Source organism: Xyrauchen texanus, chromosome 6 (assembly GCF_025860055.1).
Source record: "Xyrauchen texanus isolate HMW12.3.18 chromosome 6, RBS_HiC_50CHRs, whole genome shotgun sequence".
Lineage (NCBI taxonomy): Eukaryota > Metazoa > Chordata > Actinopteri > Cypriniformes > Catostomidae > Xyrauchen > Xyrauchen texanus.
Window position 1 is genome coordinate 49,087,539 of NC_068281.1, and position 72,089 is coordinate 49,159,627.

Consider the following 72,089-nt stretch of genomic DNA (forward strand, 5'->3'; position numbering starts at 1 on the left):
GACATGATATGAGTGGCGGCTGACTCCAAAGGAGGAGATGGTGGGCGAGTTGAGACATATGCCCCAGGAGCCTCTGGAACTGTTTGAGAGGAGCCACTGTGCCTGGCTTGAAGCTCCTCCACCGGGGGACAGAGTTGTCTTGGTACCAGCTCCGGAGCAAACATCTGACTGCCATGTCTTCCATCTCAGGGGTGCCTAGGAGCTTCACAGGTCCTAGAGGGGGTCCTGAAGACGGGGGGCGTACACCACCTGCAGGGCACTCGATGCTGGGGCTGAGGGCTGGGCCTGTTTGAAGTGGAGCTGCCTGGTTTATTCGCAGGGGGCAGACGGGACATGATGTGAGATAGAGCTTCCGTCTGCCTCTTCACCACCGAAAACTGCTGGGTGAAGTCATCGACGGTGTCGCTGAAAAGGCCGAACTGGGAGATGGGGCGTTGAGAAAGCATACCTTGTCAATGTCGCTCATCTCGACCAATTCAGCCACAAATGGTGTTCCTGGACAACGAGGGTGGCCATCACCCGCCCGAGTGCTTACGCTGTGACCCTCATAGCTCTGAGAGTGAGGTTGGAGGCAGGGCGCAGTTCCTGCAGCACATTGGGATTGGGAGTACCCAGGTGCAAATCTTTAGAGCTACAGCATGCCTGGCGGGGCGGCCTGTCCAGTCACGCTGTAGGCATTGCAGTCAGTGACGACATTGTCCTACAGGCCTTGGAGGGGAATACCAGGCAGTCCCGCCAGGTGGCGCCATTCTCGGGACACAAGTGGATTGCAACCGCCTTGCCCACCTGAGGGACCTCCGTGTATCCGTGGACCACCCCAACATCCAGGCTAGTGAGAGTAGATGAGCGAGGAGGACGGTTCTGGGCAGTAAAAGGTGCCCTCCACTAACTCGTCGGCTCGTCATGCACTTCCGGGAAGAAAGGTACACTGTGGCTATGAGTGGCGCCCTGGCCCAAGGAACCAATCAAGTAGCCGTGTGGGGGGGATGGAGGTTTCTAGTCCACCTCGCGCTCACGGCAGCCCGCTCTCCGATGCAGCGGCGAAATCGTCATCCAATTCCGGGGGCTCAAAGGAGAATGCCGGCTGGCCGTGAGGCGAGAAGCACTCATCCCGTGCTCGGACAGAAGCAAGCAAGCATGGAACTGAGCGTCGTCATCCTGAGCGTCGTCATCCCCGAATCGTCCTTAACGCCAGCCGGGTCGTCTTCAATCCCGTAGGAAGAAGGAACGATGCGGGGGCGGCTAAAGTGTCTTTCTCTCGTGAAAAAAGAAAGCCGCGACCGCAATGTTGCCATGGCTATGTTCTCGCACTGAGAACATGAACCATTCAGAAAACGCTGCAGCCCAGGCACACGAGGCAGCTTTTTATGACCGTCAGAAGTGGAGAGAAATCGACCGCATCCAGGAACTACACAGAGACGGAAGGGCATCTTGAAAAAGACACGTCCTGAAAAGGCCGTTCAACGCCTGCTGTGTATTGCTCTTTTATGAGTGGAAACTCAAACTCTTTTAGAGGAAATAAACTCTTTTAGTAGGAGAAACACTCTTTCAGGCAATGAAAGCACTGTCGAAGTGCCCAGGGGTGTGGTCTGCACAGTGTGCAGAGAGGAGAAAGCCGCTGGAACGTGCCGTAGATCCAACAGCAGTGCTTATCGCCAGTAGGGGTGAGTGGAACAGTGGTGAACTCAGCTTTGCTGTTGCACAACCGTTTGGCTCCGAAGAAGAATCTGTCTGACATTTGCTCCCCCACTCCCCTTTATACCCGTATGTCCGGGGGCGGGGCATGCAAATTCTGTCTGCCAACTTGACATTGGCCTTTTTTAAAGTTCAGAGGTACGCAAGGCTCTCAGAAGAGACCCTTATGTCACTACAATCGACACAATATCGAGTGAGAATTTTTTTTTTTTATATTTTTAATGAGATTAACAAATTCAAGTCAAGCCATTTTTATTTCTATAGTGCTTTTCACAACACTCATCGTTTTAAAGCAGCTTTATAGAAAATCATGCTTTAACAGAAAATGAAAATGTAATATCTATAAAGCATTTGAATCATCATTTTGTAGTTTGATTATATATGATTGTAAATTGTGTATAATAATAAATAATCATTAATGAATAATAAATAAAAAACTCCATAAGATGTTGGTTAATGGAGAAAAATAACCTTGGGAGAAAACAGGCTGTGAGTGCCAGTTCCCATTTGGCTAACAGCATGAATATAGTGCTAGTATTACTTATTTATGTGCAGTGCAGGTCATGGTTTAAAATGAGTAAACTAAGTAAGTGTTAAGGGCCAGTGTTTAAACAAACTTTTGTATGAATTGTAAGATGAATGACTAATGTCTTTGAAGTCCATCCTGGATTAACTGCAGAAATTCACATTGATATATTGTTTGTTGTTAGTTGGATGATGAAGGCTTTTGTTGGCAAATAATTGAAAGTCTATGCATTAAATTTTAAGAGAGTAGTTCATCATTAAACTAAGGTGATGCAGTCAGATATCAGTGAGGTGTCGCTGACCTTTTCTGCCGTTTCATGGCCGGCCTTTCAGGAAAAGTCGCACAGAATACAGAAACAATCAGAATAATATTAGCATAGATGCCATTCAATTTTTTGCAGAGTTATAGCTCATGATAAATCTTTCTGGTTCCTGCAGACCTAACTAAAGCAGCCTAATTGTGAGTTGATGGATAAATTAGGTGTATGCCTGGCTAAATAGACGAGTCTTTAGTCTAGAATTAAACGGAGTGACTGAGTGTGCCTGCATCCTAACACTGTTAGGGAGACTAACATAGTTTAACAAAGAATCAAAGAACACAATGATTTTCAAATTACTTTAATGAATTGTCATTCTTTTTTCATGCATACAATATTTTGACAGCTCTTCAAAGGGTGGGCTGGAACCCCGACAGTCACCACCCTCAGCACCCCTGCTTCCCTAAAAAGTAGACACTTTTCCATCGCAAAATAGTCTTCACAGAGCATAGTATTAGTAGGCGAATAGGAACGCAGACTTTACTGGTACAATCAGGGAAAGGCTTCATGAGGCTAATTTCCCTATCCCTAGCGCGCGTCACTTCTAGTAGGTGGATCGCGTCGCGTGCAGTGTCCGCTGTCACGAGTCTATGTGCGTGATCACGTGATACTTGCCGCATCTGAAGGAGAGCACGGAGAGATTCAAGGAGAGTGTCTCATTGACGTTATCCGTCTTCATTCAACAGTTTTCACCTCATAGACAGCAGACACATTATCTTTAAAACCCTGAATCAGTTCGTTCTTTTGACGCATGGGCTGCAGATGATGTACCATCGTTAATATGATGCGCTTTATTCTGGACTGCCTGCGGCCAGCAAGAGCGCGCGCTGCCGCCGCTGCAAGGTACACGCATGCATGCAGCTTAATCTTTATCATGAATGCAGCCGAAAGCGTATGTGCGTTTGAGCTTCATTCTTACCATAACAAAATATTTTCTCAACAATAATTTGCAACGACGACAACAAAAATCCTCGAAAACGCATCACCTGTAACGTGTAGGTTTATTTATTGAAATAATATACAAATGCATTCACACATCATCAGTACATATGTACTGCTACATTATCCCACTGTACATATTTCTGCAGTTATTTGTGCTTATATTCAGTTGAGATAAAGATGGATTAGGCTAATGGTGAAATCTGCAGAAATATCAAATTGCTCTTTGCTTTATCTCCTGCATTAATAAAAGAAATATTTTGTGTTTCAGGGAGCCTGTGGAGGTTCAGGAGAAAGGCACTGCAGATGATAATGAAATCAAGGTGCTAAGTTATGTTCTGTGTTCTGTCTGTTTGTTAGTGTACACAGTCACAGAGAATAAGGATCTAGCTGCACTCATGAACATTAACTCCTTATGTTAGAATAGGTCAAATAAGACAGAGAAACATTTTATGGTAGTGTTCTTCATGCATGTTTGTGTTAATTTTGGAGACCAAAGGCCAGCAGCATGATGATGTGGTGGTGGTGGTGGTGGTGGGGGGTGGTCCATGAGAGAGAGTAAAGTTGTGTACCAATATTTCCTTCCTCACAGATAATTTTACCATCATTTGATAATAATAAGAATAGAACGTAAACAATTTTTCCCTTTAAACACCCTTGTGTCTATGCAGCTGCATTCTGTGTGTGTGTGTGTGTGTGTGTGGGGTGTAAGAGAGAGGGAGATTGTGCAAGCTCTCATGCAACTGACCGTGACACAATGGCCCTTTTTTTAAGCAATATTATTTTAATTCAAACATAACAGACATCGGCTTAAAAAATGGAAAAGTTGGCATAAGCAATATTTGTTGAAGCTAGGGTTTACAACTGTCCAGTTTTATCTGGGATGTCCATATTTTGGCCAAAATTACACCATCCCATTTGGGATGCCTGTTTAGCGGGCTGTGAATCGTCCCGTATTGAAGGCTTTGTGGCCAGTCTTAAAGCATAAAAGGGCAATCCGATCACTCACTGGAGATGATTTGAGTTGTATTCCAGATGCAACTCAGCCAAGTGTAAATGCATCTGGTTTTTCAAGCCATAAACTTTACCCCTCCGAAATGGCACTACATCAGCATACTGAAAGTGTGGCACATAACAGCTGTTACTGAGTGTTTGCAAAGGTCTAGCATAAGCATTAAATACTTATCAAGTAATAATCCGATGCACTTTGTAGAAGAGAAAGCTTTTTTTCTTAATTTATTTAATGCAGCTTGCTGATGAAACTGACTATGGACCCTTTCCACAGATTGTGTTTCCGTTTTATTTAGAATTATAAATAAAGTAAGCATTTTTCTATTTTAATTTTTTGTAATTATTTAGATTAAAATTATATATTATATTTATATTATACTTTGTATTACCCTGGCATTACAACTGGGTACCACAACTGTGATGGGGTTTCTTATACATCTGTTGTGGGCATGACAGTAAATTTTACTGTTTTGGAAATTGTGGAAATGCAATAGTGGATTCTTTATTCAGCTGTTGGAGCAAATGGGAATGCTTAATTTTTTGCTTACTTTATGCTTAATACTATTTGCTGTGGCCACCCATTTACTGCTAGTATACTGTATACCCTACAACAGTTTACTTTTTCTTTTCAAACCTTGAAATGTGAAAAGGGTCCATAAGCACAACTGCGGTGCATGGACAAATCTTGCCTACGACAACCCCCGAAGGGCAAAATACAATGTGCATATCCAAAACATTAGTGCTGAAGTTAATTCAGTGCAATTAATTATATATATAAAAAAATGGGTTAAAAATTCAATTAATCATGTCCCTGGACCACAAGAAGGAATAGTCCTACCATCAGAGATATTAAATCTTGTAGTACCACCAGCTGTTTTCAGCAGGGAGCAGTATACAAAACTAGACAGTGATCAAACAATCTTAAACCATCCTCCTCTCTCTCTCTCTCTCTCTCTCTCTCTCTCTCTCTCTCTCTCTCTCTCTCTCTCTCTCTCTCTCTCTCTCTCTCTCTCTCTCTCTCTCTCAGGTATTGCAAAACATTTAAGTAAATTGGTTAATTCAGAAGGTTCATGTAATGAACTGGTTAAAATAAATAATTCACCAATCCACTTATATGTAACGTGGGGAAGTCCAAATAATTTTATTGAATCAATTAATTCGGATGGTTTTAATGAACCAGCTTAAATAAGTGATTCACTTGAGCCTTGCTGAGAAGTCACTGCGTCTCTTTTGAAGCAAAATATTTAGGTATTTGCAGCTTAATTTGGCCTAAATTAAACTTTCAATTTTTAATTTTATCTGTTTATTTAAAAGCCTTTGAATTTATTTGTTCAATTTAATTTTGCAACCTTATTTGTTTAATGTTACCCTTAAGGGTAACATTAAACTAATAGGGTTGCAAAATCATCATTGTTTTTGTGCCAGATTAATTTTGTAGAAGTTATAGTAGAATTGATGGTAAGGGTATATAATTTAATGTAAAAATGTTCTTCATTTAATAGCTTCAAGTCTACAGTATGTCTTCTAGAAGCTAGTACAGGCCAAGTTAGTCAAATCACAAAATAAAATGATTTCAGGTGTACTCAAGTTTTGTGAATGTGCTTAACTTGAGCGTAGCTTGATTAATGCTGATTATGTCCAGCAAGTAATTACCATAATGCATCATTTGACATTTGTTTATAAAAGGTGATCACCAGGATGGCTGTCATCATGTTTAATGAGCATAGTGATGTAGTTGAGGAGGTTAATCTGTACTCATGAATATATATGTTCAGGAGCTGAAAGATGAGCTGAATATGGAGGAGGAGAATCTACAGAAGGTCATGGTTTTGTGTTGTGAAACACGGAAGACTGTGGAGAATCTGGAAGAGAAGAAGACACAGCTTAGAGATCAACTGAAAATCATTCATGATCTCCACAAACAGGAGAAGTATATGGTAAGCTGAAGCCTGAGATGCTAGTGCTTTCTGCAACCGGAATGTTTGATTATTTACTTTAAAGGAATGTTACAGGTTAAAGACTGGGCATGCCCACAGACCTCCCACAGTCCATTTGGTCTAATGTACATTGCACACTGAACTGGAAAATGCTTTCTCAATCTAATGAGCGCAAATCTGATTGGCTGGTTTTATGGAACTTCAGTGAGTAAAAGCACATGAACATGGTAGAAAATGGAATAAAATTCCTTTCAAGTGTTTCTGAGTGAAAACATTATTTTAAAATCCTGGTAACCAGTTAATGATTTTATGTTGTTCGGAAAAGATTTAATTAAACCAAAGACAAAATAATTTTCAGCATTATACCACAAGTTGCATGAATTCTGCATTGGCCTTGTGCTCTTATTACAGTGGGGCAAAAAAGTATTTAGTCAGCCACCAATTGTGCAAGTTCTCCCACTTAAAAAGATGAGAGAGGCCTGTGATTTTCATCATAGGTACACTTCAACTATGAGAGACAAAATGAGAAAAAAATAAATCCAGAAAATCACATTGTAGGATTTTAAATGAATTTATTTGCAATTATGGGAGAAAATAAGTATTTGGTCAATAACAAAAGTTTATCTCAATACTTTGTTATATACCCTCTGTTGGCAATGACAGAGGTCAAACGTTTTCTGTAAGTCTTCCCAAGGTTTTCACACACTGTTGCTGGTATTTTGGCCCATTCCTCCATGCAGATCTCCTCTAGAGCAGTGATGTTTCGGGGCTGTCGCTGGGCAACACAGACTTTCAACTCCCTCCAAAGATTTTCTATGGGGTTGAGATCTGGAGACTGGCTAGGCCACTCCAGGACCTTGAAATGCTTCTTTGCCCGTGCGGTGTGTTTGGGATCATTGTCATGCTGAAAGGCCCAGCCACGTTTCATCTTCAATGCCCTTGCTGATGGAAGGAGGTTTTCACTCAAAATCTCCCGATACATGGCCCCATTTATTCTTTCCTTTACACGGATCAGTCGTCTTGGTCCCTTTCCAGAAAAACAGCCACAAAGCATGATGTTTCCACCCCCATGCTTCACAGTAGGAATGGTGTTCTTTGGATGCAACTCCGCATTCCTTCTCCTCCAAACACGATGAGTTGAGTTTTTACCAAAAAGTTCTATTTTGGTTTCATCTGACCATATGACATTCTCCCAATCCTCTTTTGGATCATCCAAATGCTCAAAATTCAGACGGGCCTGGACACGTCTGGCACTGCAGGATTTGAGTCCCTGGCGGCGTAGTGTGTTACTGATGGTAGCCTTTGTTACTTTGGTCCCAGCTCTCTGCAGGTCATTCACTAGGTCCCCCCGTGTGGTTCTGTGATTTTTGCTCACCGTTCTTGTGATCATTTTGACCCCACGGGGTGAGATCTTTCATGGAGCCCCAGATCGAGGGAGATTATCAGTGGTCTTGTATGTCTTCCATTTCCTAATAATTGCTCCCACAGTTGATTTCTTCACACCAAGCTGCTTACCTATTGCAGATTCAGTCTTCCAAGCCTGGTGCAGGTCTACAATTTTGTTTCTGGTGTCCTTTGACAGCTCTTTGGTCTTAGCCATAGTGGAGTTTGGAGTGTGACTGTTTGAGGTTGTGGACAGTTGTCTTTTATACTGATAACAAGTTCAAACAGGTGCCATTAATACAGGTAACGAGTGGAGGACAGAGGAGCCTCAGAGGAGTCTGTGTTGCCCAGCGACAGCCCCGAAACATCACTGCTCTAGAGGAGATCTGCATGGAGGAATGGGCCAAAATACCAGCAACAGAAGAAGTTACAGGTCTGTGAGAGCCAGATATCTTGCTTGTTTGTAGGTGACCAAATACTTATTTTCCCCATAATTTGCAAATAAATTAATTAAAAATGTGATTTTCTGGATTTTGTTTTCTCATTTTGTCCCTCATAGTTGAAGTGTACCTATGATGAAAATTACAGGACTCTCTCATCTTTTTAAGTGGGAACTTGCACAATTGGTGGCTGACTAAATACTTTTTTGCCCCACTGTATGAGGGTTAGAGTTCACCTGTCCAGTGCTGACTGCAACTACCACTTCAAATATAGGCTATTTTTATATTTTATTTAACTTTATTAGCTGATTTGAATATAAATAATCCCTATAGGCATCTTTTTGGGGGATAACTGGTTGTTTTAAAAAATAAATAACAATAAATAAACAGCCTGATGAGATCATTGTCTATTATGCTAGACCGAAACCTAATTGTGAAGAATCAGTAATTTTAAGCACGTAACTAAGACAAACTGAAGTGTCTGCCCTGCATTCTAAAATGTAAAATGTAAAATTCATCCATTATAAATAATATACTATTAAATTAGTTGATCTTGTGTATCTAATCACTGGGCTCAAATTTCTAAAATGAGGGAGGGGCTACAAATCTGTGTGTACAGTTTGCAAAACCTTGAGTGCAGTTTACCAATCTGTGGGCACCATTTGTTAAAATGAGGAAACAGTTTACAAATCTTATAGTACGGTTTATAAACTGAGCGTACAGATTGCAAGCTCATGGGCACGGGTTAGTTACTCTTTTTCTTCTCTTTCTTATGGTACAGCCTGTGGGGCTCCGTAAATCACAATACATTAAACATAAAATTGTATTATCTGTATTGAACAAACCTAAAGCATGGATTGTGCTCCATATCATACGGTAAACAAACCAAATTGCCCTCTGTCCCATTACGTGGACGTGTGGCAAGCCCTAATGGGTATTTCAGAATGGGTGCAAAATACGATTGAACATGGTTATACAATCCAATTTGCACGCCGGTCACCCCGTTTCAATGCCGTTGTCCACTGTTTCGATTGAAGACGCGCCAGTGTTACGAGCCGAAATACACAATCACCTCGTGAAAAGCCTTTATTTTTTTGTCCCAAAGAAAGAGAGTGGGCTTCGTCTGATCCTGGATCTGAGACATTTATATCGCACACTCACAAATCACCCATTCAAAATGATTACTCCAAAAAGGATCTTATTGCATGTATGCTCACACGATTGGTTTGCGTCTATATATATCTGAAGAATGCGTACTTTCATATCCAAATTGTATGACATCACCGGATGTTTTTGAGATTTGCGTTCCAGGTAACAGTGTATCAATTCAAAGTCCTGCCCTTTGGACTGTCTCTGGCTCCTCGCACATTCACAAAGTGCATTGATGTGGTTCTCGCCCCTCTGAGACTGAGTGGCATGCGCATCTTGAACTACCTCAATGATTGGCTGTTACTGGTGCAGTCAGAGGCTCTGTTATGCCAGCACAGAGACTTACTGCTTCAGCTAAACATCTTGGGCCTCATTGTGAACTGGGTGAAGAGCACACTCCCCCCAGCCAACAAATGTCATTTTTGGGAGTCCGCCTTGACTTCATGAGCAGGCGCGCGCACCTTGTGAGCACATTCAGGCCATTGTACAGTGTCTGTCTCAGTTCAAACTGAGGAGAAAAGTTCCACTGAAGAAGTTTCAGAACGCATTGGGATTTATGGTGCATGCACATCACTGTATCCCACCACTGTATAGCTGCATTTAATTTGGATGAGGAACAATCATTGCATTTGTTATGCCCTGTGTGAGCACTACATGCATATGTTGAGCTTACACGCCAGTTCAGACCGTCTGATCAGCTCCTTGTATGCTATGGAGGATGCACGAAAGGAATGTCCGTCTGCAAGCAAAAACGTTCTCACTGGATTGTCAATGCAATTGCCTTGGCTTATGAGTCGTTGGGTAAGACTTCTTCAGTTGGTGATAAGCACACTCAACTAGAGGCATGGCCTCCTCGTGGGCATGGACGAAAGGTGTGTCCTTACAAGACATGTTTTGCGGCAGGATGGTCTTACATCCTAGACGTAAAGTCTCTCACTTCACAAGTCCTCTCTTTTTAGTGTGCTTGCTATTAATTGGCCAACAATATATATACTTATGCTCATCCCTTTAAGGACAAGCTCCCCATCATTTTACATTACCACCGTCATTCAGGCCATTTTAATTTACCATAAGTCACAAGCACTTACATAATAAATAAACTCCCTGACTAGGTTTGTGAATGGCTTAATTCACACTATATGACTATAGCGCATATATTCATTCTGAATGCTCCCCTCCTGGCCCAACACGAGGGTCGATGTCCCACAACACTGTGCCATCATGCTTCCTTTCTGGGAGGTTATGTCGTGTAGTGTGGCATGTTGGAATTCTGTATGCATTATTAAACACAATGTCAAGTGTACTGCGTCATAAGGGAATGTCTCGGTTACGTACATAACCTCAGTTCCCTTAGATGAAGCGAGACATTGCAAATGCTAGCCGCACTACAAGACTCCGAGTTCTTTAGTCACGAGTGATGCGCTTCTTGTTCTCAGTCAGAAGTTCTGTTTTTTGCAACTGTTTTTATAGCGGACAGATTTGATCCAAAACAGGTGTGCTCAAACACCATAGCCAATATTAGAGAGGTTTCAACTACGTTGTGTAAGAAGTCACTCCCCATATGCGTTAACAAATGCAATGTCTCGTTCCCTTCGTCTCAGGGAACCGAGTTTACGGTAACGTCAGATATAAAACTGCTTTGAATCATTTTCACAGTTGCTGACAGGTTAAAAATAGCTATTAGCTGTTAAGCTGCATTTACCGCATTACTGACATTATATTTACAGTGAAATTGTGACATTCATCTTAAGTACAGTATATCGAACTGCTTTTATGTATAATCATAAAACGCTGCAGATACAGTGCAGACATTAGAAAATGTTCAGTTTAGACAAGTTCTTCCCCCGTTTAGATAGTTACGGATGTAATAAAAATGGACATGACTTTTGGTAGATCACTCTCTGTAAAAACTTATAAAATGTAATTTTTAAAACTTACATGCACATGATCCATCAATGCAGTAATAATAGTAGCCACTAGATGAAGAGGGTTCAGCACTCATAAGAACATGTAATATTACATTTTTATTCATTGTCATTGTCACGTTAATGTGTAAAAACCAGCATGAAAACTTTCATGAAAAAAAACAGCATTTATATGTAAGCACATGTTGAGAGGAAATTTGCAGTATTATGTAATTAATTAAGATTGTGATAAGCCTTGCATATATACATACATACTTTGTTCACCTCCCCCCACTTTGCTCTGTACATTTTCCTGCTGCTTGTGCTTTGCCTATCACATGCCAGGATTTGTCTTAGCTATACGCCATGCATAATTTCATTTCATGTAAACCGACCGATCTCAGTTAAGGACACTTTGGGCTGTCATTAAAGGGTTGAAATTGACGTATCAAGTCATGTGACAAAACAACATTGTGCCGATATAAGTGAAGTTTGTCTTTGGGAGAAATGCCATAAACCTCATTAAGTTTCAACATTGACTTTCCAAATAAAGGAGAGGATCTGGGGTATCCTCCATTCTCCCAAAGGAAGGAAACTTCAATAAAATAAAGGTTTATTGGACTTTTAAAAATAAGTCTTGCTCTTGTATCCTCATGTATGAAAGGATTATAATGTGACATAAGATGTCTTTCAATAATAATTAGGGATGCACCGATACCACTTTCTCTTCCGATTCCGATATCGGAAATCTCAGTATCGACTGATCCCAATATGTAAAGAAACACAAACCTCTAATTACACATTATTTCAATATAAATAAGTTGCTTATTAAAAACACTTTATTATTAACTAGTATACTGGATAATGTAGCTGCAATATTAACATTAATTCCAGTAGAAGTCATCTTTTTTTTTTTTTCAACATGTGTCTGGACTTAAAGGATTCAGATCTCTTTTTTTTGTTAAATTTAGCTATAAGATATCAGCTCAGTTTATATTCACATAGTTATTTTTTTGAACCCATTCAATTTAAATATTATTATTATCATAATAGTAATATGTCTCAATCGTGTACCTTTTAACTTGTAAACCCTCACGCTTTTGACATTCTGAACTCTCCAGGAATCCTGCAAGTGTGTCTGTTTGTAGTCAAGTTCACAGTAGTTTAATTCACTTCTTATTCTGGTAAAAATGCTCCTCCAGTGCCATTCTAAATGCATATTATAAGTGTTAGGGTAACCGAACTATTGAGCATCTACATCTGAGATGTTCGTGAGTAGCGCTCAAATATTGCGCACCTCGTGAAGGCTAAAAATAGCTGCGTGCGTGTGTGTAAACAGAGCACAGCTATTCAATAACGTGCTGGAGCTGCGCATGCATTTTATATATTTACTTATTAAACACAGCCTTTTGTGTTTCACAGAGCTATCGCAAGTCTTGAAGTGGCTTTGAGTCATATGAACTACTTTAATTGTGTTTTTATGGTTCTTTTATGTAATTTATTTTTTTGACTAACATACAGTATCGGATTTGGATCTGGCTTGTCGGACTGATACGTGATCTATCTAAAAGCTTCATTATAGGAGCTGATACCGATCCAGGTATCGGATCGGCATATTCCTAATAATATTCTGCTTGGTATACTGCAACCTGTATGTTTTAGGGGTAGCTGCTGGCTGTGTTGGACCAAAATATCTTTTTCGCAGACTGTGATGATGCATTTCCACATTATTTATCAGTGTAAATAAAAAAATTATAATTATACATTTTCTAAATATTGAGTGTAAATTTATAACATCTTGGTTACTGACGTAACCTCCATTACCTGACGGAGGGAACGAGACATTGTGTCGAGACATTGTGTCACACTAGGGGTCACTCCTGGGAGCCCCAGATATCTCTGATCTTTGAGAATAGGTCAATGAAGATTGCCCCTTCTTTTCCGCTGTCCACCAAAGCAGACAAAGAGCTGCTTGGAGCTTCTAAAGCTCTGTGTGCGATCCAAGATGATGTGCAAAGCACGCACAAGACACAGCAATGCCAAGGCTGGGTCTGACTCCTCATGGAGCAGTGCTTGATCCCTGAATGGAGGTGTGGGAACCTTGGGCACATAGCCCGGTCGGGGTCTAAGGCTCACGTGAGCGTAACCCAGACTGAACTCCAGGCACAGTTTGCCGATAGATGTGAGTGCCATCATGAGGACAGTCTTCAAGGAGAGTGCCTTTAACTCAATTGACTCAAATAGAGCTCACCGTTGTCCCCGAAAGACCACGGAGAGGTCCCACGAGGGAATGAGGCGTGGCCTGGGGGGTTTCACCTCCTCTCGCCTCTCAGGAACCTTACGATCGAGTCGTGCTTCCCAAATACTTACCGTCTACTGCATCGTGATGTGCCGATATAGCGGTAACATACACCTTCAAGGTGGAGGGGGACAGCTGTTCCTCCAACCTCTCCTGCAGAAAGGAAAGCACTGATCCGACTGCACATCTCTGGGGGTCTTTGCATTGGTAAGGACACCACTTGGTGAACAGACACCACTTCAGGTCATACAGGTGCCCTATCGAGGGAGCCCTGGCCTGAGTGATCGTTTAAGGGCCAGACGTGGAGGTTCCAGAGGTCTGGTCACAGGTGCCAGATGGTACCTGTCCCTGAGAACGAAGGTCCTTCATCAGGGGAATTTGCCGGGGGGTGGGTGTTGTGAGGAGTGTGAGGTCCGAGAACCAAATCTGGGTGGGCCAATAAGGAGCCACTAGGATGACCTGCTCCTCGTCATCCCTGACATTACACAACATCTGTGCAAGAAGGATGCCATATGCCCCAGGAGCCTCTGAAATGATTTCAGTGTGACCGTCTTCTTCCTGAACGTACCTAGACAGTTCAGCACCGACTGTGCTCGCTCGCCCGCCTTCATTGAGACAGTCTAACTCCATACCGAGAAAAGAGATGGCCTGACCGGGGAGAGCTTGCTCTTTTCCCATATTTGCGCAGCCCCAGGGGCCAGCTGTGTTCCAGTGTGTCCGTGCCGAGGGGAGCCTCGGTCAGAGAATACCAAAGCGGGCAGTGGGAGGATTCCCATGAAGCTAACAGGTCTACAGGCGCTTGGCCAAATTGACTCCAAATCAGCTGGATCACCTGAGGGTGGAGTCTCCACTCTCCCCTGAGCATGACCTTCCGTGACAGCGTGTCTGCTGTGCTGTTGAGGTGGCCCGGGATATGAGTGGCTTGCAACGACTTGAGTAAATGCTGACTCCAGAGGAGGAGACGGCGGCGAGTTGCGACATTGACGAGGACCAACTACATACGAGAAAAGAGATGCTCTGAACCAGGGAGAGCTTGCTCTTTTCCCAGTTGACCCGAAGCCCCAAACGGCTGAGGTGCCCGAGCACCAGGTCCCTATGCGCACACAACATGTCCCGCAAGTAAGTTAGAATCATCCAGTCATCGAGATTGAGCTTGCGAATGCCCACTACCCTTAACAGGGCAAGGTCTGCCTCCTGCGACCTTCGTGAAGGCGCAAGGTGACATGGACATACCGAAGGGAAGGACCTTGTACTATGCCCGGCCCTTGAAAGCAAATCGAAGGAAAGGTCTGTGTTTTAAATCCTATCCCACACTCCCTCCTCCAATACAAGTTTAAATATTTCTCCCATAATCTTTTGATAGAAGTTAAAGCTCCTTCCCCAGACTCTGAATTAGCAGTGAGTAAATACACTGATGCCTCTTGACCTTTTCCAAAAGCAGTAATCACCACTTCCATAGTGTCTGCCACATTGTATGCAACATCCAAACATAGTACAAAGTAGGTGGCGGAGCTGTAAATACCTAAAAAAATGAGATCTGTGAATCCCAAAATAACCAAATTTTCAAAGAATCTCAACACTCCACTCTCATATAGGTCACCGAGTGTAGCAACCCCCCTCACAATCCACTATTAACACAAAATGTTGGGTTCAGCCTATAGGTCGACCGATTAAGTTCGTCTGGGCTCGCAACTTTCCTCTGTTCTCACACTCAGCACTAGGGCACCCCAGGGTTGTGTGTTGAGCCCCTTACTTTACATTTTATACACTCACGACTGTAACCCAGTTCATGAAAGTAATACTATTATCAAATTTGCAGATGACACCACTGTAGTTGGACTTATTCACAACAATGATGAGTCTGCCTACAGGGATGAAATCCAAAAACTCTCCGCCTGGTGCTTCACTAACAACCTGTCTCTCAACGCCTCTAAGACCAAAGAGGTGGTGGTAGATTTCACGAGGAAGAAAATTGACCTTGCCCCCGTCTACATTAATGGAGAAATTGTGGAGAGGGTTGAGGACTTCAAATTCCTTGGGACATACATTTCACAGGACATCACTTGGGCAACCAACACTACAGCCCTTGTGAAGAAAGCTCAGCAGCAACTGTACTTTCTCAGGTCACTCAATAAAATTAACCTCTCCCAGAAATTGCTTTTATCCTTTTACAACTGTTCTGTCCAAAGTATTATCTCACACTGATATTCTGGTGTGGTTTAGTAGCTGCACCGCTGCTGATAAAAAACGCTGGACAGAGTTAGGAAATCAGCACAAAATATTATTCACACACAGCTCCCTCACTCGTGGACATATATCACACCAGATGCATGCAACGGGCAAAAAATATAATTCAGGACTGTTCCCATCCAGGTCACGGCCTCTTTATTTTGCTGCCATCTGGAAGGCGCTACAGATCCTTCCGGGGTCGCACCTCTAGACTTTTGAACAGTTTTTATCCAAATGCTATAAAATACCTGAACTCATGAGCATTTAGACTGCTCTGCATTTTTAATGACTATATTTTAGCTATTTTTATCATTTTATCTGTTCTTTCTTATAATGTATTTATGTATTGATGTCGTTTTGTCATATTATGTGTTACCACCATGGGAAGGGCAATTTAAATTTCGTTGTTATAGGCAATGACAATAAAGGCAATAATAATAATCGGCCGATTTTTTTGCATTTTTTACATAATCGGCATCGGCCAATATCCACGCATATCAAGCCGATTATTAGGCAGGCGCATCTGTGGGCAGCCTAGTGTTGTTGTGGAACACAATTTTCCAGCAGAGTGAACAGACCTCATCCAGTGCCTAAGGAAGGAGCTAAGTTCCTTGGAGAAAACAGTAAGGGTTAAATTTGTATAACTTCTTTTAGATTTAATTAAAAACTTTTGATACGTTACTGCCAACTTCAAGAAAAAACGTGACAGTTGACATGACGTTCGGCTACTTTGGATATTGATAGCGTAGTTGAAGTTGCATTATCACAGCAGAAGGGTTGCTATCATGTCACAATAAGCAAGCAAGAATTTTGCAATTACAGACAGTGAATCTGAGACTTTTATTTGTTCTGTTTGTGTGTCTTATTTTTGAGAGGGTTGTCACTCAATGCAGATAAATAAGTAATAAAAATATACCAACGCAGTATATGCTATTGAAGGACTGGCTTTGGTAAGCTCGGACGTTATCGGTTCTGCTGTCGGTACTGGAGAAATTAAGAAAATACATTCTTTATTGCTATAAAGAGAAAGTTATTTTATATCGCCTGCCATTTCTATGTATAATAATATGAAACCATTTGTCTGTGATGCAATTTAGCAGTCAGAGAGAGAGAGAGAGAGAACTCCCTCACGCGGTGCCACAGCGAGCACAACACGAGCCCAGCTAAATGAGTGACAGAACTAAACATTCAAACATAGCCTGGTTTAGATATGTGATTATTAGTCTGATTTTATTTTAGATTTCGCCTTCCAAAGATTATAAAAAGAATATTTATACATAAGCCGCATTCTGTCTAGCACAACTTCCTTCCCTTCACAGCGGTGCACTGACTTTTCTCCCTAAAACTCAAACTTAACGTCAGAATCAGCACGATCGGTGATTGTTATAAAATGCAGTCTAGCTACTGTTGCTAAATTGCCGGACGCGTTTAATAATAAAAAGAGCGCAAGAGATACCGTTCCCAAGGCGGCGCGCGCTCCGAAACACCGCAAAGAGACAAGCAAAGTATAGGCTACTTTGGGTTTCATGCGTCTAAACGATCAACTATACACAAAAATATGTCAAAACGACCGGCTTGGAGATTCACTTAAACACAGTTTATGTCTTAAATGGACGTAGTTATGGAAATAGTTGGGGATAAAATATGCTGCATCAGGAGCTTATTAGATCTGAACTCGGTCTTAAAGGGGAAGCTGTCTATTAAACATGTGACAGTTGAGCCATTATTGCGAATCAAACAACAAAAGGCAAAGAGAAAATCACTTACAGCTCTTGAATGAATAACTTCTGCATTAATAAGCATTAATCTATCTATGATAAACTATGCAGTGTTATTTTACAATTGATTACTTTATTAGATTTCTTTTTAGACCACACCTGAACAGTAATGTTAGTAGACCTTCCTGAAATAAAATTGTGTATATATATATATATATATATATATATATATATATATATATATATATAACAAAAAGAACCGTTAAGAAGACCGTTAAAGTACCGGATCGATAAGCAGTATCGGTAAGATAGTAATACCATTAAAACCTTAACGATACCCACCCCTAGTTATGCCTGTGCTTCTCTTGGATGCTCTGAATATGGGATTACGTGTCTGGATTGCCCCTTAATTAAAGCTGCATTTGGATCTCAACCTTCGTGTCTCGGAGCAGTTCGTAACACCTGCTTTGTTTATTTAATATATTTGTTATACATTATTTATACAATATGTTTTTACATTATACATTTTTAATTTAAGTGTACAAGTGCAGATTGGTCAAGTGTTCAATAAATGTATTTGTTGAGAAATGTTGTCTATCTTAAGTAATTATGTGTGTTACATTTTATCTTTCAAATAAAAGGTTCAAATAAATAAATCGGCAGCATTAATCGGCCATCGGCCGACCCGGATTTCAAAAGATCGGCATCGGCATCGGCCTGAAAAAAAAAACAATATCGGTCGACCTCTAGTTCAGCCATATGCTCAAGGCAGCATTTATTTGAATGTCCAAATTAAACACTTTGGACACTTTTGCCCATACCGAGTGCAAATGCGAGATAATGGGGTGTGACTTAACTTGCCCTAGCCCACCTTTGTCAATCGGCCTATGCAGCTTACTAAGATGTAATCTGGGACGTTTATAACTGCAGTTTTTAAGTTTTAGTATTGAAAACTGCAGGAATACTGCATCCAAATTAACAGATTTGAACTGTATGTGCTGCATTCTTCAAGGTGAATGTGTGCTCTGCTGTCTGTCTACTACACCCAAGAGCACGTGTGATGCACATGTAGACTAATTATTTCCTTTTTAATTAGATCTCAACCTTTGTGGTTTAATAATTACACTTGGACATATTGTGATTTTATTTTATTAGCGTTCGTATGTCAGACGGTATAGTTTTTTGGTATCAGAGCATGATACAAGTTACAAGTACGTGAGTGATTAATCGAACTTGATTCATAAATTGCATCCCTAGCATAAAGGTCTGAACAAGTGCCCATGCATTAGAGCATTGTATGTGTGATTTCATACAATAAACTAAAACGGTGAGTGGAAATGTGGAGCGAGGTAGAGTATACGTCTGAGCTGTTTTGGGGGATGCAGCGATGCAGTGCCCCATTCTGCTATAGAGGACAGTACCACTCTGTGCGAATATGTTGCCCCTAACAAGTTCCCCACTGACTAGAGGGAAGCTAAATAATTAATGTTATTAATTGTAAAGGATTTTTGTAGAATGGATGTGTGAGCCAGATCAAACAGTGTTGTGGCCAAAGTTATTACTGCAAAAGATAATAAATAAATACTTACACCCTGTTTTAGCTTTAAGAATATTTTCATAGTCATTGTTAATTAATGTTGAGCCTTCTAAATGTTTCTATTTCATGCCTTTTTTGTCTAATAATCTTTTTTTAACAGTTACTTTGCTGCTGTCCTCTGTGTGTTTTACTGCATGTGTGTGAGTGCAGCTGCAGTCACTGTTGGGTGAGCAGCGGGAGCTGCAGCAAACACTAGAGCAGTACAAGATGGAGCTGCGTGCAGCGAGTGATGACCTGCTGCAGCTCCAGGTGGAAGTGACCTGTGCCAAAGCACGTACAGAAAAAATGCATGAATACATCGATCCACTGCAGGACTCATTCAAAGAGATCGAACAGGTCAGAATTCATTTACTAGATTATCTGTCTCCTCACCTGTTTTTTTAGCAAGCGGTTCTCCAAAAAATATTTAATAATAATTCCAAGCTAATTAATTATGTGGAACAGGTAAACAGGTGAAATGTGTGAAATATCAGTATTTCCACAGTGTCATTGCTGGTTGTTCAGTTAACCATGATGCCAGACAGAGTATGATCTTCTCCTGCATGCTACCTTTTCTTTAGTTCCACTTTTCTGGATACTGTGGTTTCAGTTTCTGTGCCTAAATGGCACAAAATTAATCTTTGACAGGACAAAATGCAGTTCAAATGAAATAACTATTCTTTTCATGTCATATTTACCTTTGTTTTCTTCACATATCAGGTCTTCTATTTTATCTCAAGCATGATTTGCCCTATTGTATGAAGCCAATGTCACAATTTATGAATTTTGAATCTAAAAAAATTGTAATCTGAAAAATAGAAATGTAAATGAATGTGCTCTCTTTTTAGCTGAGTCAAGTTTTTTATATATATATATATATATATATATATATATATATATATATATATATTTTGTTCAGAAACATGCAAAAAAATTTTTTATGATATATATATATATATATATATATAGGCTATATATGTGTGTATATATATATATGTATATATGTGTGTGTGTGTATGTGTGTATATATATATATATATATATATATATATATATATATATATATATATATGCATTTCAAATTTTCTGTTTAGTGCAAGTCTCAGGTTTTAAATGACTTTTTTATTTTTCAGTAAGCAGAATTGTTAGGTTACAATTCTACACTTTCAATTTTTTTCCAGACAAATGTTTAGCCTTATTTTGACATGAGGATGTTACTATGGAAATTGGGCATGGCATCTGTGAATTGGAATAATTAGCTAAATAATTTCACCTATCTGTCCTCTCCTACTTAAGACCAATGAGGGTAGAAACTAGGCATGTAATGGTACACAAATTTTATTATACGATACTCTGCAGTAGCCCAATGATAAGATTATAAAAAATAATCAGCGCCCCAACAAATGTTTCACTTAAAGGGTCATGAAACGCTAAACTACATTTTCTGAGACGTTACCAGGTATTTATGTTACACATGATAGAAGACAATGTAAGCATCCATTTATTTTCATTTATGTGGTGCAACATCAGTGTCTCATAATTATCAATAAGCCTTATTCTATAAGAACGTGCTGTCTCATGATTATTCATTATACCATGTGAACAGCGCTTCAAACTTTCAAGCCCCTCAGTTGAAATGTTGATGGTACCGGATAGCATGTAAGTCTCCCCCGTGTGCTGCTGACTGAAGGACAGGACAGACTTTCAATCAATAGGAAAACCTTTTAAATGTTCACACAGCATGCATTTATTAACATGAGTGTTTTGAGATATTAGGTAAGATGGACTGTCTCTGACTGGGGCTTCAAGAAACTCACCTTTCTCAGCAGGAAGTGGAAATATTTGGAAAGATATGGGTATGCATTTATTTATAGTGCTGGCTTGAGTAAGAGCATGGGAGTCATTATGCTCATAAGTAAACATCTACAATTAAAATGCCTCAAACAGAGTAAAGATAAATTTGGAAGAGTCATTATTGTTTTAGCTGAAATTTAGGGGCAAAGTCTTATTTTCCGGTTCGATCCCCACAGACACCACCATTGTGTCCTTGAGCCCACTTCAATCCTGGTTGCTCTGTGAATTGTCCCTGTAATAAGTGCACTGTAAGTTGCTATGGATAAAAGCATCTGCCAAATGCATAAATGTATATGTAAACCTAACATGGATGATCAGGGCTTTTTTTATAGATCTTGAAGGGATGTTGAAAGCCTCTAGCACCCCTCATGATATAATATTGGGAGGAGACTTTAGTCTTTTGATGGACTCAGTCCTTGATCATAGTGAAGCAAAATTGTACAAGCCTCCTAGAGCAACATTGATGCTTCACAGGATTTGTAAAAATCTTACAGATATTTGGAGACTTTTAAACCCATCTGGTAGGGACTATACATTTACATCAGTCCATAAGATTTGCATCCTGAATTCCAACAAATGCTAAAGACTGAAATCAATGCCTATATGGAGACCAACTGGTCCTCTGTATGCTTTTTGGGCGTGGCTTGGGAGGCACTTAAGGCGATTCTTCGGGGTCGGATGATACAGTATGCCTCATTCACCCAAAAAATCCAAAGCACAATAACTTGTGAAATTGGTGGTGAAATGTTTACCTCAGCCATTGATATTAATTATGCTTCTAAAGAATTCCATTTTGATCTCTATAGTTCCACATCTTTGTCTACTGAAGACGATATTAGAAACTTTTTGGAACATTAGAACTTCCTAAACTGACGACTGAGCAAAATAATTCTCTTGATTTTGAGATAACCATGGTGGAGCTTGGTTAATTAAGGCCTTGAGGTAACTAATCTGGGGCCATATCAAATCAATCAAATCACTTTTATTATCACACAACCATATACACAAGTGCAACAGTAGGTGAAAGTCTTGTGTACAGTTCCGAGCAACATAGCAGTCATGACATTGATGAGACATATACCAATTTACAATAAACAACAGATTTACACAACACAATATAATATACAATGTACAGTAAACAATAAACACAATATAGAGTGCACATACAATAAAAATAAGAAGTGTGTATATATATATATATATATATATACACAGTTAGGTCCATAAATATTGGGACATCGACACAATTCTAATCTTTTTGGCTCTATACACCACCACAATGGATTTGAAATGAAACGAACAAGATGTGCTTTAACTGCAGACTTTCAGCTTTAATTTGAGGGTATTTACATCCAAATCAGGTGAACGGTGTACAGTTTGTATATGTGCCTCCCACTTTTTAAGGGACCAAAAGTAATGGGACAGATTAACAATCATAAATCAAACTTTCACTTTTTAATACTTGGTTGCAAATCCTTTGTAGTCAATTACAGCCTGAAGTCTGGAACGCATAGACATCACCAGACCCTGGGTTTCATCCCTGGTGATGCTCTGCCAGGCCTCTACTGCAACTGTCTTCAGTTCCTGCTTGTTCTTGGGGCATTTTCCCTTCAGTTTTGTCTTCAGCAAGTGAAAAGCATGCTCAATCGGATTCAGGTCAGGTGATTGACTTGCATAACATTCCACTTCTTTCCCTTAAAAAACTCTTTGGTTGCTTTCGCAGTATGCTTCGGGTCATTGTCCATCTGTACTGTGAAGCGCCGTCCAATGAGTTCTGAAGCATTTGGCTGAATATGAGCATATAATATTGCCCGAAACATTTTAGAATTCATCCTGCTTCTTTTGTCAGCAGTCACATCAATAAATACAAGAGAACCAGTTCCATTGGCAGCCATACATGCCCACACCATGACACTACCACCACGATGCTTCACTGATGAGGTGGTATGCTTTGGATCATGAGCAGTTCCTTTCCTTCTCCATACTCTTCTCTTCCCATCACTCTGGTACAAGTTGATCTTTGTCTCATCTGTCCATAGGATGTTGTTCCAGAACTGTGAAGGCTTTTTTAGATGTTGTTTGGCAAACTCTAATCTGGCCTTCATGTTTGAGGCTCACCAATGGTTTACATCTTGTGGTGAACGCTCTGTATTCACTCTGGTGAAGTCTTCTCTTGATTGTTGACTTTGACACACATACACCTACCTCCTGGAGAGTGTTCTTGATCTGGCCAACTGTTGTGAAGGGTGTTTTCTTCACCAGGGAAAGAATTCTACGGTCATCCACCACAGTTGTTTTCCGTGGTCTTCGGGTCTTTTGGTGTTGCTGAGCTCACCGGTGCGTTCGTTCTTTTTAAGAATGTTCCAAACCGTTGATTTGGCCACACCTAATGTTTTTGCTATCTCTCTGATGGGTTTGTTTTGATATTTCAGCCTAATGATGGCTTGCTTCACTGATAGTGACAGCTCTTTGGATCCCATATTGAGAGTTGACAGCAACAGATTCCAAATGCAAATAGCACACTTGAAATTAACTCTGGACCTTTTATCTGCTCCTTGTAAATGGAATAATGAGGGAATAACACACACCTGGCCATGGAACAGCTGAGCAGCCAATTGTCCCATTACTTTTGGTCCCTTAAAAAGTGGGAGGCACATATACAAACTGTTGTAATTCCTACACCGTTCACCTGATTTGGATGTAAATACCCTCAAATTAAAGCTGAAAGTCTGCATTTAAAGCACATCTTCTTTGTTTCATTTCAAATCAATTGTGATGGTGTATAGAGCCAAAAAGATTAGAATTGTGTCAATGTCCCAATATTTATGGACCTGACTGTATGTATGTGTGTGTGTGTGTATATATATATATATATATATATAATACTATTATATTGCCCATTAATGGCTTTTCAGCTGGATGCCTTCCAGTGGCCCAAACAGGGCATTAAGTATTTGGTTATTTTATTCTCAGCAATTTAATTAGTTAATTTTGACCCTTTAATAAAAAGGTTTTCAAGTGATGTGGGTAGATGAGCTTCATTACATTTATCTATGAATGGGAAGGTTAATGTTATTAAAATGAATTGTATTCCAAAATTCAATTACCTGCTACAGTCTCTCCCTATAGATGTCCCTCTCTCTTATTTCAAGTAATTTGATTTATTTCAAGTCCTTAATTTGTAATGGTAAATGTCCCAGATTACATTTCAATAAGTTACATAGGCCTATTGACAAAGGTGGGCTGGGCCTACCCAAAATTTTGTTTTATTGTTATGCATTCGGTCTCAAACATTTGGCTCAGTGGTCACTTCCACTTGGTTTTGTATGGAACAGAAAGCTCTTGCCCCTATTTCGCCATTGCAAAGCCATTCTAGTAAACTAACCAGAGAAGTTAAGTTATGCCCCGTTATCTCGCATTTGCATTCAGTATGGATAAAAGTGTCCAGAGTGTTTAATTCAGACATTTATTTAAATGTTGCCTCACATATGGCTGAACACAAACTTATGTATTAATAAGTCCCCTTTCTGCTGGTCAGAGTGGATTGTGAGGGAGGTTAATACACTCGGTAACCTATATGAGAGTAGAGTGATGAGATCCTTTGAAAATATGGTTCAGCATTTTGGGATTCCCAGATCTCAGTTCTTTATGTATTTACAGCTGAGCCACCTGCTCTCTACTATTTTTGGGAGTAGCATACACACCACTAAAGCAGCAGATTCTCTGGGAGTGGTGATTACTGCTTTTGGAAAAGGTCATTAGGCATCAGTGTATCTCCCTGCTAATTCAGGGTCTGGGTGATGGAGCTTCAACTTTTTTCTAGAGATTATAAAGATTTAAACTTGGTATTGGATGAGGGAGTGTGGGCTGGGATTTTAAAAAAATGTCAAGTTTGGGGCCTGGGTATTTCAGCGGGTATTGATGCTGACTACACCCCTGGAGTCACGAGTTCGAATCCAGCGTGTGCTGAGTGATTCCAGCCAGGTCTCCTAAGCAACCAAATTGGCCCGGTTGCTAAGGAGGGTAGAGTCACATGAGGTAACCTCATCGTGGTCGCGATTAGGAGTTCTCGTTCTCAGTGGGGCATGTGGTAAGTTGTGCGTGGATCGCGGAGAGTAGCTTGAGCGTCCCGTGCTGTGAGTCTCCACGGTGTCATGCACAATGAGCCATGTGATAAGAGGATTGACTTTCTCATAAGCGGATGCAACTAAGACTTGTACTCCACCACCCGGATTGAGGTGAGTAACTGCACCACCATGAGGACCTACTAAGTAGTGGGAATTGGCATTCCAATTTGGGAGAAAAAGGGGATTAAAAAAAATCAAGTCTAAATCTAGAGATGCAAGGGTACGCCTTATGCAATTTAAGATTTTACATTGATTCTATTGGACCCCCTCTAGATTGTATAAAGTCTTAAATGTCTTAAAGACACACCCATGCTAGCGATGCCAATCAGAAGATGGGGACACAACCTATTTTTTTTGGTAGTGTGTTAATTTCCGAGAATTTTGGTTGAGGGTTCAGAGTTTTATGTGTGAAGTATTGGACACTCAATTTTCATTTTGCCCCAGACTCTGTATTTTAGGCGATGGGGTGGTCATTAATAGATGGGATATATATCAAAAAAATTGGGACCTAGCTGGAGTTATGATCAGCAGATGGATTATTCTTAGGGGATGGAAGTCTGCTGGATCGCCCTCATTTTAAGAGTGGTACACAGAGATGGGCTGGGTGCTGGTATTCGAGGAGGTGACATAGAGAATGCTGGGAAAATGGGATTTGTTTAATAGGAAGTGGGGTAGATATTTGGCCTTTTTGCAGGGACAGGGGCAGTGGAGAGGATTTGTAGTTTTAAATGTGTGTTCCTATTGTTTTTTGAAAGTATACTTTTTTTTAATGTTTTTTTTATGTTCTAAATAATTATGACCACTGGTGTGCATGTTTGTGTCGTGGGGGGAGGGATTTAATTTATATAATTTTGTGTTTTCTGTTGTGTTTATTTAATTTGTGAATTGAATAAATAAATGTTTTTAATAATAGCAGAATCTCAGCAATTGCCATCAGAAGAAGGCAAGATCTTAGTAACAGTCCATTTAGGCCATAACCCATGAGGGAGTAATAAGAAGTTCTAAATCGGCATACATCACCTGAGGAAGAGTGGCATCTCGCCACCCCATCAAAAGGATATTTGGAGTTATAAGATCAGTGTCAGATGTATCAGATGATGCATGGCCAAGAGTTTTAGAGTTCAGCATCTCCTCCACTACAACAAGCACAGTATGTAGGACTTCCTCCGTTACTACTTGTGTACACAATGTTACTTGTAAAGCAGTTTTAACAGATCTCACTTCTCTCTCCAGTTGATTGAAGACTTCTCTAAGCTCTCATTCTCCTCCACGAAAACAAGCCCCCTGATCAAATATTAGTTCATAAGGACAACCTCTGCAACTAAAAATCGTTGGAGGGTCAAAAGGAAACTATCCAGACCAGAAAGGAGCTCCAAGTGGATGCGCCATTTTGTCTGATATTTAAAGAGTAGGCCCCATCTCTTTTCCTGCTTGCTGCCTAAATTGATACTGAAAGGGACAAAGGAATATATTCCTGTTGATCAGAAGGGGTTTTATAAAGGTGGAGTTTTGAGATGGAAAGATCAGACATTCTAGGAACTGAGGGAGCACCTTTCCACTTACTACATTGGAGACATGATTGCTGGACACTCTTCACTGCCTGATGTCCACACAAAACCCAAAACACACTTTGTGGTCCAGGGTGGCACAAAGCTGAATCCATGTCAGCAATCAAAAGCTTAGTGTTTGGCTTCTTAGAGTCCAAAACAATTGGGTGTATAGCATCTGGCTCCAGATCCTAACAACGACAGAGATGACCTCCCACTCAAATAAGATTTGTAACAGGGTGTTATTCAGGTGCCAATTCAGCTAGACAACTCTGTGAGGGAACATCCTAACCACTTCTGTAATCCTCCAGAAAGTCTTCCTCTTGTGCCTGACGGAGAAGGTGTAGCTCTGCTTGAGTTCTTCTAGAATTATGGAATTTTGAATCAGAAGAAAATTCAGAGGGATAAAACTTTGGAGGGCTCCCAGTGACTTGTCCACAGAACAAAGATTTCCTCAATTCTACTGCCACCTCATCGGAAGATGAACCTGGAAACTTTGGCCATTGTTGAGGAGAAACCAGTCACTACTGGTAGAAAATTCTGCCAGTATTTTTCCTCTGGTCATGTTTTCTGATGGGTTATTTCCAGTGTAAACAGGCCTAGTATACTCCAGGATATCTGTGATGCGATTGGCAACAAGCACCTTGCAAGAATCAGAGTGAATCCAGGTCAGCACAATAGTGGAATCTGACCAGAGTGCGGTTTCATGATTAGCTAGCTGAGACCTAGATAAATGGTGCATAATTCCAGACGAGTAATGGAGATGTCTTCTTTGGTGAAACTGTAGAATGGGACATAACACTGGAAATAAGAACACCATGTCCCTTTTTTATGCGAAGATCCATATGCCTTTTCAGATGCATCACAAAAAATATAAAGTTCTCCTGTAACAGACTCTTCATCTGTTCCCACCGGCCCATACAACCAAGGAACTTGGAAGTGAGGAACTCTTTTTCCTATGCATGCCAAGCCACCCTAATGACTTCAGGAATTTCTGGGTCATCCCATCCCTGGGCAGGTTTCATCCACAGCTGCTGGACAAGCATTTTAGCATGTGTAGTAAATGGAATGATGAAACCAAGAGGGATCACATTGACAAGCAAGGATACGATGCAGAATCTGCAAATTGAGATCCTTATATTTCACTGGTCTATGTTTATAGCCGATACAATGCAATGCAGACATCTTAGCCTTAAAGGCGCCTTTGATCTGATATTTCTTCTGCTTATAGGATGGAGGGGAGATGAAAAAGGTGGCATTAGCACCTATAAATTCTTCTGACTCCTTGACGAGTGGTTTGCAGTACAAGTGACTCAGCCACCCCATTTAGACCTAGATTCTCGCAGCAGAGGACAGAAGCATAGTTCTTTCTGAACCATCATCAAAGATAGCATAAGTCTCCAAATCTTTTCCCTGGTGACTCCGAATAACTTTCACCACCTTTAGGAGAACAGAATAAAGGCCACTGTCTACTCTGGTAGAATATCCCAGAGTCAGTCTTCCAAGTACTCACTTAATGTGGAACTCCTAGATGACTGTCTTTACAAGATGGGCAGCTTCTCTTGAGGTCACATTTAGATGAGCGATGTGTCCGTCCACATCTCCAACAGGGGCCATTCTCTGAGATCCATTTTCTCTTAGCATTTGCATCAAACTGCTGAAAGTCAGAACATTAACTTAATTGATGATCTTCACTGCTACAGAAAGTGCAGAATGGTCTGGATTCCACTAATCTTGTAGCCTGATTCTTTGTACTTTGGAATGTGGAATTTTCCTCAGGACATGCACCATGAAGGAGGCTGAACATGGGTTGTAGGTTGATTAGTAAAGGACTCTCCAGCTGATAGCATAAATTGATGCTCTAAACTTGTTTGAGACAAGGATGGTTTGAGGACCATTGCCATGCTGGGTTTGGTCCATACTTATTACTTATTCCATACTTATACCAAACTTGTTCAGCAAACGCTGTGGTCTGTGATCTGGAAATGCCGCTAAAGGCTCAGTCAATAAACATGCTTCAGGGAGGTGTGGGGAACACATCTCCAATGATTCTCTCCCCAGCTTCTGTTAAAGGTGTGGGCAACATAGACTGAAGTGGAGGAGGAAGATTACTTTGTCTGCTGACCCTGGGTAGTGAAGTGGGGGGTACTATTCCGCTTTGTCTGGTGTTATCTGAGGCAGTCACCCAACTCAAGCACAAGAGAAACTCTACTAATTCTACAGCAACTAATTCCATCATCCTATTGATTATTTTGTTTAGGAACAGGGGATGCATCATTGGAACTAGGTTCAGAGCTGATAGAAATAGAGGACCTTCTGCTCCTCATCTCCAACAGTCAATTATTATTACTTTTAAACCCCACCCTAACCATCAACAAATGTCACTGTGGTCAAAGCCTGTTACACACAAACAATATAAACACAATTCTTTTTGGGAGAAAATAAAAATATAACAATCAATAATTAAAGAAAGAAAAGGAGAAAATAAAAATTCCACGAAGGATACGCAATTTACAATTTTGATAAAAATCATGTTTCTCCTCACTGAGAGACTCTCAGAGAGGTAAAATATTTGCCCAATTTTTTTAATCATATGTCTAATCTGCCAAGCTGTTTATGACATCTTTTCAAATGCCGCTACCCTGCCCAATTGGGTGAAACTTTCTTGAAATGAGGCAGCGTCTTTCTGCCAATCATTACACTAGTTTTGACCCAACTTTTTGTATATTTGTCACATACTTTAAAACAGCCCAATCCCCCAATATACATAGTCTAGGGCAGAATTACATTTGAGTATCTAGAGCCGCACAGATAAAGTGAGTTTGTAGAAATGTGGTTTTAGATCCAAAAAATTTTTTTGACTGTTTCTTGTTTAATTTCGATTTTTATTTTCAGTCTGTAAAACATGTAAATGTTATCACCATATTCAAACAATAAATGCTGTTTTGAAGCTGCATTAAGCTTAACCACATATGAAGCTTAATGTTGTGACCAATCATGCTAACGGATGTGATGCCTATAGTGCTCTCTGCGATCTTTAGGGTTTACAGAAACATAGTAATTATATATTAAAATTATACATTAGAAAGCTTAGACTTTTTTTTCACCCCCTTTTAGAGTTGGGCACAGCAGAGAAAGTCTCCGCCACTCTTTCCCATTTACCCATATCATACTTTCTGACGTGATATTATTATCAAGCTTCCTAAGGAGAACCTTTTCCTTGTAGTAATTTCCTCAACAAGAACCTCATGTCTACTGAAGATTGTTTCTTTTCTTTTCCTCCATGTCAAATTAAAAGTTATCAAATGGTTAGTTAGTTAGTTAGTTAGCTTTACATTAAAAAAAATTAGATGTGCAGGCTGATCAGACAACATCAAAGCCTATCTTTTTATTCTTAAGAAAAAAATGATGTTCTTAAGAAAATATTTGAGAACTTATAAAGAATTTTTCAAGAGTTGCACTTAGGAACGTTCTTATGAACTTCTTATAATTTATCCTAAGAACTTATTTTTTTAAAAGAACAGTTTTGTGAATCCGGCCCCAGGTGTCTAAGACCAATTGACATAGGAGATTTAGGCCTTCCGAACATTTTGTTTTATTACTATGCTTTTAATCTATGCGACATACTGAAATATAAGTTTGTGTACCATTCCATATAAAATACTTTTAAATTGTTTAAAATAAGAAAGAGGAACTTCTAGAGGGTTAGACTGCAGTAGATAATTGCATTTGCATGTTTTTCATCATCTGTCCCAAGTCTGACAATATTCCCTTTATTCGTTTTATATTATCAGCAAGAATCTTCACCTCCACTTAAGTCTCAGATAGAGAGGCTCCTTGTGATGTCCTCAGGTGGCTGTGATTCTCCACTCCAGAATGGCATTAGCCTTGTCACGTTCTGTCTCCCTCATGTTTCCCTTGGACTCTTATTTTGAAGTTTTCGCCCAGACTACATCTCCCATAGTGCAATGCCCTTATCACTTCCATCTGTTCCCCATCATCCTCACCTGTCTTCCATCCTGTCATTAGTTCCATTTGTGTATAAATACTCTCCTGTTTTGTTCATTGATTGTCAGTTCTCATCCGTTTAACACTTGTGTTAGTTTGTTAATTTGGGTTATGGCATTCCATTTTTTTTTTTTTTATATCTTCTTCATATAAATGCCTGCAAATTGATCTATGTCCTCATCATTATCTCTTCAACACTACCACAATACATGATAGAAGAACTGACCTACAAAGATGGATCCTACCGGCTGTTAGAATCCTCCTCAAGCAAGGGGACCGTCCGGTTGAGGATCACGTGCATGAGTTTTTCCAGCTGGCGAATTTGGTGCACTATGGTGCACTCACTGGATGCTCCTCGAGTTCGTGGAGGCTCTACAAGTTAGTGGTTCACCTATCACTGTGGGTTTGGAGGAAGAGGACTCCTCCCTCCAAACCTCCCACGGTCAACGAGCCAGCGCCCACGCCTGTCACGGTCACCGGGCCAGAGCCTGTAGCCTCGACCGTCCCAGAGCCTGTAGCCTCGACCGTCCCAGAGCCTGTAGCCTCGACCGTCCCAGAGCCTGTAGCCTCGACCGTCCCAGAGCCTGTAGCCTCGACCGTCCCAGAGCCTGTAGCCTCGACCGTCCCAGAGCCTGTAGCCTCGACCGTCCCAGAGCCAGCTCTTGTGGAGCTTATTTCCCTTGACGTGATTCCCACCCTGACTACCCTTCCTCCTCCTCTACTCCGCTGGTTCCATCCAGCTCGAAGCCGCCCCCCAGACTTCCTGACTCCATCCTGGAACCTCCCCAGTCACCTGTTTCCTCCTGTCCTTCTCCATCTTTAGGCACCAGGAGTTGCCTTGTAGGTGGGGGTAATATAATGTTCTGTCACCCTCATGTTTCCCTAGGACTCTTATTTTGAATTTTTCTCCCGAAATACATCTCCCATAGTGCATTGCCCTCATCACTTCCATCTGTTCCCCATCATCCTCACCTGTTTTCATTCCATCATTAGTTCTGTTTGTGTATAAATACCCTCCTGTTTTGTTAATTGATTGTTAGTTCTCATCCGTGTCACACTTGTGTTAGTTTGTTGATTTGGTTTATGGCACTCCACGTTGTTATCTTCATCTTCATCTTCATTAAAAAGCATGTAAATTGATCCATCACCTCTCGCTTCTCCATCATCATTTCTACAATGCTACCACAATACGTCACACCTTGGTTAGGAGTAGAGGATATATTTTTCAAAAAGATCCTGGTGCCATCTAGGGGGGCATCAAGCTCCTTGATGCCTATTTAGATTTCCCACAGTCATCCTCTATCCATCCTAGTTGCCTTTCTAGCTTGAAGAACAAATGTAAAATCTTGTTAAGTTGGATTTGGTTTTGAATTGATGTTACCAGGATGGTGTGTCTGTTAAAACACAATAAATCCAAATCCTTTGATCTCAGTGTACAATGTAGCATCACAGACAATCCATGAATTTGTTGGTATCTACAACAATCAATTGAAAATAATAAACACAATTAATTGAATCAACATCATACCAAATACATAAAAAACATGATGAAATAATGCAGTAAATTTCTAAAGAAATACTAGAAAAGATAAACCAATTACTTGCAAATTTAAACTACTTATAAAGTCCAATGAAGCTACAACCCTAATGAAGAAAATTATATTGCATGTAAATACAAATACTACGAACGTCATGAGGGTAAACAATAGGTCTGGATAATTAAAACGGATTTCCCAATTTGATTCTGATTCGCAAGCTTTCGATTCCCATTAAATTTCATTAGATTCATATGGGTTTATTTCAGTTATAATGTCCCTTTTGCTTACATATAAAAGAAATTCTCTCCCAGCTAATACTGTTAATTATACATGGGACATTTTAACTAAGTACATTAGGAAAATGTTAATTTTACTAATATTTTATTACTTTACATAGTTTTGGTCACATTTTGGCTTTTTAAAAATGAAGAAATGTATTCAATCAGTAAATAAGATATTATATACCATATATTATTTTTGTTACATATTTAATGTAAAATTGCATACTTTGTACTATTGTTGTTTACTTCTGTAAACAACTCCTTTAAATGAGCGCATGTTAACCAGAGAGGACTCGAATGGCTTTACCTCATCTGAGTGATGCATGATTAGAATTAAATGTTTGGGGTTATTTTTAGTTGTTTTTGACTGACTGTAAAGGACAGAAAGGGTATTAAAAGAGACTGTATTCAATGACAAATGGGTTGCGTGGATCTCGTCTTTGGACACGCATTACACGGAACAACATTTACTCTCAACACGCTGTGAAAGGATCTTGCTGAACACTTCACGACTAAACTACAGAATTACTGGTTAGTGAAATGTAAATATATTCACTTTATTCACATAGCATGAAATTTGGTTGCAAATGCGAATGATTTCCTGTCATTGTAGTTGCGGGTTTTGCATTGTGTGAAAGATTGATCTTTGGATTTAAGAATCGATATCGATATTGTTCAAATGAAGATTGCGATTAGTTGGAAAAACAATAGTTTTACCCACACCTAGTAAACATTGATATTTATTAACATAAATAAAACATGCACATAGTGCCTCGAGATACCATCTGAATGTATTAGTCTTAGAAAAAAATTTAATTGCATGAAAAAAATAATCAAACTCAAATAACAGAAGGACTAGAAAGGAATAAACTTACATGGTCAAGAACGCAACAAATCCATAGAAAAACACATCAATAGTGAAGAGCAGAGGAGATTAGCCATGAGAAAGTCACAGCAAACACAATAAAATGCAACAATGTCAGTTAGTGGAGTGAGAAAAAAAAAGGAGCCTGGCTTTATTATATACAGTATGTAAATATTATGTACAAGCCAAAATTATTTGTCTGTTTGAGCAAAAACCTGTTGGGATGTGTAGGCCAATTTTTTGCCCTTTTCCCCCAATTCCACTCTGAATGTTTACCAGTGTTCCTTTACCAGTGTTCTTACCAGCCAATCCAATGTGTGCAATTGTTTGTGCTCATACCTGTTTACATTTTAACATCAAAAGCAGAATAATAAGTCTCATATACTTTTTAAAATTTTTTTTAAAGGTTGGTTATGATAGTTATCAGCGTCTTGCTGTGCATGTATTTGCACTTGGTGTCGACTGGGAATGGCTGTCTGTAGGGTTCATACAGAGTTATGAATGTTTGGAAAAAGCTTGATTTTAACAATTATGTTTTAAAAAATGTTTTGAGGTTTCAATTTTTTATTTTTTTTCCTTTGGGCTATTGTTATAAAAGATAAAATATTATTGATCAATGTAGGGCTGTACATTGAAATTGCAATAATGTCCAGTGTGATTTATTAAACCCCCAAAAGGCTGGAGTTTATGTAAGTATAGTCTATATACACATTACCATATTAACACTACCAATTATGTATTTATTTATGTATCGAACGATACATGTGCTATCGAATCAAGAGCATTGAATCATGTAATGTGATACAATATTTTTTTTTACCTCCAGTGGAAACATGCCTGTGTGGCTCAGATAAACAAATGGTACATTTTACAAACAAAAAATATCAGCCAATTGAGGCAAGTTAATAACTCTTGACAACACGTGCTCTGTGTGGGCGCTACACATGTATGTTGACTGTACAATCAATTTAGGTTGACAGATCAACTCTTGGTCTGCTTTGGAGGATATTCAAAGTGTTTGGCTGTCTCTACTCAAAGACATTCTAATTAGGTTGTTGATGCTGTGGCGCTTACGAGTCGCAAGGCGTGCCCGTGGGTGTTAAGTCTCACTCTGCCAGGAGCATGGCCTCCTCCTGGGTATGATTTTACATTTACATTTATGCATTTGGCAAACGCTTTTATCCAAAGCGACTTACAGTGCACATATTACAGGGACAATCCCCCCGTAGCAACTTGGAGTGCTTTGCTCAAGGACACAATGGTGGCTGTGGGGATTGAACCAGCAACCTACTGATTAACAGTTATGTGCTTTAGCCCACTACGCCACCATCACTCCGTTTTAGGGTTTTTCCTTGGAGGACATCTCCCTGGCTGCAGGCTGGGCTTCTCCTAGCACACGCCAAGATTTACAACTTGGATGTTTCTTCCCTGTCTCACTGCGAAGGAGGGCTGATTTCTTAATGTAACCTTTTTACCCAGTACATTACATCTTGACTAATTCTCTAAACTGTTTAATTTCTAGCACTTTTCAGCATAAAGAGTAATGTTTAATGTCCTACTACCTGTTGTGTTGACTAGTGGCATTATGCCAGGTTATCTGTTGTGGACCGTTCAAACATTTTTCCTCACTATAGTTTGAATTGCTATAGGTTATTGGGAGGGTCTGAATGTTGTAAAGACTGGAAGGGTTATGCTTGGAGAGACCAATCCTGCTGACTCTAAACCTGGAACAATTAAGGGAGATTTCTGTATTGAAGTGGGCAGGAACATCATTCATGGTAGTGACTCTGTGGACAGTGCCAATAAAGAGATTGATTTGTGTCATATTTTTCAATACGAAGGGGAGAAATTGTCAATGTCTTTAAATTACCCAACTGACTAGTAGGCAATGCTAGCACATGCGGTTCAGTAGATTGGAGTTATTGAATACAATTGCCATAGTTTCAACAACTGACGTAGCGTTGAAGTGACCATCTTGAAAGGGAAGGGTAATGTTAGGGCTGTAACTCTGGTTCCCTAAAAGGAGGGAATGAGAAGCTGCATACACTAGCTGCACTACTCATTTCTCGACCAATACAATATGGATCTACCCTAACTAGATACAGTGGATTAATGTAGATGTTCCTGCGGCACTTATTGCGTGGACCTCCACTTTTAATTCCGGGAACACTGAGGAATATAAACATGCCATTTATACTCTCCGCAAAACAATCAAAGCAGCCAAACAACAATACAAAAACAAAGTGGATGCACAGTTCAACACCACTGACGTGAGATGTGGCAGGGAATTAACATAATCACAGACTTCAAAGCAACTAATCACTCCGCTGTGAACACCACCGCCTCTCTTCCAGACGAGCTAAACACATTTTATGCTCATTTTGAAGAAAACAACATCTCCATGGAGAGAACTCCCGTGCCTGATACAGTAGAGGTTTGTTCATTTACTGTCTCTGTTGCGGATGCAACCCGATCTCTCAAACGGGTGAATATTTGCAAAGCTGTGGGTCCAGAAGGCATTCTGGGCTGTGCTCTCAGAGCATGCACGGATCAACTAGCAGGTGTCTTAATGGACATTTTCAATCTCTCCCTCTCCCTGTTTGTGGTTCCTACATGCTTTAAGGCATCCACCATTGTGCCCATACAAAAAAATGTTAAAGATAACTTGCCTAAATGACTGGTGTCCTGTTGCCCTATCTCCCATGATCAGCAAGTGCTTTGAAAAGCTTATCAGAGACCACATCTGCTCTGTGCTGCCTGCCTCACTGGACCACTACAGTTTGCTTACAGAAGCAACCACTTCACTGAGGATGCCAATGCAATGACAATACACACTGCTCTTTCCAACTTGGAAAAAAGGAATACATATGTGAGAATGCTGTTTGTAGCCTACAGCTCAGGATTCAACACCATAGTGCCCTCCAAGCTTGACTCAAAGCTCTGGACTTAAACAGCTAGCTGTGCAGCTGGATCCTGGACTTCCTGTCAGGCAGACGCCAGGCAGTCAGAATGGACAGTAACATCTCCTCACACTGACATTCAACACTGGAGCCCCGCAGGGCTGTGTTCTCAGCCCACTCCTGCATTCCCTGTGCACACATGACTGTGTGGCAACAAATAGCTCCAATGCCATCAAGTTCGCTGATGATACGGCTGATGATACGACAATGATGAAACACCCAACCGAGAGGAGGTGCACACATACAGATGCCAGGAGCACAGCCTCTCCCTCAACGTCAGTAAGATCAAGAAGCTTGTGGTGGATAGATAGCACATCCCCATCACCATCAATGGGGCACTGGTGGAGAGTGTCAGCAGCTTCAATTTCCTCAGTGTCCACATTACTGAGGAACTCACATGGTCCGTCCACACTGAGGCCATTGTGAAGAAGGCTCACCTGTACCTCTTCTTCCTGAGATGGCTTTGGAAGTTTGGAATGAACCTCTGCATCCTCACACGGTTCTTCACCAGCACAGTATAGAGCATCCTGACTGGCTGCATCACAGCCTGGTACGGCAACAGCACCGCCCTCAATCGCAAAATCCTACAAGGGGTGGTGCGAACTGCCAGACACATCATCGAAGGTGAGCTTCCCTCCCGCCAGGATATAGATATATATATATATATATATATATATATACCAGGCGGTGTGTGATAAAAGCACAGAGGATCATCAGAGACTCCAGTCAGCTGAGCCATGGGCTGCTCTCACTGCACCAGCCAACTTCACGACAGCTTCTTCCCCCAAGCAATCAGACATTTGAACTCTTGATCCTCACGATCAACATATATCAGCATATATTGTTGTGGTGCGTGTGAGTGTCCGTTAAAGTCAAATATGGCATTCATTATAAAACAGCAAAACGAAGTGCAATGGTCAAAGACATCCATGCATTCTGTATGAGCCAGCATTTAAAATCAGTCTTTGACTGATGACATTCATTTTTTTTTTTTTTATCAGGATGTAGATTAGTATATACAATAGGCAGCACCATTAGGTTTGGATCAGAGCCAATAATATTACATAATATATTACATTAGAAAACTAGCAAGATAGGAAAGATTCAGATTAACCTGCAAACTACATGTTAAATAAATGATTTCAAATAAATAAATTGGCTGATATTTTGTGTTGTACTTGTTACTCCACCATGAATAGGTACCTGCTGCCATGTTTTTTGTCAATATTGGTCTTGAAATTTTGAATTTAATTACATTTTTGAAACCTGAGACTGAGCACTGAAAAGTTACCAAAAGAAACACCTGTAAATTAAAACATCTGTTGTACTGACTAGGTTAAACAAAAGCTGGATGAGCTGATAGCTGGCCTAATGACAGACAATATAATTGAGATGACAGAAGAAGCTGCTGGTGAGGTTTTGGAACAGGAGTCCATAGGGAACACAGATGTTGAGATCATCACATCCAATCAGAAGTCAGAGGAAGTGGGACACATGGAGCGGGAGAGCACTGCAGAGAAGCTTGATAAAATGCAGTGTTCTGCAGAGAACCTGGTGTGTGCTTCAGCCTTCACATAATTATATAAAGCTACTTGTGCTTGTGTTTGTTAAACTCACTACATTTTATTGTTGACAGAAGAGCAGCGGCTCATCATCTTTTACTGAGATCACATTGACTGAAGTCAAAGAGGAGGATGTAATGTTCAGATCAAACACTCCACAGGTAAACATACACATCATTGCTGTCATTGAGTATGCACCTCTTTTTTCATGCTTTTGTTTGCTATGTTTAGCAAACATGACTGGGCTGAATTGTTTAAGAATTAATTGCACCTGCTGATAGTATTGCATATTAGCATGCACTGTCTGCATTGTTTTAGCACCAGATTTACTGCCGGAATAATGCAAATCAAGAAACAGAGCAAACATGCCCAACAAATCTGTTCTGAATTAAATTTTCACAGCATAATTCCCCATCTTGCAGGCTGGTTCTGAGTGCTAGATTGTGGAGTATGAAGCAGGCTACTGCATTTTGACAAACATTGCTGGTGCTGTACAGCATAACTAAAGAATGCTGCAACTGAACTCAACTACATGGCGTGTCTGGATATATGCCCAATTATAATAATATTCTCCATCATTTGATCATTATTTGCTGAATTTACGCTGCCACGATCACTAGAAAATGTAGACAAAATCTAAAATTCAATTTACTGCCTGCTTTCCAGAGTTAGTGATGGGCAAGTCAGTTAGCACTGACTTTTGTGAAAAAGGTGCAATCTATAATAAGCTGAGTTTACATAGTAAGGAGGCATGTTTAGACTTAAAAGAAAAACAATTACTTAATTTAAATACATATGGCACTGCAATATACCAGTACAGATAGTGCCTGGTTAAACTTTTGACAAATATTGCGATTGCAATTTGAACTGCAATATTATAAACAAAAAAACTATTGATTACTTTTTTTTTACCAAAATTTGGAAACGTTTTGCCCATGTTCTACTGCCAATAAAGAGACTTAGGCTACTCTTTGAGGGTTCACACTTGATTCCTCTTAAAAATAAACAAATGCAGAACTTTTTCACTTTAGCCACAAACAAATAAATTAAACAGTGAAATGAGAAAAAAAGCATATTCTAAATTTTCACATTGTACCTGTCCTCTATGTACCTAAGAACAAATACACAAAAGAAATGAATAGAAACAATTAAAAAAAGTAGAACACAAAATACAAATTAAGAAAACTTTTAAAAGCTTTAAAAACAGCAGCAACAAGTATTCAAATAAATTATCTGAATGAAATGTATCATTAAACTACTACTGGTCTTAACTGTATTATAATAATACATTAATACTTTTTAAAGCTACTAATCAAGATATTCAGTCAAGAGCAGCGAGTGGCTGTATTGTTTCCTCGATTCCTATATTGTTAGATTAGTATAACAACATACTAGGTCTGTTGCAACATTTATATTTCACTTGATTTAACTGACTGTCTTTACATTAATACTTTGCCAAGATGGGCATTTTGGCTGAATTTTTAAGTGTATTTGACCATTTATGCATGTATTCGCATTATCACAAGCTTTCTCAGAGCACACACACATTAAGTGCACACACAAGCAGCTTGTCAGCCAAACTGCGAGCATGCAGAAGTGAGGAAATAAAAAGTCTGTCTTTAAGATTTTCAATATTTTATTGTTTCTGTCTCTCTCTTTCCTTTTTGGCCTGTTATCAAGATCGACCAAAGGTAGTTTGTGCGATCGATGTAATGAGCACACCTGGCTACACGCTATGGAAAGCTCAGACATAACATTTGACGAATGGGACTGTGAAAGGTCCGTATGGAAGGCATGTACCACAGAGGTTAGGGGCAGTCACAGATTGAGATATTTAAAATATATCTTTTTGACAATGTACCAGTTAACACTCTTCTCCAGGCTCTCCACAATTACTATCTTTTTAGCCTGACAGAGAAAGATAATAGAGGACAGGGAATGAAGACACTTTATGCATGAGTTTGTCAGAATTTTTTTGTTCTGTGTCGTTTTTCGATTTCACAGTGCAACTAGTTCTGCCTCTCCGAGATTCCCATTGGTCAATGGATGCCTACACCAGACTCAGCAATTTTAAATGTTCTCAACTTTTGGCCGCATGACAGAGCCTCACTATTGTAAAATCTTGCGTTTTACCTCTCCTCCTTTCAAACGCACCATTCCAATTGAAATCAATGCATTCGCAGTGTTCTCTGACACAGTGTTAACGTCACGGTTACTGTTGTAACCTCCGTTCCCTGAGGGAGGGAATGAGACATTGTGTCGAATTAAGTGACACAAGGTAGAGCCCGAAGCCATTTGTTTTGAGAATAATGGCTGGCTGATGAATTTATTGGCTGGCTAGCCGGCTCAGCCAAAACCTAAATGGCTGCTGCAGCCGCCAAACTTTTCTTAGCTGCAAATGGCTGAAGCTGCCACTTCATGTCTACAGATGTCTATGTTATACTGATTTACTAGATCTCAATATTTCCAAGCAATGCATGGCTTTGCATTTTTTACACTATATTTCTACAAAATGCAATACTGTGATGAGAGGGTGACGGCAGAGATCGCGGAGAAGTAAGTTGATTAAGAACGCAAACTTTTGTTGAATTTATGAGAAATCTACAGACGTAAACAGATGAAGTGTAGTAAAATAAAGACCTAAATGTGTATTTCAGACTTTTTTTCACCACAAGTCTGAAAGAAGACATGTTATTGAAGACAAATATCCAAAAATCTCAAAATTGACCAGTAAAAAAAAAACGATGTTTTTGCCTGCCGTGTCTCGCCTTAATATAAACACACACTGTTATCAGTATTATTTTGGACAAAGTTTTGCACATTTCACTTCAATGTACACTGAAGCATGCGTCGTGAATTAGCAATGTGGAAACGGTGGTTTGTTACTGCACGTTCAGTGCTATAAATCTCTCCGTTCCAGAATATTTGGTTCATAACATCAATCTTTGATTCAGGTGTTTGTGCAACCGTGCCCTGAAGATTTAACAAAAGTCTGGGTAGGCCTAAGTAAAAAAAAAAAAGTAAGTAGGAATTAGGAAAGTATGTGAGAAGTGAGATCAAAATTACCTTGCTTGCTTCTTTCCATGCGAGGAAAAAATGCATCGCTTCTTCTGTACGGAAAACGAGCAATTTTAATTGGTCGTCAATTCACTGTGAGTCTGTGTATCATAGCAACGAGCACAAGACTGTGCTGTTATGAATCCAGTGGGAAAATAGATCTCGTGTATTGTTTATATATTTCGTGTGTGTATGTCTCTATGTGATAGAATTATTATTTGCTGAAAATAATTCTAGCCGGCTCAGCCAAACTTTATCAGATGGCGGCTCAATTTGGCTTACGAAATTATTGGCTGGCGGCAGCTGAAATTCCAAATGGCGCAAATGGTGGCTACTGGCGGCGGATTCGGGGTCTAACACAAGGGCTCTTCCTTGGGAGCCTCGCGTACCTCTGAACTTGAGAAAGGCCAATGAGAAACTGGCAGACAGAATTTGCTTGTCCTGCCCCCGGACATACGGTATAAAGGGAAGCGGGCGTGCGTCTGTCAGTGAGGTTTTTGCACTGAGGAGCCGAAAATAAGGTACGGACGTTTCAAGTGGTAGGTCTAGTGTCGTGGCAGAAGGGACACAATATCTCGTTCCCTCCCTCATGGAACAGAGGTTACAACAGTAACCGTTATGTTCCCCTTCTGTCACTCACTCGACGTTGTGTCGAATTAAGTGACACAAGGGGTCCCTTTCGAAAACACGCACTAGACCATGTTAAGTGAACTGCTGATACAGGTGCAAGTAGGCTGCTGCATGCTAGAAGCAACTGTATCGGCTGCACGTAACCCTCCCCAACACCCCCAGAAAAAGATGTCACATACAGACCTTAGGTCCCACTACCCCTGAGGGGGGAACAGGTGCTACATGACTAGCATGGGAGCAAGCCCAGCAGCCGCGGCCTTTTCTCTCTCTATGTCTCTCGCATAGAGTGTGAAGCAGCTGGGGCTATCTTAACGCTATGAAATGCGTCGGGGAAGGCGGCCTTTCCCGATCCTATTCTTTTAGGGGGAAAAGACCCTGCGAAGGCCACATCCTGCCCAGACTAGGGGGAGGTGACATGTGGCAAATACACCACGTGGGTTGTGAAGCCGCATGTGGGAGCGGTAGGTTCTGCCTGTTGAGGGAGGAGCTCTACAAGCATGGCGACCGGGGGCATTGGGACTGCCCAAGGGAGATGCGGGTCCGCCGACAGAGGGACCATACCGTGGAAGATACATCACAGGGAGTTGCCTGAAGAGGTAATTAAGCCTGTGGAGCCCTACCCGAGTGCAGAGTTCCAGGAAGCGATGCTTAGTGGCTAACCTGTGAGAGGAGGTGCACTGGATCAACTTGGTGAAGGGCGCTGGGTGCAAGCGGAACACCTGGTCGGTTGTTCCACGTTACCGAGTTCTACCGGCTCGGACCTGACAAAACACGGGACGAGACTGACTAAACCCTGAGATTGTAAAATCTCACAAAGGTATTGGGTGTTGCCCAGCCAGCTGCTCTGCATGAGATCCTAGAACCAAAGTGGGCCAATAAGGACCCACCGAGGTGACTTGTTCTTCGTCCTCCCTGATCTTGCACAGCAAAAGTGCAAGAAGGCTCACTGGGGAAATGCGTACTTGCACGGCCCCGGAGCCAGCTGTGTGCCAACACGTCTGTTCCAAGAGGGGCTTCTGTCAGGGAGTACCAGAGCGGGCAGTGAGTGTTGTCCTGGGAGGCAATGAGATCTACCTGTGCCATGCCAAATCAGTCCCAAATCAGCTGGACCACCTGGTGGTGGAGCCTCCGCTGGGTGAAAACTTTTGTGACAGCACGTCCGCCATCATGTTGCGGTTGCTCAGCATGAGTGGTGCTCAGCAACCTGTGTCACTGCTGACTCCAGAGGAGGAGATGACGGGCGAGTTGTGACATATGACGAGAGCACACGCCACCTTGGCGATTTATGTACGCTACCGTTGCGGTGCTGTCTGAATGGATCAAGTGCTTGCCCTGAATCAGCGGGAGAAACCTACGCAGGGCAAAGAATACAGCCAGCAACTCTAAGCAGTTGATGTGCCAACGCAGCCGGGGCCCTGTCCAGGAGCCAGCAGCAGCGTGCCCATTGCACACGGCGCCCCAACCCTGTTGAGAGGCGTCTGTGGTGACCACGATGCATCTGGACACCTGCTGTAGGGGGACTCCGGTCCACAGAAAGCAGAGGTCTGTCCAATGGTTGAAAGTCTGACGGCAGGAGGGGGTGATTACCCCACGGTATGTGGCGCGGCGCCATGCCCATCTGGGGACTCGAGTCTGAAGCTAGTGCTGAAACGGTCTCATATGCATCAACCCAAGTGGCGCGACGCGGCTGAGGATGTCATATGCCCCAGGAGCCTCTGGAATTGTTTTAGAGTTTTAAATTACACATCAATTTCGTCATGAATGAACCAAGAATTGTTACTGTGAGATTATATACTGTAGTTAAAGATGCTCATTGTTGTACTTGTAATAAGTTGTGTTTCTTTTTTATAATTAACAGCTTTTATTGATTCATACAATTTACAAAGAAAATAAAAAATATATATTCACAGAATCAACATTTAACCCCCACTATTACCACTCCCAATCCCACCCTGACCCTCAACAAACATCCCTGTGATCACACAGGAGTATACACAAAAAGATTAATAAATGAAATAATAATAACACACATTAAAATCTATACTCCACTGCCCCTATCCCGAGAGCCCTCCAAGAATGCCACATAGCTGCCCCATATGCTATCAAAAGAATCTAAGTTCCCCAGCCTTCTACATGACATTTCCTTGAATGCCACCACCCTCCTTATCTCTGTGCACCACTCTTGAAATGAGGGTGCTCCAGCGAGAGGTGCCCTCTCAGGTGAAAGTGACCAATAAGCCAAATGTCTCAGACTGAATGCATAATAATAAAACAAAATCTTGGGTAGGCCTAGCCCACCTTTGTCAATCGGCCTATGTAACTTATTGAAATGTAACCGGGGATGCTTACCATTCCAAATAAAGGACTTCGCTATGCTATCAAATTGTTTGAAATAAGAGAGGGGGACATCTACAGGGAGAGATTGTAGCAGGTAGTTACATTTTGGAATACAATTAATTTTAATAACATTAACCTTCCCAATCATGGATAAATATAATGAAGCTCACCTGATATCGCTTGATAAACTTTTTATTAAAGGGTCAAAATTAACTCTGACTAAATCACATAACGTTGCTGTAGAATAAAATACCCAAATACTGTTTGGGCCATTGAAAGGCACCAGGCTGAAAAGCCTTTACTGGGCAGTATGCAGTCAGAGCCAAAGGTTTGGATTTAGACTAATTAACTCCTAATTATTTCAGTATCCTGAGAACTTAGAAAATGAATTAATAATTCTGTGTAGGCAAGGCATAGATCTAGTGGTATCGGAGACGAATAATAAAATACCATCTTCGTAAAGCAAAAGTTATGCGCCACACCTCCCTCCATCACCCCTGGAAAATCCTCCTCCATTCTTATCGTAGCTGTTAATGGTTCCAGGACAATACAGAATAATAGTGGGGAGAGAGGGCAACCCTGCCGGGTGCCCCTATCCAGTGTAAAATCATATGAAATTAATTTTTTGTTTGTACTGCCACTACGGGGTGTCCATAAAATAACTTATTCCATCCAATAAAAGTATTTCCGAACCCATTTATTTCTAAAATCTTAAAAAGATAATCCCAATCTACCATATCAGTGATTTTTCGGCATCAAGTGAGATTGCAGTGACCGGAGCTGATCATTCTCCACTGACCACATAAACCCCACCTGATCTATATGTATAAGAGATGTCATACCTTTACTTAATTGGTTAGCCAGAATTTTTAGGGAAATTTGATTGTAACTTTTTCACTCACTTGGATCATCGTCCTTTTTAAGAATCAGACTGATCCGGGCTTGTGTCATGGTTGGGGGAAGATTTCCATTCTTTAATGATTCTGTATAAACTTATAACAAAAGTGGAGCCAATTCTGTAGCGTAAGATCTAAAAAAATTAAGTGGCAAAACCATCTGGCCCTGGAGCCTTGCCTGTTATTTGCCTCGTCAAGGTCCTCCTATGTTATTTCAGAATCAAGATAATTTTTTTTTGCTCAGCCGTCAATTTAGGGAGTTCTAATGGTTCCAAAAATTTTCAAATATCATCATCAGTAGACAAAGACGTGGAACAATAAAATCAAGATAGAACTCTTTAAAGGCATTATTAATATCAATGGCCGAGGTAAAACATTTCACCACCAGTAGATTTTACTAAGGGAATGGTAGAGAAAGACTCTCTCTGCTTTATATAGTTAGCCAAAATCTTCCCTGCTTTGTCCCCCGACTAAAAGTATGACTGTCTTGCCCTGAATAACCAAAACTCCACTTTCCGTGACAAAATAGTATTATATCTGTATTTCAATCGGGTCAGTTCTCTGAGGCCATCAGACAACATTCGGCGCTTCAGCTCTGCTTCTGCGCTTTTAATATTTTAATGGAACTCTATAATAGAACTATTATACTCGTTTAATAGAACTAACGAGTTCTCCTATGCATTTTTTGGTATATGAGGCATACTGTTTGGTCCGACCCTAAGAACTGCCTTAAGTCCAAGCCACGCCCACAGAAGATACTGAGGACCAGTTGGTCTCCATATAAACATTGATTTCAGTCTTTGACATTAGTTGGCAATCACGATTTTTGCAAAAGGGATACATTAAGGCGGCAACTATATGATTTATTTTTCTACGTATATGGCAACACCTCTAAACTCACCAGGGCTTGATCTGAAACTAAAATGTTTCCAATTGAGCAATCAGCAACAGATGAAATGAGGGATTTGGATATTAAAAAAATATGTATTCTAGAATAAATCTTATGGACTGATGAAAAAAATGTATTGTCCATACCAGACTGGTTCAAAAGTCTCAAATATCTGTGAGACCAAGATTTTTATACATCCTGTGAAATGTCAATTTTGCTCTAGGGGGCTTACACACTTTTGCTTCTCTATGATTAAGGACTGAATCCATCAAAAGATTAATGTCTCCTCCCAATATTATAATAAATATTAGCCAAAATCAAACTTTGCCCCTGAATTTCTGTTAAAACAATAATGATTCTCCTTAATTTATTTTTAAACCGATTGAGACATTTGAATTGTAGATTACTTGAGACTGCACTAAAGAAAACAGATCCACCCCACATCTTCCCAAATTTTTCAGCTTTGTGTGGGGAAAGATGTGTTTCTTGAAGAAACAATATATCATATTTCTTATGTTTAAAAAAAAAAGGGGGGGAAAAAAACACATCCTGTTTCTTCGGATGGTCAAGAGTCAGTTCACTCAGAGGCTGCATAAAAGTATATACCATGACTTGCACAGTCCGTCAACTTTATAAAAGACATCCATTGTGTGGGCATGTAGATATTTTGCAGTCAACCGTAGCATCTATTCTCATTCTGGCCAGGAAATTCATTGTAAATGTGATCTTCCGTCAATGCAAATGTTTCTTTAAGGAAAAGTGTTATTTAGAGGTCGACCGATATTGGTTTTTTCAGGCCGATGCCGATCTTTTGAAATCCGGGTCGGCCGATGGCCGATTAATGCTGCCGATTTATTTTGGCCGATATTTGCCGATATGTGCTTGTTTTTAACCTCTTATTTGAACCTTTTATTTGAAAGATAAAATGTAACACAAATAATTACTTTAGATAGACAAAATTTCTCAAGAAATACGTTTATTGAACACTTGACCAATCTGCACTTGTACACTTAAATTAAAAATGTATAGTGTAAAAACATATTGTATAAATAATGTATAACAAATATATTAATTAAACAAAGCAGGTGTTACGAACTGTTCCGAGACACGAAGGTAGAGATCCAAATGCAGCTTTAATTAAGGGGCAATCCAGACACGTAATCCAATATTCAGAGCATCCAGGAGAAGCACAGGCATAACTAGGGATGGGTATCGTTAAGGTTTTAATGGTATAACTATCTTACCGATACTGCTTATCGATCCGGTATTTTAACGGTATTCTTAACGGTTCTTTTTGTTATATATATATATATATGTATATATATATATATATATATATACATATATACATACACTCACCTAAAGGATTATTAGGAACACCTGTTCAATTTCTCATTAATGCAATTATCTAATCAACCAATCACATGGCAGTTGCTTCAATGCATTTAGGGGTGTGGTCCTGGTCAAGACAATCTCCTGAACGCCAAACTGAATGTCAGAATGGGAAAGAAAGGTGATTTAAGCAATTTTGAGCATGGCATGGTTGTTGGTGCCAGACGGGCCGGTCTGAGTATTTCACAATCTGCTCAGTTACTGGGATTTTCACGCACAACCATTTCTAGGGTTTACAAAGAATGGTGTGAAAAGGGAAAAACATCCAGTATGCGGCAGTCCTGTGGGCGAAAATGCCTTGTTGATGCTAGAGGTCAGAGGAGAATGGGCCGACTGATTCAAGCTGATAGAAGAGTAACTTTGCCTGAAATAACCACTCGTTACAACCGAGGTATGCAGCAAAGCATTTGTGAATCCACAACATGCACAACCTTGAGGCGGATGGGCTACAACAGCAGAAGACCCCACCGGGTACCACTCATCTCCACTAAAAATAGGAAAAAGAGGCTACAATTTGCAAGAGCTCACCAAAATTGGACAGTTGAAGACTGGAAAAATGTTGCCTGGTCTGATGAGTCTCGATTTCAGATGGTAGAGTCAGAATTTGGCGTAAACAGAATGAGAACATGGATCCATCATGCCTTGTTACCACTGTGCAGGCTGGTGGTGGTGGTGTAATGGTGTGGGGGATGTTTTCTTGGCAAACTTTAGGCCCCTTAGTGCCAATTGGGCATTGTTTAAATGCCACGGCCTACCTGAGCATTGTTTCTGACCATGTCCATCCCTTTATGGCCACCATGTACCCATCCTCTGATGGCTACTTCCAGCAGGATAATGCACCATGTCACAAAGCTCGAATCATTTCAAATTGGTTTCTTGAACATGACAATGTACTAAAATGTACTAAAATGGCCCCCACAGTCACCAGATCTCAACCCAATAGAGCATCTTTGGGATGTGGTGGAACGGGAGCTTCGTGCCCTGGATGTGCATCCCACAAATCTCCATCAACCGCAAGATGCTATCCTATCAATATGGGCCAACATTTCTAAAGAATGCTTTCAGCACCTTGTTGAATCAATGCCACGTAGAATTAAGGCAGTTCTGAAGGCGAAAGGGGGTCAAACACAGTATTAGTATGGTGTTCCTAATAATCCTTTAGGTGAGGGTATATGTATATATATGTATATATATATATATAAACAAAGATAAACGTTATATAGGCACAGTGATTTAATTTCAGGAAGGTCTACTAACATTACTGTTCAGATGTGGTCTAAAAAGAAATCTAATAATGTAATCAATTGTAAAATAACACTGCATAGTTTATCATAGATTAATGAAGAAGTTATTCATTCAAGAGCTGTAAGTGATTTTCTCTTTGCCTTTTGTTGTTTGATTCGCAGTAATGGCTCAATCGTCAACATGTTCATTAGACAGCTCCCCCTTTAAGACCGAGTCTAATAGACTCCTGATGCGCCATATTTTCTCCCAACTATTTCCATAACTACGTCCATTTAAGACATAAACTGTGTTTAAGTGAATCTCCAAGCCGGTCGTTTTGACATATTTTTGTGTATAGTTGATCGTTTAGACGCGCACATGAAACCAAAGTAGCCTATACTTTGCTTGTCTCGTTGTGGTTTGTATCGGAACGCGCGCCGCCTTGGGAACGGTATCTCTTGCGCTCTTTTTATTATGAAACGCATCCCGCAATTTAGCAACAGTAGCTAGACTGCATTTTACAACAATCACCGATCGTGCTGATTCTGACGTTAAGTTTGAGTTTTAGGGAGAAATGTCAGTGCACCGCTGTGAAGGGAAGGAAGTTGTGCTAGACAAAATGCGGCTTATGTATAAATATTCTTTTTATAATCTTTGGAAGGCGAAATCTAAAATAAAATCAGACTAATAATCACAGATCTAAACCAGGCTATGTTTGAATGTTTAGTTCTGTCACTCATTAAGCAGGGCTCGCTGTGCGTGAGATCTCTCGCTCTCTGTCTCTCTCTGACTGCGAATAGCTAAATTGCATCACAGACAAATGGTTTCATAGAATTATTATACATAGAAATGGCTGGCGAGATAAAATTACTTTCTCTTTATAGCAATAATAAATGTATTTTCTTAATTTCTCCAGTACCGACAGCAGAACCGGTAACGTCCGAGCTTACCAAAGCCAGTCCTTCACTAGCCTATAGTGCGCTGGTATCTTTTTTTATTACATATTTCTCTGTATTGAGTGACAACCCTCTCAAATATAAGACACACAAACAGAACAAATAAAAGTCTCAAATTCACTGTCTGTAATTGCTAAATTCTTGCTTACTTATTGTGACATGATAGCAACCCTTCTGTGATAATGCAACTTCAACTACGCTATCAATATCCAAAGTAGCCGAACATCATGTCGCATTTTTTCTCGAAGTTGGCAGTAACATATCAAAAGTTTTTATTTAAATATAAAGGAGTTATACAAATTTAATCCATACCGTTTTCTCCAAGGAACTTAGCTCCTTCCTTAGGCAATGGATGAGGTCTGCTCACTCTGCTGGAAAATGACTCTAGGGGCAGCGTGCGTCAAACACGTGTTCCACAACAACACTAGGCTGCCCACAGATGCGCCTGCCTAATAATCGGCTTGATATACTTGCATACTGGCCGATGCCGATTATGTTAAAAAATGCAAAAAATCGGCTGATTAATTGGCCGGCCGATTAATCGGTCGACCTCTAGTGTTATTCCGCAAAACAAAACAAACTCCAGCCACTCGGCGGAGCCGACGCAAAAAGAAACAAAAATGGCCCCCAGCTTCCTCCGAGAGCCAGAGTAAGTACAGCGAGTCAATCCACTCACAAGAGAAACACCCAATGGTTAATCACCCATTGTTTCTATAAAAGCGTTAGATAATTTTGTCATCCAATGTATTTAATTTATTTGTTGATCTGCAATCCCCGTCTCGATATGGCTCAGCTGAGGGAAGAAAGAAATGACACAGACTCAATGGTATCAAATCCCTTCTTCGACGTTTATTGTGTCAGCATTCTGTTATATGGTCCAGAAAACCACATTCCACTGGACCCTCACCAATGAAATAGTTCTTTACCTTATATGGGGGTGACATACATTTGAGGTACATGGGAAATGTGAGAACAGAGACAGATTCCTTAGAACATCTTTAGAACAGGGAACAGCTGTAGCTACCCAACAAAACAATTATTCCACAAAAAGACATTGCCTGATTGGGACATGTAAATACTTTGCTGCCGTCCTTGGTGTTTATTCTCAATCTGGCTGGAAATATCAGGGCAAAAACTATTTTACATAGATGCAAGAGTTTCTTGCATTCCTTGAACCGATCACGTTTCTCTCTTGTCGAGTTCGTAAAGTCTGGGAACAAGAAAATATTGTGATTCTTCCAAGAAAGCTTTCCTTTGATGCTCCTCGGATGATCTCAGAAATTTGGCCAGGATTGATCATGGTCCCCCAGCAGATTTCTGAACCGGGACTCTGAGCTCGCTCGATTTCCAGCTTTTGGCCTGAAATTTCACCGTTTCTCTGCCTTCTTCATGCTCAGGAATTCCAATAATCCGCAAGTTGTACCTTAAGCTTTGATTTTCCAAATCTTGAAATTTTTCCAAACATTTTTCCACTTCTATTTTGATTACGGATTAGTGGATAATTCCCTTTCTGATGACTCAAGATAATCAAGATATTTTTTTTCCATCGCCATAATAAATCAACGTATTACAGCGAGATCCTCCAAGTCAGCAACTACTTCGTCAGCATCACTGAAATGTTGGACAGTTGACGCTGGATTTCTTCTCCCGCCGCACAATCCAAATCAAGTCCCCGGTCCACAGGCCTGTCTGGGCTTTCAACTTGAACATGTAAGTGTCTTTTAATGTCTCCAGAGCCCAAGGATTTTGACTTATTTGCCATGTTTACCTCAAACAGCAAATGTGTTTCTGGGTGTATCGAATTTCTCCAGATTGTTTGATGAAAATAATTACAAAAAGTTTCAATATATTTGGCTAAGGTGTATGTAAACTTCTGACATCAACTTTATATATGAATTATTGTAAAGTCTTAAAAGCAGTGCTGGTTTTGATGATAATGTCTGCTCTGAATGCTGTTTTCACTTCATTCTCAAAAATGTTAACAAAATATCCAAATCTTTAGCAGATTTGCTAACGATTCTATCACCTTAACTCTTCACACTTTTGTCCAATAATTATATACGGCCCCAAACTGCTTTGTTTTCATCTCCAATCATAATATGTAGCAGCTTTCTCCGTTGTGTGTGTTTTTATAAATAGCTTCCTTCCGTTTTCCCTCTTCCCACCCACAATACCAGCCCACATATTTACATATTTCCACACCCATTTCTGGACCCTTTTTTGTTTTTCAGCCGGGGTGTGAAATTGGGGCTTATGTAGGTGGGTTTCCAGACCCTTTAACAAAGACTAACTGCCTAACCGCTAGTGATGGGTCATTCATGAAAGATCGTTCATTTTATGTGATTCAGAAGAATCAGTAGTCTCAAAGGGTGATTCGATAATTTTGTGTTGGCATGTGCATTGCGCAACCTCTGTTCGTTTGTTATGTGAAAACCGCGTAGGTGCAGGAAACAGAAATGATTAGTTCACCTTTCAACTATTTTGGTGCAAGTCATTTGCTCTTTTGTCATGTGACAGCCGTATACGCTATGCATTGCTCACACAGGAAACAGAAATGATTAGTTCACCTCTCGAGTCATCTGGTCCGAGTCGTCGGGGGGGATTTGGCTATTGAAAATGTAACATTTTAATTTAATTCTGCTCAATTGAACCAAATGACTTGAATTTAAAAAAATAATTTGCTGAACAAGATTCAAAGATTCAAGTCAGTAAATAGATCCAATGTTCCCATCACTACTATCCACTGTAATGAGGAGCCAGCCATGGCCTTTCTTGTGATATATGGCATTACAAAAGCAACTGTTAAAGACTGAAAGAGCAATGGTAAACATAAGGGCAAGTCAATGTAAAATAAAAGTCTGGACCTTTATAAATTGTAAAGTCACATGTAATATTTTAATATATTTCTTGATGATGTTTCAGATTAGGAAACAAACTGGCCTGGTTTGGCTTCAGATATTCCTAGAATGATTCCTAAAAGAGTCTGACAAAAGGAAAACAATATCTGTTATGTAGTATGGAACAAACATTTCCTCCATAGAAGCACAGTCCCAGATCAGTAAAGTGGTTTACTCATGAATAATATATTCAGGCCTAAAGAAACTTTACTCCAACAAGAACTGAATACAAATGTATTTAGAGTAGAATAAATCAAGGAATCTAAATATTACAAGTATTTTTAATATAACTTGACTTTGCTTTAGCAGCTCAGTTGCTATTACACATCATCTTCTCTCATCCAACACCTCAATGACACATCCACAGCACCTCCCAGTGGACTCAATTGTGATTGTGAGATTTGGTGAACAATTCAGAGGGAAAACTGTGTATTTCGGCTCACGGCAGGTACATTTGAAAAGGAAAATTAATTTTCAATATTCGTGTAGCGTTTTTAGTACTCTAGTAGCTGGTACAGAACGAGTACTCTCTAGATTTTCTTGCACATCCCTAATGTAGATGATGCATACCAAATTCTTACATGTGGCCCAGTGTATATGGAATGTGCTTATTCAGTCGGATAGAAATATGATAAGTAAAAAAGTTAGAATTATATGTTTTACTAAATTAGTTTGAATGAATACTGATTAATAGAAATGGAGTTGTAATAAAATACAGAGACATGATGGCTGTTGATTTTCACTCTTTTGAAACAGTTGGGCTCGTCTGATATGGAGGAGGAAGACTTTGAGGTTGCTCAGGCCAGTCTTGCAACACAAAGAAAATTTAACTTCTTCCATCCAAACCCATTCATTGATGGTGAGTGCTGCAGGATGAAAGGATTGGGTTTGAACATTTACATGCGTTTCAAAGCTTACTTTTTCAATACATTCCAGGTGATGTGTTTGGAGACGACCATTTTCCAAAGGTTGACGTGACAGGTTGGTAACTTTGAAACATATTTTACCGTACATGGTGCATTCTCAAAACTTTGAGTCATTTATCATACTGCTCTATAATTGAAAATGCACATGCTTTGGGCTAGTTTTAACTGTCAAGGGACTCATAAATTAAATTAGTTAAGAGTCAACTGACTTTTGAAAGTTTAGTTAACTGTTACTACATTTAAGCTACAATGTTGCTAGCAAAAACTGCTTATCAAACAACAACTCAAATGCAATTACCTAATAATAGACCAAGTTCCAATCTGTTCTATAATTAAATGCAAATTGGCAAAATATAGAATTATTAAAGTTAAAATGTACATCACTTTGGTATACACTTGTTGCTTTAACATGTGCTTTATAAATAAATTGACCTTAAACTTAAAATAAATGTGTTATGAAAATGGCAAATGACTGCATCTTTATCTGATTTTCAAACTTCGACCAACATTCTACATTCGATAGCTTGAAGCTTTAACATTTTATGCACTGTCAATTACTGGCCATTTGCGGAGAAGTTCCACACATTTGAGACCTTCCAGGTGAGAATAAAAACATTGATTGAAAGGCAAAAAATGCTTTTTCCAATCCAAATAAAAGCTCCCACAGACTCCCTGAGAAGCATTTTGTCTGGACAAAATCCAAAAAGACGTGTTTAGATCCTCTCATACAATGAACACTGATCTTTACTCCAATGAAATCTAATGGGATAGGTATGCAGTAGGCTCACATGAAAGCATGGATTCAGTAGGGATCTTTGAGCCATGTGTCCACTAACCTCAATGGATATATTCATGAAGAAAATTCTTAGATTGTGTAACTTGAACATACAGTGGTGAGTGTGATATTTAGCATTTTTATTTGATAAAATATTTAAATTATTATTAAATATAGAGATATTGTACAGCAAACATGTCAACGGTGCATTATGAATCACCACTGTTTAAATAAATGATGAGGAAATGTATTTCTGCAATCAGAGCACTATTTACTGTATAATGCACAGAACAATGAGGATCTCATTTAGGGTGACAGCATTAAACTTGAACAGATATATTCACTCTATATTTCTAATAAAACTAATAATGAATAAAACTAGACACCCTAATTTATGTTAAAAAAAAAACTGCATCAAAAACAGTAATGAACAGCAGTGTTTAGTATATTGAATATTTCACTACAAAGATGGATATCTGCAGGTCTCAAATCAATTTTTTTTTTAATTTTTTAATTTTTTTATTTTATTCCAAACTAACAATTCACTAAAATGGCTTCCCTGTGATATATGAGTAAAGTTTAGACAATAAATAAAATGTGACATAAATCCTTGCTACACAGCTTGTTGCTATAAGATACACAACCTTGAAAACAGCCACTCTCAGGCTATCGAAAAAAGTAGTTCTGTTAGTAGCATTGCTACTTTTAGTTAGCTAATCCCCAACACTAATGTGCACCAATTTCAGAAGATAAGAGAGGGTAAATTTCTAATATGGTGAAATTTCAGAGTCTGTTTCTAATATGGTGTTGTTTTCTCTTTAGGTTTACCAAGGGACCCATTCAAAGGCACTGACCCATTTGCCTCTGACACAGCGTTTGTTGACATATCAGAGGAAAAGCATTGTCAAGATGGCTTCATCACTGCAGAGAACAGTCTTCCAGAAACCATACACTGCCCTCTTCATTCTGTTGGGAAAGACAAAGACTATGGAAACTTTAATGCTCCGTTCAACATGCCATTTGGTGCTGATTTCAAACAGCCCCCTGGAAAGATTGATCATTGTGTTTCTATGCCCACTGAAAGTAGAAGTCTCAAATCTTTCAGGGATGCCTGTCCCAAAGTTGGAACAAACCCCACACAAGGTCAAAACCTTGATTCCGTGCAACCAGATGTATCAAAAGAAGGTGCCAGTTCACGGCTCGATAAAGACTGTGTCCATGAATCCGGCTCTAGTCACAGTTCGACATCCTTTAATTCCTTTGATGTTGATTGCAATACATTTGCTGGAGTTGAAGATGAGGAAGACAGGGTACGAGTTCAGGCTGGATTCAGTTTAATTGGAAGGGATGTCTCTCTATGTGGTTTACAGAGCATCATTGCAGGGTCCTATACTGGATTTCCTCTCAGTCCTTGTGACCCTAAGACTTTCCCAGGTGGCACTGAGAAGGCTTTTGAAGATAAGTTCTCTTCTATCTCTTCTGAACAAAATGATGTGAATGACAAAGATTGTTATCAGTCTGAACTTGGAGATGCAAAGAATTGTTCCGTGGATCTTGGGTTTAATAGTCCAGATTCTCAGTGTGAAGAGTTGCATGATGTAAATGGTGATGCCTGTAATCTAACCTCTATTTGTGATTCTCAACCCTCTGCTTTAGATGCATATGACTACAAATATGGAGATATGTTCTTTTTCACGGTGAGATTAGATCCTGGTAGCCCTGAGATACTTAATCCTAGTCCAGTTTGTTCTGAACCCAATGATTTGAAGAAATGTCAGTACCTCAGCCAGCTGCCTTGGAAGGAGAATCCTTTAAGCCTTGAGTTTAATGACACAGATGAATTTAAATGTGGTGCTCCAAAGCCTGAAGATATCAAACAACAGATCACTGATGACCAAAAGAGTTTTGACAAAATTGAGTTTATAAACAAAGAGACAAACAGCCCATCATCTAAACAAAATGACAAATTAAGGTCTAATTCAGAGACAGGGAATTCGCTTGCCTGCCAAAACATGCTTTATTCAGAGAATGATGATGAATGGAAAGCAAATCTAGGTGTAGTTGAACATGACCCATTCAGTCCCTTAGCCGCTGGGTCAGCCAAATGTGTTTCTGAATTTGAAGAAATGTACTCTTTTTCTTATGATGCTCCTAGATTAGATTCTGGTTATCATGAAGCTGGTACTCCTACCCCTTTTAGCTCAGAACCGATTGACCCAAGCAAATGCTTTATTGATCTTAAAGGCCCATGTTTGGAAACCATTAAGCAGAGCAACTCTAAAATCCAGGTTCCTGATCCATTCAGTCTTCAATCAGTTGATACAGGGATGTTTTGCTCAGAAACGGAAAACTGTGAGTCTGGTTATATGATTGCCAAGTGTCAGCCCTTCATTTCTCAAATAGCTTACAGATATTTGAGCAATCCTGATGAGAAGCAGATGTCATTCATCAATACTGAATCCTGTGACGTGCTAAGTGATCTTTTCAATGGATCAGAACTAGATGATTGTGATTCTTTCAGTTATTTTCCAGATAATATAGAAAGCCATGATATTTATAGTAGTGAGGAAAATGTTATCACTGGATCAATCCAAAATGGATCTGCCACTAATGGAGACACCAAACCTAGCTCCATGGTGTCAAATCCTAATAGTTCTTCTCAGGTAATCCACTGCGGTTCTGTGAGGAGAAACTCTGAAATGAGCCATAGTTACCCTGAGGTTTTTGACTCTGATAAAGTGTCGAAGAACTCCATGATACATGTTGTTTTTGAGTCTGAGTTTGACCACTTTGGGCCCAATATAAGTGAACAAGCTGAAGAGGCAAAACATTTGAAGGTAAATATTACGAAAAAGGCTGACCTTGCTGAGATTGACTCTTTTTGCTCTGAGCTCAGTAAAATGGTGTCCTCACATTCTTCTGATTCTGTGCAGCTTAGTGTTGCAGAGATGTTATTTGGCTCTGATCCAAACACCTCCAGATTTTACCCCTGGGATTTTGAAAAGCAGCAGCATAGTTGTTAATTTTACTCCTCTTATGTTTTAAAGAAGTAGTTCACCCAAAATTACAGAATTTACCCACCTCCATTCCATTCCAAAATGTATGACTTTCTTTTTTCTGTGGAACAGAAAAGGAGAAATTTTGTGGAGTGTTCAGGCTGTGCTTTTCCTGCAGTGGAAATAAATGGAAATACTGATTTAAAGAAATGATTCACCTCAAATTGAAAACATTGTCATGATTTAACTCACCTTCATGTAATTTCAAACTTGTATAATAATTTTATTGCCATGGAAGACAAAATATTTGAAATCTTCACACGTCGTCTTGCCTCATAATGAAAGTGAATTGTGACACTGGGATATCAAGCTCCATAAAGGACCAGAAAAACACCATGAAACCTCAGTAAAAAAACAAACCTAGTTCACAAGTATAGCAAGTTCAAATGAGGTTTGATTTTATTGATGTATCGCCATATTTGATCTTAACATTGTAAATATAGAGTTCATATAGAGTAAATGTATTTATTACATTTGATTTGAACAACTTACATTTCCATCTGTTCATTACACAAAAATGTTTTTCTACATTCATGTAATCTTTATTTGTACGGTGCTTTTCACAATGCAACGATTTCACAATCGTTTCAAAGCAGCTTTATAGTAAATCATTCCTTTTACGTCATTATGCCCCCAGTGAGCAAGCCAAAATTAATGACTGTGACTGTGGCAAAGAAACAACTCCATTCAAATTAGTTAGTGGATAGAAAAAACCTTGAGAGGAACTAGATTGAGCTTTAAGGAGCCCATCCTCCTTTGGCTTCATAATAAATGTACATATTGTAGGATTTTATTTGTAAATAATTAGTTTAAGAATCTTGCCCATAGGATAAATGACAAGTGATCAGATTAGAAATCTGATTCAAATTTAGACATCCAGCTGGGACTTTGTGGACTTTCCTCTTGGGTCTTCTGAGGGATGTTGTTTGTCCCATGGTTTCTCCCAGTGGTTGGTTGTATACTTGGGTCTGATGCTGATGTTGGGGTCACATTCTTTGCCGTCTGTGTTCTCTTGGTGCATTGTTGAAGAGCCTAGCTTTGTTGTGACACCACATGTCTTCAACTGCCAGCCTTTGGGTTTCAGTCGTGAGGCTTGAGACAGATGATGTCTTGGGGACTTCTCGTGATGCTAGCTTTTGTTTGGCATAAGCCTTGTGTGCCAAGTCACGTAAATGTTGGGTTGTCATCTTGCGAGGGAAGGCTGTGACCCCTAGATGATATGTCACTGATTTTAAGTTAATTTCTTCCATCTCAGAAATAGTTTTCAAGACCCTAGGAAGCTTCCTGGAGTCGGTTGTTGTAGACTTGGGAAATTTCTTGCTGACCCTGTTTGGTGTCCAGGGCAGTGAACAGTCTTCAGACTCTGGGTCTGAAAATTCTTGTATCAGGGCCTCTTGTAGAAGCTGATAGTCAGACTTTGTGTGAGCTGACTGTCTACCTAGAATGCTCCTCACCTTAACACTGGATGTCATCCAGAGTAAGTAGGGTCTGTCTCGATTGGTCACCTGAATTCTTGTTTTCAGGTGGAATTCGATGTCTCACAGGTAAGCATGGAATAAGTAAGGATTCGGTGTGATCTTGTCAATGTTCCTGTCCAGCTTGTCAAGGTCTTTGAGGGCCATTTTATGTTCTGCCTCAGAGTTTGCTTGGAGGGGTCCCCTGTCTCTGGCGAGGGGTTCTTGGAAGAGGGCTGGTGAGGTTTTTTGCTGCAGGCCCTTGTTTCTTTCATCATATGGCAGCTTTTGGTGGGAGGAGCTGCTTTGTTGAACAGGGGTGCTGTTATGGGATGTCTAAACTCTCGGCTTAACTCGTAAGTGTGTTTCAGTTCATCTCTGACCATGTCAAGCACATCTTTGGTGAGGTCAATTTGTTGGGTCAGGATTTCATCTTCAGTTCTGGACATTTCCAGATGGCCCTCCAAGGCCCTGTTTCAAAGGTTCATGTCTTTCAAATCAAACGTGGATTTTTTCAGTTGCACTTTGGTGTACTGGAGTTTCTTTTCCAAGTCCTGCTTCTCTCTGTGCTTGGCTTCCTGGAGCTGTTCGATTCCTCAAGTTGATGTTTGTTCCAGTTGTTCGGACTCCTTGCATCGATCTTGGGCTTCATCTCTAGCTGGTCAATGTGGCACATTTTGGTTCCTTGTGGACTGCAGCTTTAGGTTGTTCACTTCCTGTGTCAAATGGGTAGTGTTCTTGTCGCTCAGTTTCATCTGGCCTATGAGGTTGTCAGCCAGGGAGCTTGTGATTTTTGCCAGCATGACACTTGCCCCGCCTCCAAGTCTTTCTAGTGGGCCATGGAGTCAGTCTCCAGAGATATGTTGGCACACTGTAGTGGACGACTGGGGAGAGAGCTGACACAGACCTGCATAGGGTTATGGGCCCAGGGTGTAGTGTTACAGCTAGTTTCAATGTGCTTCAGTGTGTGGGGACATAAATGAAATGTAGTAACAGCTAAGTGTTGTTTTCAGTGAATGTTGGCATTTAGTGAATTGTAATAAAATTTATTTTCTTTTCAATCTGGCATGATTGACACCATACACCTGTTTTATGCAGCACAGTTGAAGTGCTTACCACAGATGCCTTGAAGCCATGCTCGGTGGAGGCAACGTTTACCTGGTGCTTTACTCTGCAATTTATTTATGGACGTGGATTTGTTGGGATGCCAGAATTTGGATTGCATTGATGAACACAAAGAGAGAGTGGTAGAATTTGGTTAATGATTTGACATTTCATGATGATTCTTATGTATGACAATAATTGTAACCAGAATTATTAAGGGTTCTCTATAGGCTTTGTTTCTAGACTGCAAATAGTAGGGAGAAAGACAGGAAAAATAAAATAAAGACTAAATTAACAAAATCCACCAATACATTTTCGTTTGTTCCCCATCTGTCACTCACTTCGACGTTGTGTCGAAGACACAAGGGGTCTCTCTTGAGTGCCTTGTGCATCTCTGAACTTGAGAAAAGGCCAATGAGAAATTGGCAGACAGAATTTGCATCTCCCTCCCCCGGACATACGGGAATAAAGGGAGGAAATCATACGTCTGTCCATTCAGATTTTTTCTTCGGAGCCGAGTGGTTGTGTGATCAGCGAGCTGCATTCACTTACTGTTCCACTCATCTCTACAGAGCATATGCTGTTGGATCTATGGCACATATCAGTGGCTTTCTCCAGTGCAGCTTTGCCCCTGGGCGCTTCGACAGTGCTTCTAAAAGAGAAATATTTTTGAAAAGTTTAATTTCTCTAAATGAGCAATATACAGTTGAACGTTCATTTCAGGACATGCCTTTATAAAGATCTCTTTTCTCGGTATGGAGTTAGACTCTCAATGACAGCGCGCCCCACCAACGAGCGCAGTCAGTGCTGAAATAACTCACCTTGTTCAAGCCAGGCACACAGTTCCTCTAAAACAATTCCAGTGGCTCCTGGGGCATATGGAATCCTCCGCGGTGGTCGCCCCACTGGGGTTGATGCATATGAGACCGCTTCAGCACTGGCTCCAGACTCGAGTCCCAAGATGAGCATGGCGCCACAGCACACACCGTGTGTTCATCACCCCCGCCTGCCGCCAGACTTTCAACCCCTGGACAGACCTCTGTTGTCTGCGGACAGGAGTTCCCCTACAACAGGTGTCCCGATGCGTTCTGGTCACCACAGATGCCACCAAACAGGGTTGGGGCGTCGTGTGCAAGGGGCACGCAGCCGCTGGATCCTGGAGAGGGCCCCCACTGCGTTGGCACATCAACTGCCTAGAGTTGCTGGCTGTATTCCTGGCCCTGCGGAGGTTTCTCTCGCTGATTCGGGGCAAGCACGTCTTGATCCGTTCAGACAGCACTGCGACGGTAGCGTACTTAAATTGCCAAGGCAGCGTGCGCTCTCGTCATATGTCACAACTGGCCCGCCATCTCATCCTCAGGTCACCAAGCACCACTCACATCCCGGTTAACATCAACACGGTTGTCCAGCTGATTTGGGATTGGTTCGTCAAGGCACAGATAGACCTGTTCGCTTCCCAAGAGACCTCTGATTTCCCGCTCTGGTACTCCCTAATGGAGACTCCCCTCGGGACAGGCGCGCTGGCACACCGGGGGCTGCGCAAGTAAGCATTCCCCCTGGTGAGCCTACTTGCATGGGTGCTGTGCAAGGTTAGGGAGGACGAGGAACAAGTCACTCTGGGGTCCCCCTACTGGCCCACATGGACTTGGTTCTCGGATCTCACACTCCTCGTGACAGCCCCTCCCTGGCGAATTCCCCTGAGGAAGAACCTTCTTTCTCAGGGACGGGGCACCCTCTGGCATCCACGCCCAGATCTCTGGAACCTCCACGTCTGGCCCCTTGACGGGATGCGGAAGATCTAAGTGGCCTAATACCTGCTGTCGTAGACACAATCAACCAAGCCAGAGCTCCCTCTACCAGGCAACTTTACGCCCTAAAATGGCACTTGTTCACGAATTGGTGTTCTTCCCGGTCCGAAGACCCACAGAGGTGCGCAGTCGGGTCAGTGCTCTCATTTCTGCAGGAGAGGCTGGAGGGGAGGCTGTCCCTCTCCACCTTGAAGGTGTATGTAGCTGCTATCGCTGCCCATCACGTCGCAGTGGACAGCAAGTCCTTGGGTAAGCAAGACTTCATTATCAGGTTCCTTAGAGGCGCTCAGAGGTTTAACCCTCCCCGGCCAATTCTGTAGTGACCGGTTCAATGCGGCTGTTTAAACAACAACGTAATTTGAGGAGCAGATTTTCGTGCTAGTTTATATTACAGAGCTGGGTCTATACAATGATGGTAAACAGATTTACTGAAAATCTCTAAATTGATCAAGCATTGAACAATTCCCATTCAAATTACATTTAGACATTGATGCACAATGTTTCACAATTCGTATCAAATTTGCTCCGTGAGCAAACACAAAAAGGGCGAAGATTAGAACTTAAGTTACCCTTACAATTAAACCACAGATAGTAAAAAAAAAAATAGCCTAGTTGAATGCGCTCTCAATTACATCAATCTAGCTATAAAATATGTCAACTTATGATAATATTGAGGGGGGACCCAGTTTTTCATTCCTTATGGTACTGTTAGGTGATTTCTTCATCCTGGCAGGTCAAACTTTATTCTCAATAAGACTTTAACTTAATTCCATAAACAGCCGGAGTTTGCTTCAAAAGTCATAGTTTATGTCCAATCTTGCTCTTTTTCATGAGCATTCAAGGCGTTACACCTTTCAATAATAAAAGAAGGAAAATACAAGTTCTCAAGTTGTCACAACAATCAACCGGTGCACAATACTGCTTTCAGAAACGCAACATTGTTAAGTAGTTCCGTTAGTTTCTGATCTGTTATCTGGATCCAAAGAAAATTATTAATTTGTGTATAAAAAGACAAACAAATTGTTTAGATTCTGCCTGCATTCTCCACCAATAATATGTAGGATTTTATATGTAAATAATTAGTTTAAAAATCTTGACTGCATTCAACCACAAATAAATGTAGGATAAATGAAAAATTATCAGATTAGAAATATGATTAAAATTATCCACCATTAAATATGTAATACAACAGTTTTGTTGTATCTGCTCACAATTTGTATGTAAGGAATTTAGCTCAAGAAGGGAATTATGATTAATTCAGGGAATATTGAAAGAAATAAGGTTTACGTCTTGTTTATGTGACGTATCTGTTAACTCTTTAGAGTAATACTATTCTCATGGCCATTGAAAATAATATCACAAATATGTTGAAATATTGTTTGAACACAGAGCGTACATCTTAAGAATGAAGTGACGAGTTACTTATCAAAATATACCACAGTACACTTCTCTTTTAATACAAACAAATCTTTATTGACTAAACTACACCATAAACTAAACTAACACACATCAGACAAACATGAACAGGTTAATGAATGAGTTTTGATGGCGAGTGAATGGAAATAATCTGTAACAGGAAAATGAATATTATGGGGTCCTTATACCATGCCTGGATGTCTGGAATCCCGGATGTACTTACAGGTATGGTCATTCTAGGTATATTACCATGATGTGAAATTACTTAAACAGTAATATAAGATTTTGGTTTCACAGGATTCCTCCAGACATTTGTGGAGAACTGAGATTTTCAGATATAGGATAATCCTGACCACACACACTGGAAGTGTCTGGAGAATTCCAGGTGTACCCAGCTGACATCCTCTTTTTGTTGTGTGTAAAGAAACAAGCTTTTATATTTGTGGAATTTTAAACATTGGTCATGGTCACAATATACATAACGTATCTTATACACTGTATATGAAAGGAATATAATAACAACATATATCGTATAAATAAAGATAAAATTGTATACAAATATGCAGACAGATATAATATACTGAAAACTTGCTGTTAACATGTATGTAATGTACATCTGTACATATGTTGGAGGGGAGTGTGCAGTTGTGAGCCTGAATTGCATATTAAAGTGAAATACATATTAAACATGAGATTAATAATGTGTAATATCTTGATTAATATTCAGAGTTTCATTATTGCACTCATGTTGTATTATTTTTCACAAGAGAAATCATAAATGGGGCTATGACCATGGAAGTGGCATTATGTTCATGGAAGTGTCGACAATTGAAGTGCCAGACCCTCAAGCCATCGCAGAAGTGTATGGATTTCTTTCTTCCGCAAGAACACAAATATTTTTAGAAAAACATATTTCAGCTCCGTAGATCCAGACAATGCAAATGAATGGTGTTCAGACCTTTGTTGCTCCAAACATTTCTTAAAAGAAACAAAAGTAATCCTTGACTCCAGTTTTTAAATCCATATCTTCAGAAGCAATATAACAGGTGTGGGTGAGAAACAGAACAATATTTAAGTATTTTATCTAAATCAACACTTTCACTTTCAGATGTGAAAGTGAAACTAAACTATTATGAGAGAATTGTCATTTTGGATGAACTATCCCTTTAAGGGACTGTAAGCAACTCAACACACTAAACTAAAACATCACTGGGGTTAGAACATTTATTCATACAACATTTAAAAAAAAAATATATAATAATAATAATAACTAGATAGGTACATTTCCTGAAGAAAATGTGAGTGGTGCTTGCCGTGGCCAAACGCGTCAAGTAGAATTTTCTAACATGTTGCTAAGAAATAAAATAATGGTCATAGAATGTTGCTAGCATTTGTTTTTCATTATAGTAGCATCTAGGTGTTATGTTTGTGTTAGCATGATGCTTGCATGTTTTTAGAATGTTTTAGCACTTCGCTAGGTGCACGTTTTAAGACTTGGTTAGGCGATGCTAACATGTGTTAGCATGATGCTAGCACGTTTTAGCACTTCGATAGGCGATGGTAACATGTGTTAGCATGATGCTAGCACATTTTTAGCATGTTTAAGCACTTCGCAAGGCATTGCTAACATGTGTTAGCATGATGCTAGCACGTTTTAGCACTTCGATAGGCGATGCTAACATGTGTTAACATGATGCTAGTACATTTTTAGCATGTTTTAGCACTATGCTAGGCGATGCTAGCATGTTTTTAGCATGTTTTATCACTTTGCTAGGTTAATCTAACACATTTTTAGCATGTTTTAAAACTTAAATAGGCGATGCTATTTTATTTTAGAATGTTGTTAACACGTTTATAGCATGTTTAAACACTTCACTAGGCATGATGCTAGCACCTTTTCAATATGTTTTAGCATTTCGCTAGGCAATGCTAGCATAATGTTAATACATTTTTAGCATGTTTTAACACTTCGCTAGACGATGCTAGCATGTGTTAGCATGATGCTAGGATGTTTTTAGCATGTTTTAGCACTTTGATAGTCGATGCTAGCATTTGTTAGCATGATGATAACACGTTTTTAGCATGTTTTAGCACTTCGCTAGGTGATGCTAACATGTGTTAGCATGATGTTGGCATGTTTTTAGCATGTTTTAGCACTTCGCTAGTCAATGCTAACATTTGTTAGCATGATGTTAGCACGTTTTTAGCATGTTTTAGCACTTTGCTAGGCAATGCTAGCATGTGTTAGCATGATGCTAGGACGTTTTTAGCTTGTTTTAGCACTTCGCTAGGTGATGCTAGCATGTGTTAGCATGATGCTAGCATGTTTTTAGCATGTTTTAGGGTGTGGCTATGAAGATTTTAGGTCATTACTTATTGGCTGCTTGATAACATAAATCCTCTGAGGGAGAGAGAGGGAGAGACGCAGGGCTGTCAGGCCCTTTTGGTCTGTGTGTGTGAAAAGGTCAGTTGGGATTTAAATTTATGAACATTCCGCAATGTTAAGTCAATGGGACTTTTTTGGCCGCTTTTTCATCCGCTGTGCGAACATCATACACCCGATCGCTTAGAAAAGTCATAGCACACGTGTCTTCAATAGGCCGTTCTATTTGACACCTCATTCGTGGGTCTACGCCAAAAGGTGCGGGACGAGTTAGGTGCCGAAATTTTGTACGGAGATAGAATAATAAGTATGTGAGATTACAAAAGTGTTGCTTTGCAAGCACCACTAATAATTCCATTCCAATGGCTGTAGTAAGTTACCAGTGGATAGACTGACTTGGCCTACTACAGGTAAAAGTATGGTTACAGTATGTCCATATGAGTACAGTTTTCGATTGTTCCAAAATAAATTAATACAAATTATGAAAATATTATTTTAACATTTCAAAGGTTGTAGTAAGTTCCAAGTGGATACACTGACTTACTACAGGTGAGATTACAGTAAGTATAATTATATGAGTACAGTACTCAATTATTTTCTAAACAATCACTCAGATTGACCAAAAGGTTATTTTCAAATTCTAAAGGTTGTAGTAAGTTCCCAGGGACAAAGATTTACTACATGTGAGATTATTACAGTAAGTCAATTATATATGTACAGTATTCAATTATAAAAACAGAGAATAGATTGACTTACTACAGGTGAGATTTTTACAGTATGTCAAATTAAGTTGGTTGGGAGGGGGGGCTAAACATGTATGTTTAAACACGATGCACTTTGCGGGAACCTAATTCATATAAAGCAATGGCGAAACGCATTATTAAGGGTATGCGGGCTCACACTGAATATTCTGCAAGGTGCATATGTTCTTTCCATCACTTTGCAAAAGAGAACAAAGTCTTCTTTGTTGTAGTGACTGTCGATTATAAGGTATGATGCAAGGTGAACAGAGTAAATAGCCTTAAAATCCTCCTCAAAACTTGTTAACTTACACACAGTTATAGGACAGGGTATTAGACGTTGCTTCTAATTCTTCATTTGCCGAGTAGAGTAAGTAACATAATACGAATGCTTTTCTGGCATATTTTTTTTTCGATATCTCAACAAAGCAAAAACTTGACATTTTTGGTGCCATTCTCACTTTCTCAGCGAGACTTTCTCTGTGGCCAGAGGGGAACAGTAAAAATCTTTTGGGTGGCACACCAAAAAGTTTGTGTGTGTGTGTATATATTCGTTTTTGGAAAAGCCATGTGATCTGTGACATCCGAAGCTTCATTCGGCTGAAAACCATGTGTCATGTATTAGGATGACCAAGGATTCTTACTCGCAGGTACTTGTATATGACATCATGTTTGGGTGGGTGTTAAAATCAAAAAAGAAATTTAACTAGTAAAGAAATTTTGCACACTGCACAGTTCGAGTAAACAAGTGTCTGTGTTTTTTATTTAATTCAGAATCACTGTCTAATTAATCTTAAGTGTAAGACAGAAATGTTACATTGGCGACAAGGATATCAAACAAGTTGAGTGTATAGTATATTTTAATATTCTAGTATGTTTTTATATATCATTCAATATTTTAGTATGTTTTTATATATCAAAATACTTATATGAGTTTCCAGGCCTTTGAGTGAGCCAGGAGAGAGCATATGAGGTTACTAAAAGTGTTGATACTGCAGAGAACACAAAGAATGGTATATAACCTTGAAAAACAAGTGTATTTCTTCAAAAACAAAAAGTGTTTCTGTTAATCAATAGTACACTGATGAGAATCCTTGGTGTGCTGGTATGTATCTTTTCAAAGATACTTTTAATCAGTTATATGAATGGTGTCTTGTTTTAATAAGCTAAATGTATTATAATTTTGCAGCTGGTGTTTTCTTTCAAATAACAATGTGTATGAACAAACAAGGCTGCCCATTGAGAGAATGTGCTGAAAATGCAGGAAAAAGATAAAAAGTATTTGATGGAGACATGGCTGTTTACGCAGATGTTTCTAGGAGTTGATGTACTCTGTCCATGAACTGTAACATGAGGTCAAGTTATGAGAGGCTACCAAAGATATATGTTTCTTTTTCTTTTTAATAGATAGACGAGGGATCTCCCACCAATATTTAATTAACAAAGGACGTAGAACATATTGGTGGGAAAGAGACAAGGCAGTGACCTCATGCGTCAGAGACAGTGGGTAACAAGATAACAAAAAAGGTATATAACTGAGAACTTAGAAAAATGAGTCAGAACGGACAGCTGGCCGGTCTCATGTTTGTTGGTGTTCAATAAACTACAACTTTGGCATCTGGAACTCAAGACTCAAGAGTTTTCTTACAACTTAGAGAGATTCATCGCGATATTCCACGACAAGTGTATTGCGCATTGCAGCCGATAAAAAAAAAAAAACTGAGGAAAGCAGAATTTAAAACTTTGAGTGTTTCTCGGATCCAGGCATGCTAGGCCCAAGATGGACACGAAGTCTTATGAATTATATGCGGATGGAAAGGGACTTAGCATCACCAAAGGATCAGCGGATACGACTACAGAGGAGGAGAGCTTTATTTTTGCACCTTGCAGGACCAGATGTACAGGACATCTTATCGACTTTGGAAAACATGGGGAGGTTATTAACTACGATGACAACTTTGAACTCATACTTTGTGCCCCAAGTTAATGCAGCATTCGCTTGGCAGGCTTTTCATAAGCTGACACAGAAAACAGGTGAGACTGAGCAACAATTTGCTACTTGTCTGTGGCAAGCTGCAAAAGACTGTAATTTTAAGCAGACTGAGATAAGAGATGCCATTCTCAGCACATGCACGTCAGATTATGTTAGGAGAAAATTGTAGGAATAAGAGCCAAATCTAACACTCACTCACTAAGTGGAATTAGCCTCTAATATCCGTGAGACTATGCTTATGTATGCTATGCAATGAAAGCACACCAAGTGTTTACTTTGTTGAACACTGACAAAACAATGGATTGTTAACAACGTTTTATATAAATTAGATAATTTAAAAGAACAAACTTGGATAAGCATCAAAGTGACATTGCACAGCACCCGTGCAAGTAGGCTCACTGGGGGAAATGTGTATTTGCGCAGCCCCTGGAGCTAGCTGTGTGCCAGCACGTCTGTCCCGAGAGGAGCCTCCACTAGGGAGTACCAGAGTTGGCAGTGGGAGATCTCTTGGTATGCTCTTCCTGTGCTTTGCCGAACTGCTCCCAAATCAGCTGGACCGCTTGGGGGTGGAGTCTCTACTCTCCGCTGAGAGTCCGCTGCCGTGTTGAGGTTTCCCAGGATATGAGTGGAACGCAACAACCTGAGTCGCTGCTGGCTCCAAACGAAGAGATGGCGGGGCGACATGTGATGAGAGCGCACGCCACCATGGCGATTTATGTAAGCTATCATGGTGGTGCTGTCTGAGCGAATCAAGATGTGCTTGCCCTGAAGTAGCAGGAGAAACCTGCGCGGAGCAAGGATTACAGCCAGCAACTCTAGGCAGTTGATGTGTCAACCCAGCCAGGGCCCCTTCCAGGAGCCAGCGGATTGCATCGTTAGAATGGATGCAAGTTAGAATGTGTCTTTACGTTAGCATTTTCAACAAGAGTTTGTGCAAGGCCCGGTTGAAAACTTGCAAGTCCAAGATCAGTCGTAAGCTGCCGCATTTCTTGGGTACAATGAAGTAAGGGCTGTAGAAACCCTTCTTCATCTCGGCTGGAGGGACAGGCTCTATCGTGTCTTTGAGTAAAAGGGTCACAATCTCTGCACGTAGGGTGATGGCGTCTTCACCATGCACTCTGGGAAAGCGGATGCCGGTGAAAGGGGGCGGGGGCTGGACGAACTGAGTCGCGTAGCCGAGTCGGCTGGTCCTGGCCAGCTAGTGCGATGGTTGGGAAGTGAGAGCCACACGTCCAAGCTTCGTGCGAGGGTCACTAAGGGGCCGATTGTTTTTGATGTGCCTGGCGAGTACTTTGGTGCTGAGAGAAGTCTCGAAGCACATACCTTGCTCTGCACACCCGGCAGGGGGAGGGTGACTGAGGAGGAGGTCCCATGTAGGCGTCCTCTAGTCTCATCAGAACCGGCCAGCCAGGTGGCAGCAGTCATGGGTCCAGAGGCGAGGGGTCTGCGTCCGAGGTGCCGGGACTGCTGGAGTGTGGCATCAGGTTGGTGTGAGAATGGCATTTGCAGGCCAAATGACCCAGGGAATGAGGAAATCGCTCTTTTATTGAGAATGTGGGTACTGCAGCCCGAAGGGATTACAGCAAAGGAAATAATTTCAAACAAGGATTCTCCTTCCGCCCTCCACCGGGGGACGGAGTGGTCTGCTTACCAGCTCCGGAGCAATCATCTCGTTCCCTGGGTCTTCCGTTTCAGAAATGCTTGGGAGCCTTCCGGGTCCTCGAGGATGCTCAGGAGATTGGGGGGGGCGTGTGCTTCCCATGGGGCGCTCGACGCTGGGGCTGAGAGCTGGGCCCAGGTTGAGGCGGAGTTGCCTGTCGTTTGGAAGCCGCAGGGAGATGCCCTCGGCGAGCAGACGGAGCACGGCCTTCGCTGGAGCGGCGGTGGGGCATGATGTGGGAAATGGCCTCCGTCTGATTATACAACGCCGAGAACTGCTGGGTAAAGTAATTTACGGTGTCGCCACATAGGCCGAGCTGGGAGATGGGGGCATTGAGAAAGCGTCAATTGCGTGTCCGTGCTGTGGCCATCATGGCCCGGAGGGCGAGGTCGGTCGCAGAGCGCAGTTCCTGCAACACGTCAGAGTCAGGACTACCCAAGTGCAGATCTGTGAGTGCCTTGGCCTGGTGAACTTGCAAGAGGGCCATAGCATGCAGGGTGGAGGTGGAGATCGGGGGGCTCGAGAAGTAAACAGACTCGCCGTGAAGCGAGCCGCTCTCACCTCGAGCTCGGATGGAAGTCAACGAGCGTACGGGGGGGCAGGTGGTTTGTAGGGATCTACCCGGCAAAACCGAGCCCGCTGCCATCCCCAAATCACCTCCATCGCCAGCCGGGTCATCCTCAATCTCGTGGTAAGAGGGTGCGAGGCAGGGGGCGGCTGGAGTGGCGTTCCTCTTTAAGAAGGAATGCCGTGACCACAATGTTGCCATGGTTAAGTTCTCACAGTGAGAATATGAACCATCCACAAACTCTGCATTCGTGTTATCGCGGCCCAGACACATGAGGCTATGACCATCAGGAGCGGAGAGAAATCGACCGCATCCAGGTACAACACGGGCAGAAGGGTGTCTTTACAAAGATGCGTCCTGAAAAGGACGTTCAACGCCAGCTGTTTATTGTTCTTTTAGAGAAAATAAACTCTTTTAGGGAAATATTCTCTTTTAGACGCGCTGTCAAAGTGCCCAGGGGCAAAGCTGCACTGACGTGCAGAGAAGGAGAAAGCCGCTGATATGCGCCATAGATCCAACAGCAGACACTCTACAGAGATGAGTGGAACAGTAGTGATCTCAGCACACTGATCACACAACCACTCAGCTCCGAAGAAGAAATCTGAATGAAAATGCATAACACGCTTCCCTCCCTTTATACCTGTATGTCCGGGTGCGGGACAAGCAAATTCTGTCTGCCAAATTCTCATTCGCCTTTTCTCAAGTTCAGAGGTAACCGAGGCCTTCAAGAAAGTTCCCTAGTGTCACTTCATTCAACACAATATCAAAGTGTGCGACAGACAAGGAACAAGAGAATAAGTACATTAGAGTATCTAGTTTAAGAAATAGATGCCTCACATGTCCTCAGCTGACAGCTTCGTTGAATTCTACTCGCTCAACACCAGTTTCATGTACAACAGTAAAAAGAAGACTCAGGGGTGCAGGCCTTATGGAAAGAATTGCAAAGAAAAAGCCACTTTTGAAACAGAAAAACAAAAAGAAAAGGAACAGACATTGGACAACAGATAAACTGGAAAAGAGTGTTATGGATCTTAACCCCATTGAGCTTTCATGGGATCAGCTATACTGTAAGGTGTGTTAGAAGTGCCTAACAAGACAGCCACATCTATGCAAAGTACTACAGGAAGCGTGGGGTGAAATGTCACCTGAGTATCTGGACAAATTGACAGCTAGAATGCAAAGGATGTCAAGGATGTGCAAAGTTGTCATTGCTGCACGTGGAGGATTTTTTATGAGAAATATTTGAAGTAGTATAGGAAGTTCTTAAAAAAATCTAAATGTAATAGTAATTTTTCACATACTTTTTTTTTTCAAGAATTTTTTTTTATTGATTCATAGATATATAACAAAGAAAACCACAACATATATCAACAAATAACCCCTGCTATTACCCCTCCCCAATCACCAACCTCACCCTGACCTCCAACGAACACCCCTGTGGTCACATATAAGAATACACACACACAAATTAAAATATAATAATCATGCATAATTAAAACTATACTTCTCTCTCCACAGCCCCACCCTGAGAGTCCCCCAAAAACGCTAAATAACTGCCTCTTTTCCTATCAAACAAATCCCGAAACCCCAGCCTTCTGCATGACACCTCATCTAAAGCTGCCACCCTCCCCATCTCCACCACTCCAGAAATGAGGGCACTCCAGCCAACTTCTTTCCTCATAAAATAATCCACCAGCCAATCATAACACTGGTCAGAACCCAATTTGTTTTATGTGTTTATCCCCCATATTGATGACTAACCCATTGCCCAAAATACAGGGTCTAGGGCAAAATTAAATTTGAATACCCAATATGTAATGTATAAAACTCGGAACCTTCAACCAAAATTCTTGGATCACCACACATACCTCCAAAAAACATGGGTTGTGTCTCCATCTTCTGGTTGGCATCGACAGCAGGTGGGTGTGCCTTTAAGACCAAGCCTATACAATCTAGAGGGGGTCCAATAGAATCTATGTCAAATCTTGAACTGCATAAGGTGCACCCTTGCATCGCTAGATACAGACTTGACATTTTTTAGAATCATAGCCCACACTCCTTCCT

The 72,089-nt window shown here is 40.6% G+C and overlaps 1 protein-coding gene across 2 annotated transcripts; it reads left to right on the plus strand.

Moving 5' to 3' along the window:
* Positions 1–3,178: 3,178 nt before the first annotated feature.
* si:ch73-140j24.4 (uncharacterized) lies at positions 3,179–56,999 on the plus strand. Of its 2 annotated transcripts, XM_052127888.1 has the most exons (9): positions 3,179–3,380; positions 3,748–3,799; positions 6,263–6,424; positions 19,294–19,479; positions 37,638–37,856; positions 37,939–38,025; positions 52,899–53,001; positions 53,079–53,123; positions 54,666–56,999. In XM_052127888.1, exons 1-9 carry the CDS (start codon positions 3,319–3,321, stop codon positions 56,864–56,866), a joined length of 3,117 nt encoding a protein of 1,038 aa, XP_051983848.1. In that variant the 5' UTR covers positions 3,179–3,318; the 3' UTR covers positions 56,867–56,999. The 2 variants fall into 2 exon arrangements, with proteins under 2 accessions (XP_051983848.1, XP_051983849.1); XM_052127889.1 differs by lacking the exon at positions 53,079–53,123.
* The last annotated feature ends 15,090 nt before the right edge of the window (positions 57,000–72,089 follow it).

What these genes read in the sequence shown, in the direction of transcription:
- si:ch73-140j24.4 (XM_052127888.1), top strand. Translation starts at nt 3,319, where the DNA reads ATGATGCGCTTTATTCTGGACTGCCTGCGGCCAGCAAGAGCGCGCGCT. An exon ending in CAGATGATAATGAAATCAAG is followed by an intron (nt 3,800 to 6,262) that starts GTGCTAAGTTAT and finishes ATATATGTTCAG; the next exon opens with GAGCTGAAAGATGAGCTGAA. An exon ending in TCAGATCAAACACTCCACAG is followed by an intron (nt 38,026 to 52,898) that starts GTAAACATACAC and finishes CTTTTGAAACAG; the next exon opens with TTGGGCTCGTCTGATATGGA.